The sequence below is a fragment of the Eleutherodactylus coqui genome, chromosome 1, assembly GCF_035609145.1.
Source record: "Eleutherodactylus coqui strain aEleCoq1 chromosome 1, aEleCoq1.hap1, whole genome shotgun sequence".
NCBI lineage: Eukaryota > Metazoa > Chordata > Amphibia > Anura > Eleutherodactylidae > Eleutherodactylus > Eleutherodactylus coqui.
This window is the reverse complement of record NC_089837.1, coordinates 522,431,771-522,503,859: the sequence shown is the minus strand read 5'-3', so window position 1 is coordinate 522,503,859 and position 72,089 is coordinate 522,431,771. Positions and strand designations below refer to the sequence as shown.

At 48.5% G+C, this 72,089-nt stretch overlaps 1 protein-coding gene across 2 annotated transcripts; it reads left to right on the top strand.

Moving 5' to 3' along the window:
• The first annotated feature begins 15,559 nt into the window (after positions 1 to 15,559).
• EMSY (EMSY transcriptional repressor, BRCA2 interacting) lies at positions 15,560 to 67,252 on the top strand. 2 transcript variants are annotated; one of them, XM_066588282.1, is made up of 19 exons: positions 15,560 to 15,841; positions 23,470 to 23,569; positions 23,766 to 23,840; positions 27,313 to 27,488; positions 27,976 to 28,128; positions 29,558 to 29,817; positions 31,655 to 31,916; positions 34,534 to 34,785; positions 36,674 to 36,823; positions 37,069 to 37,239; positions 41,669 to 41,805; positions 42,048 to 42,221; positions 43,989 to 44,196; positions 46,058 to 46,222; positions 50,215 to 50,367; positions 57,269 to 57,492; positions 58,029 to 58,562; positions 59,703 to 60,236; positions 62,552 to 67,252. In XM_066588282.1, exons 1-19 carry the CDS (start codon positions 15,772 to 15,774, stop codon positions 62,741 to 62,743), a joined length of 3,990 nt encoding a protein of 1,329 aa, XP_066444379.1. In that variant the 5' UTR covers positions 15,560 to 15,771; the 3' UTR covers positions 62,744 to 67,252. The 2 variants fall into 2 exon arrangements, with proteins under 2 accessions (XP_066444379.1, XP_066444380.1); XM_066588283.1 differs by lacking the exon at positions 50,215 to 50,367.
• The last annotated feature ends 4,837 nt before the right edge of the window (positions 67,253 to 72,089 follow it).

The following is a 72,089-nucleotide window of genomic DNA, read 5'->3' as shown; positions in this document are numbered from 1 at the left end:
CTATGTACAAGAATATAACTACTATAATACTGCCCCCTATGTACAAGAATATAACCACTATAATACTGCCTCCTCTATACAAGAATATAAATACTATAATACTGTCCCCTATGTACAAGAATATAACTACTATAATACTGCCCCCTATGTACAAGAATATAACTACTATAATACTGTCCCCTATGTACAAGAATATAACTACTATAATACTGTCCCCTTTGTACAAGAATATAACTATTATAATACTGCCCCCTATGGACAAGAATATAACTACTATAATACTGCCTCCTATGTACAAGAATATTACTACTATAATACTGCCCCCTATGTACAAGAATATAATTACTATAATACTGCCTCCTATGTACAAGAATATAACTACTATAATGCTGCCTCCTATGTACAAGAATATAACTACTATAATACTGCCCCCTATGTACAAGAATATAACTACTATAATACTGCCCCCTATGTACAAGAATATAATTACTATAATACTGCCTCCTATGTACAAGAATATAACTACTATAATGCTGCCTCCTATGTACAAGAATATAACTACTATAATACTGCCCCCTATGTACAAGAATATAACTACTATAATACTGCCTCCTATGTACAAGAATATAACTACTATAATACTGCCCGCTATGTACAAGAATATAACTACTATAATACTGCCCCCTATGTACAAGAATATAATTACTATAATACTGCCCGCTATGTACAAGAATATAACTACTATAATACTGCCCCCTATGTACAAGAATATAACTACTATAATACTGCCCCCTATGTACAAGAATATAACCACTATAATACTGCCTCCTCTATACAAGAATATAACTACTATAATACTGCCCCTATGTACAAGAATATAACTACTATAATACTGCCCCCTATGTACAAGAATATAACTACTATAATACTGCCTCCTATGTACAAGAATATAACTACTATAATACTGCCCCCATGTACAAGAATATAACTACTATAATACTGCCCCCTATGTACAAGAATATAACTACTATAATACTGCCCCCTATGTACAAGAATATAACTACTATGATACTGCCCCCTATGTACAAGAATATAACTACTATAATACTGCCCCCTATGTACAAGAATATAACTACTATAATACTGCTCCCTGTGTACAAGAATATAACTACTATAATACTGCCTCCTATGTACAAGAATATAACTACTATAATGCTGCCCCCTATGCACAAGAATATAACTACTATAATGCTGCCCCCTATGTACAAGAATATAACTACTATAATACTGCCCTCTATGTACAAGAATATAACTACTATAATACTGCCCCCTATGTACAAGAATATAACTACTATAATACTGCTCCTATGTACAAGAATATAACTACTATAATACTGCCCCCTATGTACAAGAATATAACTACTATAATACTGCCCCAATGTACAAGAATATAACTACTATAATACTGCCCCTATGTACAAGAATATAACTACTATAATACTGCCACCTCTATATAAAAGTAGCAGTCCGATATTAGATGTCCTTGCACACATAAGAGCAGTGTATGCCCCCTATATATTTATGTAGTGGTGCAGCTGGATGGTATTTATAGACTGTGAGTGCCACGTTTTATCTTACATACAGGGTACAGTATACAGCAGGCCGCTGGTGTGAGGCCGGTGTAGAGTGTGAGTTGCGTCTATCGCCGCTCGCTGTGGTTTATAATTTCCATCCAGATGGCGCTGGAATAACATTGCGCAGTGTAATGATCTTTCCAGGGTCTCACCTTTTCACCACACTGATCCCACTTTTTCTCAATCTACAAAATCGTAAATCACATGATGCTGAGAACGGCTCGCTATGTGCCAGTGGCTTAGGGCTGCAGCCGTGAGAGCTTCACTATAATAAACACTCACACAATCCATCTGGGATGCGGCCAAACATCTCTTCCATGGTAAATGGCGCAGTGTGCAGGCCGCTCTCCTCTACGAACACTGGAGCTCCTTTACTAATACTGTGGAAGAAGAAGTACAATGAAGTGAATGATAAAGCTGTTGCATTTTGAGACTGTCTAGTCTAAGTTTAGACTACCTATTAGTTGGCTTAGTTTGCGCCAATATTTTGGCGCACTTTTTGGTTAAATTTAGGCCACTCCCTTATTTGGGACATTCTGGAAAAACAGTTTGAAGGTGTCTGCAAACTTATGATAAAAGTGGTGCAAGAATCTTAAGCAAAAAAAAGCATTGCCTTGAAATAAGAATCCCAGTTGACAATGACAATACCCGGCTGCGTGTCTCAGCCCATGTGAATGTAGCCTAAGGCCGGCTTCACACGGGCGCTAAAATTGCGCAAAATATGTGCATCTTGAGACGCACAAATATGAACCCCATTCTTTTGAATGGGGTTTTATATACATGAGCGATGCTCAGCTGCATGGCACCGCGCTGTGTGCCATGCGGGAATCGAATCGCAGCATGTTTTATCTGGCTGCATGCCCTCGCATCGCAGCACTCATTGTTTTCAATGCCCGCCGGCCATAGCGAGAGCAATGGGAGAAACTCCGCGATCTTCCTCCATGACATCCTCTTTTGGAAATGAAGCTGGACCGAGCTGAAAGGGAATATTAGTGGGAGAGCCAGCGAAGACATACTGGTAGTAGGTTCCCCTCCTTGTAAAATGGGCATATAGCAACATTGTCTAAGGGTGTGTTCACACGTAGTGGTTTGCGGCAGATTTTCTGCACCAATCCCCACACATTTGTACGGACGTGGTCACGGATTTTGCTGTGAATTTTACCCGTTCGATTGAATTTAAATTGAACAGGTTGAATCTGCTGCGGATCGCCCCAAAATCTGCAACAAAATCCACATGTTACGGAGAATCCCACCCACAAAATGCAGAGAATAGAACTTATTGATTTCGGTTCATCCCCACTTTTTTCTTTTGCACCCGCGGTTTTCGCTGTCGCAAAGAAATAGGACCTGCTCTGTTTGGTGCATATTGATCTATTTAGTGCCTATTTGCGCAGCAAAGACCCCTATAGAGGTCTATGGGAGGTTCACAAACACACACATCTACAAGTGCAGGTATACGCGAAACGCTGCGCATACCCGAGATCACCAGCGCCTCGTTAAGGCTCATTTAGACACAACGAGAATCGCTCAAAAATCGTTCAAAGCCGTCTTTTGAGCGATTCTCGTTCTGTCTAGATGCAGGGACTTAGTGTAGTTTTTGTGCACGAGTTGCTGATCACTGAATTCTAACTTGCTAGAATTGAGCAATCAGCTGTTATCAGCCAGCTGCACTGATAAGATTCACTCTGCCTGTGTCCTGCTGTGAATTCACAGCAGGGACACTGGCAGTCAGAGTGGAGAAGAATACAGCTGTTTGTTTATGCAAAATAGCTGTATTGTTCTATTAGTGGCTGCAGTGGTGTCCCACTCTGCCTGCATATTCTATAGTAGCTAGTTAGCTACTATAAAGTATGCAAAAATGATCGCTCAAAACTGTGACTCAAACTATCGTTTGAGTGAGCTTTGAGTGTTTATCTTTAAGTGTAAATGTGATTTTAGTCTGATTAGTCATTTAAATATCAGGTTGGGGTGATTCAATGCATCACATGGTCGCGTAAAGGTGCATTTACACTGAAAGATGATCACTCAAAATTCGCTCAAACGACCGTTTGAGTGACAGTTTTGAGCGATCATCTTTGCCTAACTGTTAAGTAGCTAAAGTTAAAGTTAAATGCAGGCAGAGAGAGACACCACTGATAATTCCGAGAACAGCAGCTGTTTTGTGTATACAAACAGCTGCTTTGTTCTCAGAGCTTTCAGCTGGTGTCTCACTGAGAACTACCAGCGGGATACCAGCTGAAAGAATACTATCAGCGCCGCCAACTGAGAAAATCAGTGTGCCGCGCTGATAACAGTCATCGGTGATTTCTAGCTGGCTAGAAATCAGCGATGAACAGTGCACGAACAGCGCACGATGGCCGCGCGTTTAGACACAACGATTATCGCTCAGAAGATGGCTTTTGAGCGATAATCGTTGCATCTAAATGGGCCATTATTTGTCTGACTCTTTAATGTGCAGAAATGCCTGCGCAAATACGGTTGTCTGAATAAGCCCTTAAAGCCACAAGACCCCCAATGGTGCAAGTAAACCAATAGTGTTTTATGGAGATCTGACTTTGAAGTCCCGCACTTTATCTGTTGACATTGTTTGACGGCTGATGTATCACCTATCTATTGGATAGATGATAACAATGGTCGGTGTAGGCCTCACTGCTGAGACCCCCACTGATCCTGAGAGAGGGGTGGGGGGTCCCACATCCTCCTCTTCTCATCACCGCAGTGACGTGCAGACTGAATGCATGACCGCTGCTCCATTCATTTCAATGGCGCTGATGGAAATAGCCAACTGCAATCGTTCAGCTATCTCCGGCAGTGCTGTTGAAAATGGATGCAGTTGCTCCGTGCATGTGCGACCGTGGCTCTATTAAATCTCCTCGGTGCAGGAGGTGCAGTGAGCCTGCAGTGCGGAGAAGATGGGAGTCAGAATGGTGGAGGTCTCAGCGGTATGACCTCAGCCAATCAGATAGGTTACAAAAGTTAATTGTGGCAGAACCCCTTTAAGATGCCCATACACCTTCCATACCATAGTTGCTGGCCGAACAACTATTTGACTATTTTTCCTGGCTTCCCCATACACATCAACACTTGGGTCGGCTGAGGTTGTGTTTTCACGTGGGGACAGGGTTGGAAACCTTAACCAAGCACCTTTGGTGGCGTCTTATCTCCAGGGGGGAGCAAAAGCATCAGCATTGATATTCAACATTCCCGAAGCTTCTTCCCTGGCATCATCTGTTGGGAAAGATGGGAGGTCTCAAAACACGTATGATAGTCAGCCGGTTCTCCAAAAATCAGCAGGTTCTGACAACTTTAGTTTAATATGTATGGGGGCCTTTACTGCTGCCATCATGATGCCACTTAAGACGTAACTCAAGTTTTTCTTGTTGACAGCAATTCTCCGAGACCACGACTACCAACATTTGGTGGCCACTTCTGTGCCGAATACTATCACTTGTGTCCATGCATCCCCCACACTTTTATAAAAGACCCCTCCAATCCCCGAGCCGGCATATGGAAAACCACACTGCGGCGCGTTGTTGGCTGAACACCCGTGAATGTCAGAAACAGCTGGATGTCTCGGTACCTGCAGACAAGCGGAAAAGTGTTACTCTGGATTTACGACATTCCATTTTGGTGACATTCTCCGAATGTTACAATTTTTATTGCCCAGGAAGCAGATTCTTATTGGATCTCACCTTGAGAGATGGTAAATGATTAGCAGACAGATTTCCGTCTGGGAGATCCAGATTTTTCTTTTTTTTTTTCGGTTTTATTGAGAAAACATGATACGGGAGGAAAAAAAAAAGATTGAAAATGTTGTATTTTGACAGCGAATGCCAAATGTTTCAGGCACTTCTTTACAGTTTATGAAGGGTCTGCAGATGATCTCTTCACCCAGGAGGGGGGTCAGCGCTGTTTTGGTAAATCCTGGGAAGTTTCTATTACAATATCCTGAGATGAGGGTGATATCACGGTACAGCTGTCAGTACAGCAGGGGATTCTGGGTAACATCGTTTACATGACCCGTCCTTCAGGAGTTCTGGATCTGCAACATCTGAACTTAGAGTTCGCATACAATGTTAGCAGTCGTCAATGCCTGGTGAGTGGGAATCACACATATTGGGCGAACCGAAACCCCCTTTCCACCAGAGAAGATGCCCATCTCATTCAGGTAGAGAACTTCAGTTTTTAAGAACTTTTGATATATCAAAAAAAGTCTGGCAGTGATGTTCCTCCTTGTGGAAAGCACCGTTAGGGTGTAGGGAGACATACAGGCCATGCAATGCTCCTTGGGAAAAAGCTATGCAAATGAGAGATGGAATAATTCTTCAGTGCCACCTATTGGAAGGCAGCTACTCTAAGAGTCAATATCCAACCTTTTAAAAGGCCTTAAAACATGATTAGAAATGTAAGCCAAACCAGAACACCCATGTGCAAGCTCCTGTTTTGGGTTCCTGTCCCTCATCCATGCACAATAGGGTTCTGGTGGGCCAAGTGAAAGGGCATCAATGTGAGTACAGGGTAAGGAGTATTATAGCTACCTTCTGATGCATGGCATTGCGGAGGCATCATTCCATCACTTATTTGCATAGCTACACTGACATGCCAAAAGTCATGGGACAGGAACTAATATTGTGTAGGACCCCTCTAGCATGGTGAAGTGCAGCAACTTGACATGGCATCAATTCTACAATTGGATGGAAGAAGTCTGGAGGGATATTGAGCCGTCTTCGTACCCACCCACGGCTCCACAGTAGGTTCAGGATCTCTCCACCACATCCTATAAAACACTTAACTGAGCTTATGTTGGGTGAACATGCAGACCACACCATTCATAGGAACTCTCCGGAATGTTCCTCAAACCAACTGTGGACAACTTGGGCCTGGTGGCATGGTGCATTATACTGCTGGAATATTCCAACATTGTGGGGGTATATGAAGAGCTGCAAACGGTCAATGACGTGTTTAGGCGGACCAATAGACCAAACTGCTGCCATGAGAAAACACCCCCCACCAGTATGGAATCACCACCAGCCTGCACAGAGCCTTGTTGACAACTGGGGTCCATGGCTTCATGGGGTCTGCGCCACACATAAAACCCTACCCCCTGCCCCAAACAATTGGTACCGTGACGCATCGGACCCCTCCACATGCTTGCCTCTAGGGTGAAGTTATCAACCTCACAGGCCCAGATTAGGTAGTGTGTCTGGTGTTTACAGAGGAGCTCTGGTGGTCTTCTACTTCCATATCCCATGGACGCTCAAGGCCGGCTGCACACAACCGTGTCGGATTCCGGATGCGGGATCCCACAGTGAAATCCGACCCTGTGTCCGTGGCTGGTGACCCCACATACCTGTCAGTTGTCTTCTTTCTTCTGTACCGCGGATGGTCCGGATGGCCCTCCGTCGGACGCGGGCAGTATAGAATTTACCGCGCCGTCGCCTAGCGATGACTTCAATGGAAGCCACCTGTTCAGACACGATTTTTCCTCGGCAAGTGGAAACTCAAAGTTGATTTATGCTCGTGTGCAAGAAAAAGCGCTTTTCCATAGCATGCTACGGAAGGTATTTGCTGTGGAACCCGGAGGCGGACGCCCACTCTGGATTCCACAAAGCAAATACGGTTGTGTGCAGCCAGCCTAAGGCCCCCTGTCCACGGGTGTCGCAGTATCCCGTGGCGGATCTCCGCCGTGGGAGCCGCCGCCCGGGAGCAGGAGCCGGCAGATGGGTCTCCGCCGGTCAGCCTATCTGTTGGAATTTGCCGGCCGTGAGCGGAGAATAGCAATGATTCTCCACTCGTGAAGAGGGGGGGAGCGCTTTCCATAGCAATGCTATGGAGAGCTTTCACTGCATTCTCCGCAGCCGGATTATCGCCGCGGGGAACGCAATGAAAACCCGCCCGCGGACAGGCAGCCTAAGAAATCTGCACTGACCTGCGGGATCTGCATGTGGCGCCTCCTGTAGTCAATGTGATTTCTGCCAGAATCACTTGTGCGTTTGCATAGACAATTCTAGCTGAATGCCTCCGGTTGCGATAATTAACCATCCATGGGTGGTAATGCTTTCTATCACATATCCCGCTACACATGTGATACTATGGATGAAGGACTGTTAAATGTCCGCACAACTTCTGAAATGGAACATCCCATCCCTCTGGCACCCACTATCATGCCACGTTTGAACTCTGATAATTCATGTCGCCTTCCCATGAGCATGCTGGACGGTGTTTAACCTTATTCACAAAATAGCGCCTCACAACTTATACAGGTGTGGGCATTCTCAAGAATCACATGAGGCAATGCCTCTTTAATAATAATTTACATACTGCTATCCCATGACTTTTGGCACATGCCAAAATGGTTCAAGAACCAACCCACAAATTGAAACTTTTCAAAAAGAAACTGGGAGGGGAAAGAAGTAGAGAGTTTTCCACAAGCATAAGATGGGTACGGCTTTTCACCTAGATCGTTACCACAAATTTCTGCCTGATTGTGAATCTAATAACCTGAACTAACACTATAATGATTGCCCAGTTCAGGATAGCCTGTGTAAGAACGTTGGTTGAACACTAGAGGGCAGAAGCTGACCATCTATAGCAGTCGTCTTTCCTGGGTAATACTAGTGTCTCCCAATACTCGGATTACCCCAGGATTTACAGGAGAACTGAACTGTGTAACAATCAGACAGTTACAAGAACCAATATATGTATATATATCTCAACACAAATAGGCAGCACAAATGTAAGACTTGGAACTCATCAATAGATGACAGGAATGAGGTATAATGCTTCATCCATAGTACAGATCTGCTCATCTTATGGGCCCCTAATGCTCCAGGGCCCGGGTGCAACTGCACCATCTGCACCTACAATAGCCACCATGTATCTAAACCTAACTCTAGCTTCCTTCCCTAATCTGAGGGTTGTGAGTTTAATCCCCACGTGGTTCAGGTAGCCGGCTCGAAGTTGGTCCAGCCTTCCATCCTTCCGAGGTCGGTAAAATGAGCACCCAGTTTACTGGGGGGGTAATAAATAAATTATTTGAAAGCGCTGCGAAATAAGTTGGCGCTATACAAATAACATGGAAGTTGCGGCGCTGCTCCCGGGATACATGGAAGGTGCGGCGCTGCTCCCGGGATACATGGAAGGTGCGGCGCTGCTCCCGGGATACAGGGAAGGTGCGGCGCTGCTCCCGGGATACATGGAAGGTGCAGCGCTGCTCCCGGGATACAGGGAAGGTGCGGCGCTGCTCCCGGGATACAGGGAAGGTGCGGCGCTGCTCCCGGGATACAGGGAAGGTGCGGCGCAGCTCCCGGGATACATGGAAGGTGCGGCGCTGCTCTCGGGATACAGGGAAGGTGCGGCGCTGCTCCCGGGATACAGGAAAGGTGCGGCGCTGCTCCCGGGATACAGGGAAGGTGCGGCGCTGCTCCCGGGATACAGGGAATGTGCGGCGCTGCTCCCGGGATACATGGAAGGTGTGGCGCTGCTCCCAGGATACAGGGAAGGTGCAGTGCTGCTCCCGGGATACAGGGAAGGTGCAGTGCTGCTCCCAGGATACAGGGAAGGTGCAGCGCTGCTCCCGGGATACATGGAAGGTGCGGTGCTGCTCCCGGGATGCATAAAAGGTGCGGCGCTGCTCGGGGGATACATGGAAGGTGTGGCGCTGCTCCCGGGATACATGGAAGTTGCGGCGCTGCTCCCGGGATACATGGAAGTTGCGGCGCTGCTCCCGGGATACATGGAAGTTGCGGCGCTGCTCCCGGGATACATGGAAGGTGCAGCGCTGCTCCCGGGATACATGGAAGGTGCAGCGCTGCTCCTGGGATACATGGAAGGTGCAGCGCTGCTCCTGGGATACATGGAAGGTGCAGCGCTGCTCCTGGGATACATGGAAGGTGCAGCGCAGCTCCCGGGATACATGGAAGGTGTGGCGCTGCTCGGGGGATACATAAAATGTGCGGCGCTGCTCGGGGGATACATGGAAGGTGCAGTGCTGCTCCCGGGATACATGGAAGGTGCAGCGCTGCTCCCGGGATACATGGAAGTTGCGGCGCTGCTCCCGGGATACATGGAAGATGCGGCGCTGCTCCCGGGATACATGGAAGATGCGGCGCTGCTCCCGGATACATGGAAGTGGGTGCTGAAGCAGCACAGCCCTTTTATTCACCTGCTTGGCATGGGTGCCAGGGCCACCAGCAGTCTGATGTTGTAAGCTCTGTGCTTCTATATTATATAGGTAGCAGTACAGTAGGACAGCATATACTTCTATAGGCGTTGTGTTATGGCGCGACAGACTCACAGGTTGTATGTAGCCACAATTGGCACCTGTGCATGACCCGTCATAACAATACAATATCCTTGAGTCACAGAAACAAGTAAAGCGTGCCGCCCTCCCGGGTGATGAGGTCACATCCACTCATGTAATAACACAATGCTGCAGTGATGTGTGAGCTGTCTGACCTTCCCTGGAGGGGTTAACGAGCCACATGTCATCTGCACCTGCCGGCGATTATCTTACCGTACAGGATGTCAAAGAGAGATGACAAAATGAAGCGCTGTCAGCGGCGCGCTCCGCGGCCAACAATGTGCACAGCGCTTCCTGCAGCGCAACACCTGCAGGACAACCCAGATGATATCAGCTGATGTACAGAAACACAACATGTGTGCAATATCCAGTATATAACATGTATGGCGGGCGGCTGAGGGGACCCTCCTGTACTACTGCAAGCAGGAAGACATAGACGGACGGACATATATATATATATATATATATATATATATATATATATATATATATATATATATATATATACACTCATTGTCAGTAAGCTTCCTCCCCTAGAAGTTGTCAGATGGATAAAACTTTCTCTGTGTGATTGTAACGTTGATATAAGTGATTATGTGGTGTCCCAAAGGGCCACTCAGGACACGAGGCCCGCACTGAGGAGCTGGAAGGGTAGAATTGTCACTTGTCATGGTGGCTCCTTCCAGACTCCTCCCTGGGGGGGGGCGCACGTAGCCTTGGCCCAAGAACAAGGATGGCCTATAAACGTGCGGTGAACTGTAGATATGTCACGGGTGACCCCACCGTTCCTTACTCACCGGAATGACCCTCGGCGGAGAAATGAAGGAAGTCCACACACACAGTAACCTTTTAGTACCTCAGTCCCTGGGAACGGTTATGGCTGGCAAAACTTTACTGGTAGCTTTGACAGTATACAGCGGAAAACACATGGATGCAGGAAGGACAGGAGACTTGAGGTCAAGGAGGAAACTCAGGATGATATCGGTCCTGCAGTGCAAGTTATCGGTCAGGTACGGCTCCTGGAAGGGGAACACTCCGGAGGAGGATGGGGGTAGGGTCACTCCACAGACACTCACTTGATAAGAACTTGAATCTCTGCACGGCGGACTCTATCTCACTCGCTCTCAGAAATGGTTCCTGGAACTGAGGACCCCAGGATACTGCTATTTTTCCTCCATGACTCTTCACCACATGAGAGTTGAAAGTACCCCCATGTGGCCGGCACTCCACCCCACTCTCTATCGTTGAAGATGATGAAGACTCTCTGACTCCGACCACACCTCGCTCTCAAACACTCATATTTATAGTGTCTTGCATACCACGTACCCTGTTGTACCGCCTCTAGCTTGGATACAAGATGTGATACAGGTGGGCATGGAGACTCTAGTACCCTGTTGTACCGCCTTTAGCTTGGATACAAGATGTGATATGGGCAGGCATGGAGGCTCTAGTACCCTGTTGTACCGCCTCTAGCTTGGATACAAGATGTTATACGGGCATACATGGAGGCTCTAGTACCCTGTTGTACCGCCTCTAGCTTGGATACAAGATGTGATACAGGCAGGCATGGAGGCTCTAGTACCCTGTTGTACCACCTCTAGCTTGGATGCAAGATGTAATATGGGCGGTAATAGAGGCTCTAGTATCCTATTGTACTGCCTCTAGCTTGGATACAATGTGTGATACGGTCATACATGGAGGCTCTAGTACCCTGTTGTACCGCCTGTAGCTTGGATACAAGATGTTATACAGTCATACATGGAGCCTCTAGTACCCTGTTGTACGGCCTCTAGTTTGCATACAAGATGTGATACAGGCGGGAATGGAGGCTCTAGTATCCTATTGTACTGCCTCTAGCTTGGATACAATGTGTGATACAGTCATACACAGAGGCTCTAGTACCCTGTTGTACCTCCTCTAGCTTGGATACAAGATGTTATAGGGTCACACATGGAGGCTCTAGTACCCTGCTGTACCGCCTCTAGTTTGCATACAAGATGTGATACGGGCGGGCACGGAGGCTCTAGTACCCTGTTGTACCACCTCTAGCTTGGATACAAGATGTAATAGGGGCGGGAATGGAGGCTTTAGTACCCTGTTGTACTGCCTCTAGCTTGGATACAAGGTGTTATACGGGCATACATGGAGGCTCTAGTACCCTGTTGTACCGCCTGTAGCTTGGATACAAGATGTTGTAGGGTCATACATGGAGGCTCTAGTACCCTGTTGTACCGCCTGTAGCTTGGATGCAAGATGTGATACGGGCGAGCATGGAGACTCTAGTACCCTGTTGTACCGCCTCTAGCTTGGATACAAGATGTGATACGGGTGGACATGGAGGCTCTAGTACCCTGTTGTACCACCTCTAGCTTGGATACAAGATGTGATACGGGCGGACATGGAGGCTCTAGTACCCTGTTGTACCTCCTCTAGTTTGCATACAAGATGTGATATGGGCGGCATGGAGGCTCTAGTACCCTGTTGTACCACCTCTAGCTTGGATACAAGATGTGATACGGGCGGACATGGAGGCTCTAGTACCCTGTTGTACCTCCTCTAGTTTGCATACAAGATGTGATATGGGCGGCATGGAGGCTCTAGTACCCTGTTGTACCCTAACAACAGAACAGTTGGAGCTGCTGGTGCTTTAGGGATGATCAGAAGCTGTCTTAAAATGGTGGTCTGTAGGGGGTGTCCAGAGCCCAGTTGCCTTGTGTGCCCTCACGCATCCACTGGACCCAACACCTCCTAACAGTCTGGTCAGATGCTCCTCTCTGCTGGTGGTCTGTAGGGGGCGTCCTGAGCCCGGTCACCTTGTGTGCCCTCACACATCCACTGGTCCCCTAACAGTCTGGTCAGATACTCCTCTCTGCTTGTGGTCTGTAGGAGGCGTCCTGAGCCCGGTCACCTTGTGTGCCCTCACACATCCACTGGTCCCCTAACAGTCTGGTCAGATACTCCTCTCTGCTTGTGGTCTGTAGGAGGCGTCCTGAGCCCGGTCACCTTGTGTGCCCTCACACATCCACTGGTCCCCTAACAGTCTGGTCAGATGCTCCTCTCTACTGGTGGTCTGTTGGGGGCGTCCTGAGCCCGGTCGCCTTGTGTGCCCTCACACATCCACCGGTCCCAACACCTCCTAATAGTCTGGTCAGACGCTCCTCTCTACTGGTGGTCTGTAGGGGGCGTCCTGAGCCTGGTCACCTTGTGTGCCCCCATCCACTGGTTCCAACACCTTCTAACAGTCTGGTCAGACGCTCCTCTGTACTGGTGGTCTGTGGGGGGCATCCTGAGCCCGGTCACCTTGTGTGCCCTCACACATCCACTGGTCCCAACACCTCCTAACAGTCTGGTCAGACGCTCCTCTCTACTGGTGGTCTGTAGGGGGCATCCTGAGCCTGGTCACCTTGTGTGCCCTCACACATCCACCGGTCCCAACACCTCGTTTCTTTAAGTATTTTAACATAGACTTCTCTAGAGAGAAAAAAGTGCCTGACAAAAAATGCCCCCGGAAACACTTGTGACGCCGGCACACACGAGCGGATGGTCACAGTGTAGTATGCGCATGGCTTTGGCCTGCGTACTACGCTGTAGCAACCTGTCATAGGCTACTGTGTTGTTGCTCACACGAATTGTGCAAAATACGAGCGCAAGATCTCAGCATGTTTTATCTTGGCGCGAATTCCACGCGCATACTGGCCACGACAGTGTATGGCAATTAGCGGCACACAGCAAGTACGCAGTGGGCCAGCCTGGGTGGCTGTGCTGCAGCCGGAGCCATGTCAGAGGCGCGTGCGGCTCATTGCTTTATTTCCCACCATTTGGCTTGGATTCACACGTGCGCAAATATGACGCAGCAGAAAATCAAAATGTATTTTGTGTGTATTTGTGCCGCTAATGCGCAGGTCATCTGTGTATGTCGCTCGCATTTACGCAAGTTCATTGATTACAATGGGCTCCTGCACTGCGCAAATGTGCACAGGATATGACATGTCGCGTATCTTTTCACACAATCGCACATTGGATGAAAATATGTGCTCATGTGAACAAACCCATTGAAATCAATAGATTATTCACTGCGTATCAGGCGGGCAAACTTTGCGCATGTGATACGCAGCGCAAATACGGCCGTGTGAGTGCGCCCTTAAACATGCCGCCTCTTCATTTTTTTAGTCCTGGAAAACCCACTCAAATGGTTTCCAACGCGGTAAGTTTGATATAGAACGTAATTTTAGGTTTCCGGGGCAACAATAGCGCAAGGGACGGGGGAGAACCGCGACATACCCAACGACCGTCAGCACTCGGGTGTAGAAAATATTTTGAAATCCAGAAATTGCGCCCTGCTTGCGAGGTGCCCCACGCTGCTGCCTGTGCTGCGTATCGCTTGTCACGGCTTCGCCAGCGCTGCTGTTTGAGATGGAACAGACATTCTGGGGCTCATTTATCAAAACTGTTGCCCATAGCAACCGATCAGCGCAGCTTTCACTTTACCACAGCGCAGCAAGAAATGAGAGCTGCGCTCTGATGGGTTGCTAGGCAACAAGGGTTGTTGTGATTAACGAGGGGTTTTACTTTTTCCTTAGGCCGCCGTATTTACGTATATTAAAGAAAACCGCAAGGCCCTTTTTTTAAGTGTAAATACACAGACAGGGCTTATTTAGACTACCGTATTTGCGCAGGTATTTCCGCACGTTAAGTCGTACATATAACGTGACCCTGCGATGCATTGGATTTCAGTTGCTTCATTCAGACATGTTTTTTTTTTCTTGTCAGCGCAAAATATAAGAAAAAATAGGCCCCGTTCGATATTCTCGGCCGTATATTTTATACGCCGTGTGAAGAGATGGGTCTTGCCCTATCTTTCGCCGTGTTATGCAGCGAGCTCCCATAGACTTCTATGGCAGCTAGAAAAAGGGAGGGGGAGGTAGATGCCTGGCGTACAAAGCTGCGAAAAGAAGACTGTTTGCCCTAATTAGGCATTTTAATGCCATTCTGAGGGTTTCTGCCGATCGCTGCCATCGCTTCACCGTGTTTTTTTATATTCGCGCTGTAGCGCTCGGTGTGAATGGCTTTAAATACACCAATTACGATCGGGAGTCAAGCTTGTTAGAAATTCAATACACGGTGCGAACGAGCGAACACATATATACGCAGACGATCGTGTGAAGGAGCCCTGAATAAGTAGGTTTCCTGCATATTTACGTGAGCCTGTTGATTGCGCAATGCGTAATTAGGGCGAAAATAGGTTGTACTGATGAATTTTTCACGCGACCGAAAGTTACGTGAAATATACGCAGCTGTGAATGGACCCATTAAAAAGAAGGGGTTCAATTCATTGCGTATTTAGTTGTAATTTATGTTTACTCTTATTTTCAAGAATTGTCAGACATCTCTAATTTACGTCTATACGTCTTGTCCTTTCAGTCCTCCTAAGTTGCAATAACATCACTAACCACTAGGGGTCGCCATAGTAGTTTTGTGAATTGTCACTTTTCAGCTTCCGTCCATGGCTTATCGCACGCAATCTCCTCCTTTGTTTTTGATACGCTCGCCTCATCCCCCAAACTATCCAATCAGCTATCAGAACTACAACTCCCGGCTTTCCCTGCGCATGCGCAATGCTACCGGCGCGCCATCTTGACAGCGGGAGCTGTTATCAAATCCACCGGATCTGTGCTGGCTGAACTCTCATCGAATTGCAGGAGGAAAATTTCCAGTGACAGGACTAGCTGGGGCCCTTCCGTACGTCGCAGGGGCCCCCTCAGCGTGAGAGGGCCTGCAGGGAGTGATGCCTTCCAGTGTTCTCACCGTCAGGGCTGTGTGACTGCAGCGGACAGGATGCCAGTGGTGTGGCCGACCCTCCTGGACTTCAGCCGAGATGAATGTAAAAGGATTCTGCGGAAACTCGGTACGTTTTCTTTACGTTGCTCTGTTTTTCCACTTTATTCCTACTGCGCATGTGCGGCTTGCTTTTGTGTGTGAATAGGCGGGCACGCCCCCTTCTGACGTCAGTATTCATGTAAACATTTCACGGGCAGTACGAGCGTTTCACCTCAAGAGGGCGCTGGTCTGCAGTGCAGAGTTATACAGCAACTGATTGTATCAATCGTGTTAGTGTGCAGTCTGGTGCTCTCTGATATCAGCCGTCTATCGCTGATGTATTATTGTCTATGCTGTGCAGTCTAGTGCTCTCTGGTATCAGCCATGTATCGCTGTTCTATTACAGGCCAAGCAGTCTCATGTTCTCTGGTATCAGCCGTGTATCGGTAATGTATTGTGGTCTATGCTGTGTCGTCTAGTACTCTCTGGTATCAGCCATGTATCAGTGATGTATTTTTAAGGCTGCGCCATGCAGTCTAGTGCTCTTTGGTATCAGCCTATATCGGTGATGTATTACAGGCTGTGCTGTGCAGTCTTGTGTTTTCTGCTATCAGCCATGTATCGTTGATGTATTACGGGCTGCGCTATGCAGTTTAGTGCTCTCTGGTATCAGCCGTTTTTCGCTGATGTATTATGGTCTGTGTAGTCTATTGCTCTCTGGTATCAGCCGTGTGCCGCTGATGTATTATGGTCTGTGCAGTCTATTGCTCTCTGGTATCAGCCGTGTGCGGCTGATGTATTATGGTCTGTGCAGTCTAGTGCTCTCTGGTATCAGCCGCGTACCGCTGATGTATTATGGTCTGTGCAGTCTAGTGCTCTCTGGTATCAGCCGCGTACCGCTGATGTATTAGGGTCTGTGCAGTCTGGTGCTCTCTGGTATCAGCCGCGTACCGCTGATGTGTTAGGGTCTGTGCAGTCTGGTGCTCTCCGGTATCAGCCGCGTGCCGCTGATGTGTTACGGTCTGTGCAGTCTGGTGCTCTCCGGTATCAGCCGCGTGCCGCTGATGTGTTACGGTCTGTGCAGTCTGGTGCTCTCCGGTATCAGCCGCGTGCCGCTGATGTGTTACGGTCTGTGCAGTCTGGTGCTCTCCGGTATCAGCCGCGTGCCGCTGATGTGTTACGGTCTGTGCAGTCTGGTGCTCTCCGGTATCAGCCGCGTGCCGCTGATGTGTTGCGGTCTGTGCAGTCTGGTGCTCTCCGGTATCAGCCGCGTGCCGCTGATGTGTTGCGGTCTGTGCAGTCTGGTGCTCTCCGGTATCAGCCGCGTGCCGCTGATGTGTTACGGTCTGTGCAGTCTGGTGCTCTCCGGTATCAGCCGCGTGCCGCTGATGTGTTACGGTCTGTGCAGTCTGGTGCTCTCCGGTATCAGCCGCGTGCCGCTGATGTGTTACGGTCTGTGCAGTCTGGTGCTCTCCGGTATCAGCCGCGTGCCGCTGATGTGTTACGGTCTGTGCAGTCTGGTGCTCTCCGGTATCAGCCGCGTGCCGCTGATGTGTTACGGTCTGTGCAGTCTGGTGCTCTCCGGTATCAGCCGCGTGCCGCTGATGTGTTGCGGTCTGTGCAGTCTGGTGCTCTCCGGTATCAGCCGCGTGCCGCTGATGTGTTGCGGTCTGTGCAGTCTGGTGCTCTCCGGTATCAGCCGCGTGCCGCTGATGTGTTGCGGTCTGTGCAGTCTGGTGCTCTCCGGTATCAGCCGCGTGCCGCTGATGTGTTACGGTCTGTGCAGTCTGGTGCTCTCCGGTATCAGCCGCGTGCCGCTGATGTGTTACGGTCTGTGCAGTCTGGTGCTCTCCGGTATCAGCCGCGTGCCGCTGATGTGTTACGGTCTGTGCAGTCTGGTGCTCTCCGGTATCAGCCGCGTGCCGCTGATGTGTTACGGTCTGTGCAGTCTGGTGCTCTCCGGTATCAGCCGCGTGCCGCTGATGTGTTACGGTCTGTGCAGTCTGGTGCTCTCCGGTATCAGCCGCGTGCCGCTGATGTGTTACGGTCTGTGCAGTCTGGTGCTCTCCGGTATCAGCCGCGTGCCGCTGATGTGTTACGGTCTGTGCAGTCTGGTGCTCTCCGGTATCAGCCGCGTGCCGCTGATGTGTTACGGTCTGTGCAGTCTGGTGCTCTCCGGTATCAGCCGCGTGCCGCTGATGTGTTACGGTCTGTGCAGTCTGGTGCTCTCCGGTATCAGCCGCGTGCCGCTGATGTGTTACGGTCTGTGCAGTCTGGTGCTCTCCGGTATCAGCCGCGTGCCGCTGATGTGTTGCGGTCTGTGCAGTCTGGTGCTCTCCGGTATCAGCCGCGTGCCGCTGATGTGTTACGGTCTGTGCAGTCTGGTGCTCTCCGGTATCAGCCGCGTGCCGCTGATGTGTTACGGTCTGTGCAGTCTGGTGCTCTCCGGTATCAGCCGCGTGCCGCTGATGTGTTACGGTCTGTGCAGTCTGGTGCTCTCCGGTATCAGCCGCGTGCCGCTGATGTGTTACGGTCTGTGCAGTCTGGTGCTCTCCGGTATCAGCCGCGTGCCGCTGATGTGTTACGGTCTGTGCAGTCTGGTGCTCTCCGGTATCAGCCGCGTGCCGCTGATGTGTTACGGTCTGTGCAGTCTGGTGCTCTCCGGTATCAGCCGCGTGCCGCTGATGTGTTGCGGTCTGTGCAGTCTGGTGCTCTCCGGTATCAGCCGCGTGCCGCTGATGTGTTGCGGTCTGTGCAGTCTGGTGCTCTCCGGTATCAGCCGCGTGCCGCTGATGTGTTACGGTCTGTGCAGTCTGGTGCTCTCCGGTATCAGCCGCGTGCCGCTGATGTGTTACGGTCTGTGCAGTCTGGTGCTCTCCGGTATCAGCCGCGTGCCGCTGATGTGTTACGGTCTGTGCAGTCTGGTGCTCTCTGGTATCAGCCGCGTGCCGCTGATGTGTTACGGTCTGTGCAGTCTGGTGCTCTCTGGTATCAGCCGCGTGCCGCTGATGTGTTACGGTCTGTGCAGTCTGGTGCTCTCTGGTATCAGCCGCGTGCCGCTGATGTGTTACGGTCTGGTGCTCTCTGGTATCAGCCGCGTGCCGCTGATGTGTTACGGTCTGTGCAGTCTGGTGCTCTCTGGTATCAGCCGCGTGCCGCTGATGTGTTACGGTCTGTGCAGTCTGGTGCTCTCTGGTATCAGCTGCGTGCCGCTGATGTGTTACGGTCTGTGCAGTCTGGTGCTCTCTGGTATCAGCCGCGTGCCGCTGATGTGTTACGGTCTGTGCAGTCTGGTGCTCTCTGGTATCAGCCGCGTGCCGCTGATGTGTTACGGTCTGTGCAGTCTGGTGCTCTCTGGTATCAGCCGCGTGCCGCTGATGTGTTACGGTCTGTGCAGTCTGGTGCTCTCCGGTATCAGCCGCATGCCGCTGATGTGTTACGGTCTGTGCAGTCTGGTGCTCTCCGGTATCAGCCGCGTGCCGCTGATGTGTTACGGTCTGTGCAGTCTGCTGCTCTCTGGTATCAGCCGCGTGCCGCTGATGTGTTACGGTCTGTGCTGTGCAGTCTGGTGCTCTCCGGTATCAGCCGCGTGCCGCTGATGTGTTACGGTCTGTGCAGTCTGCTGCTCTCTGGTATCAGCCGCGTGCCGCTGATGTGTTACGGTCTGTGCTGTGCAGTCTGGTGCTCTCCGGTATCAGCCATATAATACAAGTCCTTCAACCTGACGCTGTATAACCTGGAAACCTAAGCGGGTAGTCCCGAACTCGGCAGTCATCAGTGGCTACTGAAGGTCATACAGAAGTCTGACATGTTCTTCATCAGGGGGCGCCAGAAACCAGACTAATGTTCTGTGTGTCCGTAAGGCCATCTTATAGTTTGGAGTATTTGATAAGACCTATAAAGGGTTTTGTGCTACTGACTGACTGTAGTGCCTGGTGGCAGGGGGCGCTAGTGAGTGGTGGCAGGAGGGGGTGGGCGCTGCAGAGTCTGGTGGGGATCTGCAGCCGTTGTAAAAATGGTGATGCAAGGAACACAGCAGCCACCAGATCCATCTGCCAGAGGCTTTCTGTCACCATTCGCCGCTCTCCACATCACTGAAATAGGCTACAAGCAGTTGTGGTGCTGATCCTGAGTTACATCCTGTATTATACTCCAGAGCTGCACTCACTATTCTGCTGGTGGAGTCACTGTGTACATACATTACTTATCCTGTACTGATCCTGAGTTCCATCCTGTATTATACTGCAGAGCTGCACTCACTATTCTGCTGGTGGAGTCACTGTGTACATACATTACTTATCCTGTACTGATCCTGAGTTCCATCCTGTATTATACTCCAGAGCTGCACTCACTATTCTGCTAGTGGAGTCACTGTGTACATACATTACTTATCCTGTACTGCTCCTGAGTTACATCCTGTATTATACTGCAGAGCTGCACTCACTATTCTGCTGGTGGAGTCACTGTGTACATACGTTACTTATCCTGTACTGCTCCTGAGTTACATCCTGTATTATACTCCAGAGCTGTACTCACTATTCTGCTGGTGGAGTCACTGTGTACATACATTACTTATCCTGTACTGACCCTGAGTTACATCCTGTATTATACTCCAGAGCTGCACTCACTATTCTGCTGGTGGAGTCACTGTGTACATACATTACTTATCCTGTACTGATCCTTTTTTACATCCTGTATTATACTCCAGAGCTGCACTCACTATTCTGCTAGTGGAGTCACTGTGTACATACATTACTTATCCTGTACTGCTCCTGAGTTACATCCTGTATTATACTCCAGAGCTGCACTCACTATTCTGCTGGTGGAGTCACTGTGTACATACATTACTTATCCTGTACTGCTCCTGAGTTCCATCCTGTATTATACTCCAGAGCTGCACTCACTATTCTGCTAGTGGAGTCACTGTGTACATACATTACTTATCCTGTACTGCTCCTGAGTTACATCCTGTATTATACTGCAGAGCTGCACTCACTATTCTGCTGGTGGAGTCACTGTGTACATACATTACTTATCCTGTACTGACCCTGAGTTACATCCTGTATTATACTCCAGAGCTGCACTCACTATTCTGCTGGTGGAGTCACTGTGTACATACATTACTTATCCTGTACTGATCCTTTTTTACATCCTGTATTATACTCCAGAGCTGCACTCACTATTCTGCTAGTGGAGTCACTGTGTACATACATTACTTATCCTGTACTGCTCCTGAGTTCCATCCTGTATTATACTCCAGAGCTGCACTCACTATTCTGCTAGTGGAGTCACTGTGTACATACATTACTTATCCTGTACTGCTCCTGAGTTACATCCTGTATTATACTGCAGAGCTGCACTCACTTTTCTGCTGGTGGAGTCACTGTGTACATACATTATTTATCCTGTACTGCTCCTGAGTTACATCCTGTATTATACTCCAGAGCTGTACTCACTATTCTGCTGGTGGAGTCACTGTGTACATACATTACTTATCCTGTACTGACCCTGAGTTACATCCTGTATTATACTCCAGAGCTGCACTCACTATTCTGCTGGTGGAGTCACTGTGTACATACATTACTTATCCTGTACTGATCCTGAGTTCCATCCTGTATTATACTCCAGAGCTGCACTCACTATTCTGCTAGTGGAGTCACTGTGTACATACATTACTTATCCTGTACTGCTCCTGAGTTACATCCTGTATTATACTGCAGAGCTGCACTCACTATTCTGCTGGTGGAGTCACTGTGTACATACGTTACTTATCCTGTACTGCTCCTGAGTTACATCCTGTATTATACTCCAGAGCTGTACTCACTATTCTGCTGGTGGAGTCACTGTGTACATACATTACTTATCCTGTACTGACCCTGAGTTACATCCTGTATTATACTCCAGAGCTGCACTCACTATTCTGCTGGTGGAGTCACTGTGTACATACATTACTTATCCTGTACTGATCCTTTTTTACATCCTGTATTATACTCCAGAGCTGCACTCACTATTCTGCTAGTGGAGTCACTGTGTACATACATTACTTATCCTGTACTGCTCCTGAGTTACATCCTGTATTATACTCCAGAGCTGCACTCACTATTCTGCTGGTGGAGTCACTGTGTACATACATTACTTATCCTGTACTGCTCCTGAGTTCCATCCTGTATTATACTCCAGAGCTGCACTCACTATTCTGCTAGTGGAGTCACTGTGTACATACATTACTTATCCTGTACTGCTCCTGAGTTACATCCTGTATTATACTGCAGAGCTGCACTCACTATTCTGCTGGTGGAGTCACTGTGTACATACATTACTTATCCTGTACTGACCCTGAGTTACATCCTGTATTATACTCCAGAGCTGCACTCACTATTCTGCTGGTGGAGTCACTGTGTACATACATTACTTATCCTGTACTGATCCTTTTTTACATCCTGTATTATACTCCAGAGCTGCACTCACTATTCTGCTAGTGGAGTCACTGTGTACATACATTACTTATCCTGTACTGCTCCTGAGTTACATCCTGTATTATACTCCAGAGCTGCACTCACTATTCTGCTGGTGGAGTCACTGTGTACATACATTACTTATCCTGTACTGCTCCTGAGTTCCATCCTGTATTATACTCCAGAGCTGCACTCACTATTCTGCTAGTGGAGTCACTGTGTACATACATTACTTATCCTGTACTGCTCCTGAGTTACATCCTGTATTATACTGCAGAGCTGCACTCACTATTCTGCTGGTGGAGTCACTGTGTACATACATTATTTATCCTGTACTGCTCCTGAGTTACATCCTGTATTATACTCCAGAGCTGTACTCACTATTCTGCTGGTGGAGTCACTGTGTACATACATTACTTATCCTGTACTGACCCTGAGTTACATCCTGTATTATACTCCAGAGCTGCACTCACTATTCTGCTGGTGGAGTCACTGTGTACATACATTACTTATCCTGTACTGATCCTTTTTTACATCCTGTATTATACCCCAGAGCTGCACTCACTTTTCTGCTGGTGGAGTCACCGTGTACATACATTTCTTATCCTGTACTGCTCCTGAGTTACATCCTGTATTATACTCCAGAGCTGCACTCACTATTCTGCTGGTGGAGTCACTGTGTACATACATTACTTATCCTGTACTGATCCTGAGTTACATCCTGTATTATACTCCAGAGCTGCACTCACTATTCTGCTGGTGGAGTCACCGTGTACATACATTTCTTATCCTGTACTGCTCCTGAGTTACATCGTGTATTATACTCCAGAGCTGCACTCACTATTCTGCTGGTGGAGTCACTGTGTACATACATTACTTATCCTGTACTGATCCTGAGTTACATCCTGTATTATACTCCAGAGCTGCACTCACTATTCTGCTAGTGGAGTCACTGTGTACATACATTACTTATCCTGTACTGATCCTGAGTTACATCCTGTATTATACTGCAGAGCTGCACTCACTATTCTGCTGGTGGAGTCACTGTGTGCATACATTACTTATCCTGTACTGATCCTGAGTTACAGCCTGTGTCATACTCCAGAGCTGCACTCACTCTTCTGCATTATGTAACGTTTAGGCCTCCCAGCATTCCTTGCTTGCTCTGTCTCCCATGATCCTTTGCTGCCTCTATAGTGGTTTCTGTATTGTACATATCAGTCAGCTAATGTCGGCTTTATCTTCTCTCCATGTGCTGCAGAGCTGGAAGCGTATGCGGGGGTCATCAGCGCCCTCCGTGCACAGGGCGACCTCAGTAAGGAGAAGAAGGAGCTCCTCGGAGAACTCTCTAAGGTCTTGAGGTGAGTGCTCTCTGGGCTCCGTAGATGTGGTATAACCCCGCCCCCTGCGCCTCCTGGGGTGTGGGACGCCGCACGGTTTGTATTGTCGCTCCCACTAACCTGTCGCAGTGCCCGTCTCGCCGTTCGCCATCACATGCCGCTCGCCGCAGACTCTGCTCCGGCTTATGAAATGCTGTCTTTGTTTTCTTGCCTGCAGCATTTCCACGGAGCGCCATCGTGCGGAGGTCCGCAGAGCGGTGAATGATGAGCGCCTCACCACCATCGCTCACAAGTGAGTATTACGGGGACTTCTGGTACTCTGCAAGAACTCCTGCCACCTGCTTAACCCCTTAATGCCACGGGAGGTAAGCTCCGCCCCGACAGGATGTAAACGTGTGTCCTATGGATGGCACGGGGCGAGCAGTGAGCCTGCAGCAGCGGGGATCAGTGAGAGCGCCAGTCCCTGCTGTTAACCCCTTGCCTGCCGTGGTCAATGTAGTGTCCAGAAGTACTGCAATGCATTATCATAGGTTCAAGTCCTCTACAGGGGCATTAAAAAAATTCGGGGGGATTTTTTATTTTTTTTGCTCACTTGCCTATCTTCATATCTATATACAAAGAGGAAAAAACAAAAGCACATTTTCGGTATCGTCGTATCCATGGCGACCCGCACTGTGACTTGGGCACACTATTTATTTGTACATAATTAAAAAATGTGCATAAAAAAAACTGCTTTTTTTTTTTTTCATTTTGCCTCCCAAAATAACGCAATAAAAGTGATCAAAAAAGCCGTATTTACCCCAATGTGGAACCTATAGAAATGACTTCACATGAAGGCCTTCAGCGCTCCGGCGACGGAGGAACAAGAGTCAGGAGACTTTAATGCAATGATTAAAAAAATAATTACCAAAAAAAGGAGTTCTATTCTGTAAAAGGTGGAAAAACCTAAAAAAATATCATTTTAGTATTGTTGTAATCGTCCAACTCCAGGGAAAAATTTCTTTAAAAAAAAACAAAACTTTTTCTGCTCTTCAGGCTGGACTAGAGGGACATTGTCTTCATTCGGCCTTACATACTATATGATTAACACTGTAAAAAAAAAAAAAAGGTAGCATTTGTGTTTCCCTCTCGGCCCTCCAAAAAAACGTATAAAAGTTTACAATGCCTTATTTGTACCGAACAATGACACTAATTAAAAACTGCAGCTCACCGCGCAAGAAACGAGCCCTCATATGTCCGTGGCAACGGAAGCATAAAAACGTTATAGCTTTTAAAAAGGTGAAAATCCCTAATAAATGGTCACGTGCTTGTGGTCAGAGTGGGCTGTCACTGAGGGGTTAAAGGGGTTTTCCTGTTGTAAGTCATCGATGACCTAGGATTAGAATTTGCCATTAATAGTAGGTCAGGCTGTTCGCCAAGTCAGTATGCTCATGCACTGAGGTAATTTCTTCAGGAAGCAGACAGCTCCGTTCCTCTTTAGTGGCCAGGCTTGGTATTACAGACAAAGTTTCTATTGAAGTGAATTGGTGCAATACAAAGGCTGGCCACTGCACTGGGGATGGAGCTGTACGATTCCTGCAAAAATCGGCACACTGCACGAGCACACCACCCAAAGATCAGCTGATCAGTGGGGGTTCCAGGCAGCGGACCCCCATTGATCTACTATTAATGGCATAATCTAACGACAGTCCATCGATAGTTTACAACTGGACAGCCCCTTTAAGGATGTGTCAACCTTTTTGAGCACTTTTATACTGTTTCCCAAATAGTAAGACCTACCCTGATTTTCATTGGAGGGGGGGCTTGAAATATAAGCCCTCTCCTGAAAATAAGCCCTAGCTACATGTAAAAACAAAAAAAGACTCCCCTACCACCAGTCCTTGTGCTGGCCTCCGTTGCCGCTGCAGGCAGCCGCATCCTTCAAGCCAACAGACTAGTTCTTCTTGGAGGTGGGGCTTGAATACCCCGCCTCCAGGAAGATAGTGCTCTGATTGGTTAATCCAGTGCCAACTTTCATTGGCTGACATGGCGTTCGATTACACAATCACAGCCGTTCAATGGTGTCATCAATTAAACGATTAACCAATCGGAGCACTAGCTTCCTGGAGGCGGGGTATTCGAGCCCCACTTCCAGAAAGAACTGGTCTGTCAACTTGAAGGAGGACGCGGCAGCCTGCAGCAGCGACGGACGCCAGCGCGAGGACCGGAATGCAGGCAGTAGGTGAGTTTTATTAGACACCCTCTGAAAATAAGACATTGCCTCTTTCGAGGCAAAAATTACGATAAGACAGTGTCTTATTTTGGGGCAAACACGGTAGTTTATCTGTAAGAAGTTAAAGTGTAACTGAGCTTTACAGAAACTTCTGACTTGTTGCAGAGAGATAAAACCAGCAAACGCCGCGAGTAAGGAAAGCCGAGAGTCTCAGCTCTGAGTACAGAATTAAAACAACGGGCGGCGCAGGCGGCGGGCCGTACGGCTGTGGGCGGCGCAGGCGGCGGGCCGTACGGCTGTGGGCGGCGCAGGCGGCGGGCCGTACGGCTGTGGGCGGCGCAGGCGGCGGGCCGTACGGCTGTGGGCGGCGCAGGCGGCGGGCCGTACGGCTGTGGGCGGCGCAGGCGGCGGGCCGTACGGCTGTGGGCGGCGCAGGCGGCGGGCCGTACGGCTGTGGGCGGCGCAGGCGGCGGGCCGTACGGCTGTGGGCGGCGCAGGCGGCGGCTGTAGGATAATCTTCATATGGTCATCAGATTGAATACATCATGTAGCGCACACATCTAATAATGCTGACGGGTTCCAGGCAGTAAATCCCTCCCCATACATTACAGCAGAAACAGCCGCATCCATACTGTATACTGAAGCCATTCATTGGGTTAAATGTTACAGGAACATGTCAAAACCTCATAACGGTGGGGTCCGGGTGCAGAGACTCCCACTGACCACTAGGTGGAGCCAGCTGAAGCTTTCGTCTGAGCATTTGGTAGCTGCGGTGGTCTCAGTAGAACATCTATGGACCCATCTTCAGCCAGCAAGCAGTGGCCGCACTTGGGCAAGAGCTTTAGCTGCTTCCCCCCCAGTCATCAGTGGGGTCTCGCCACCCGGACCCCAGTGGTCAATACTTGTAACATATCAGCAGTGTTTGGACAGCACAGGTACAGGATGTGTCAACCCCTGAACCTTCAGTCCACGATCCCTTCTACACCCGAGGATCTATTCGGAGCCTCTACTGCAGATCCGGCACAAAATCCCAGACGGAGCAGTGCAGCATTCTGCGCTAGTTTGTCCGAGAAAATGTCATCCGGCGTGCTGGGAGCCGGAGGGATCGCATTCTAGTCAGTAGGTTTTGTCTGGTGCCGCCCGGGGCCGGAATGTGTCACACTTGGCGGCTCCGGTGTTTTCGTTGTTCAGCTCTGTGGAAGAAAGCGAACAATGGAAATCCTAGCGCAAGTTTCGAAAGTTGTTATAGTTTTATATATAGAGTTAGTGTACATAAAAAGTTGTCACTGTCTACATACATTACTTCATCTAATCTGTATTATACTTCAGAGCTGCATTCATAATTCTGCATGTTTTTTTGCTCCTCGGTGGGCGCACCCTGTACATCTTAGCGAAGTGCTTTTACATCAGATTTCTGCACAGTACAAATTCATAGCAGTTTCTCTCCCAATGCTGGAGCTGCAGGGAATACGGAAACCTGCAGAATTGTGAATGCAGCTCTTGAGTATTCATAGGTTTTTAATGATTGTAATCTTCTATTCTTGTTTTTAAGCATGTCCGGCCCAAACAGTTCTTCGGAGTGGTCCATTGAAGGTCGGAGGTTGATCCCACTCATGCCTCGCCTGGTCCCACAGACGGCTTTCACAGCTGCCGCCAATGCCATAGCTAACTCGGCAGGGCAACACAACTCCTCACTGCCTGACCCGGCGGAGACTGGGAATAAGGAAGGTGAGTGCGGAGGTGGGAGGAGGCTCACTTGTACTCAGAGCAGAAGGGGGTCTGCAGGTTTGCCTTTCCTGCCCGAGGTTTCTTGACATTCCACCAACCCTGAGCAGGCGAACCCATCCTTTGTAGTCCAGTCCCTACTTGTGTTAGAAAGGGCAGCATTACCCTCCAGCTGCTTCACTCTCTTGTGCTGCAGTCGGGGATAAGCGGCGCCCTTCTCAGGATAACGTGCCATAGAGAAGTATCATGGTGTCAGTCCAGGCTGCCATCCTCCCACTCATTGGCAAACTTTATAGTAATTCTCTTTGCTCATTGGACTACTGCAGTGGTCACCTCCCGTGTGTATAATAGGTATTTTATTATTTCAGCCACAGGACCCTTCTATACCCATGTGAACATTGGGAGTGCATACAATCCTCATGGAGGTGCACCCCCAATTTGGTCATAAGACAGTAATTACTGACACTATCCTTATATTGTCATCCTCTAGTGGTCGTGTGCTACTCGTACACCAGTACAACGTCCACACCCACATCTACACCAGTTCCCAGTGGGAGTGTTGCCACCGTGAAGTCACCCCGACCTGCTAGTCCTGCCTCTAATGTGGTTGTCTTGCCCAGCGGCAGCACAGTCTACGTCAAGAGTGAGTAACATCCGACCGTTTTATTACTAAACTGGGTTATTAAAGCTCTGGAGTCACTGTGTACATACATTACTTATCCTGTACTGCTCCTCAGTTACATCCTGTATTATACCCCAGAGCTGCACTCACTATTCTGCTGGTGGAGTCACTGTGTACATACATTACTTATCCTGTACTGCTCCTCAGTTACATCCTGTATTATACTCCAGAACTGCACTCACTATTCTGCTGGTGGAGTCACTGTGTACATACATTACTTATCCTGTACTGCTCCTGAGTTCCATCCTGTATTATACCCCAGAGCTGCACTCACTATTCTGCTGGTGGAGTCACAGTGTACATACATTACTTATCCTGTACTGATCCTGAGTTACATCCTGTATTATACCCCAGAGCTGCACTCACTATTCTGCTTATGGAGTCACAGTGTACATATATTACTTATCCTGTACTGATCCTGAGTTACATCCTGTATTATACCCCAGAGCTGCACTCACGTTTCTGCTGGTGGAGTCACTGTGTACATACATTACTTATCCTGCACTGCTCCTGAGTTACATCCTGTATTATACTCCAGAGCTGCACTCACTATTCTGCTGGTGGAGTCACTGTGTACATACATTACTTATCCTGTACTGCTCCTGAGTTACATCCTGTATTATACTCCAGAGCTGCACTCCCTATTCTGCTGGTGGAGTCACTGTGTACATACATTACTTATCCTGTACTGCTCCTGAGTTACATCCTGTATTATACTCCAGAGCTGCACTCACTATTCTGCTGATGGAGTCACTGTGTACACATATTACTTATCCTGTACTGATCCTGAGTTACATCCTGTATTATACCCCAGAGCTGCACTCACTATTCTGCTAGTGGAGTCACTATGTACATACATTACTTATCCTGTACTGCTCCTGAGTTACATCCTGTATTATACTCCAGAGCTGCACTCACTTTTCTGCTGGTGGAGTCACTGTGTACACACATTACTTATCCTGTACTGCTCCTGAGTTACATCCTGTATTATACCCCAGAGCTGCACTCACTATTCTGCTGGTGGAGTCACTGTGTACATACATTACTTATCCTGTACAGATCCTGAGTTACATCCTGTATTATACTGCAGAGCTGCACTCACTATTCTGCTGCTGGAGTCACTGTGTACATACATTACTTATCCTGTACTGCTCCTGAGTTACATCCTGTATTATACCCCAGAGCTGCACTCACTATTCTGCTGGTGGAGTCACTGTGTACATACATTACTTATCCTGTACTGACCCTGAGTTACATCCTGTATTATACTCCAGAGCTGCACTCACTATTCTGCTGCTGGTTTCTTTGTGTATCTCATGTCTGTACTCGGCTTTGCACAGATGGAACCTTTTATTTATGACTTGAACCGTTTTCCTGCATTTCTGCTCAGGTGTGAACTGTTCAGACGATGATGAAAAGCCGCGCAAGCGCCGACGAACCAACTCCTCCAGCTCCTCTCCCGTGGTCCTAAAGGAAGTTCCTAAACCCGTAACGCCAGTCTCGAAAACTATCACTGTGCCAGTCGCCGGTAGCCCGAAAATGAGCAACATCATGCAGAGCATCGCTAACTCCTTACCTCCCCACATGTCACCGGTGAAGATCACGTTTACCAAACCCACCACCCAGACCACGAACACCTCCACCCAGAAGGTCAGTGTCGCCAGGCACTCCGCGCTCGTCATTGACATGCAACCAATATGGCTGCCATTACAGCTCACACATAGCTTTCCCAGACTCTGAGAAATGTAATTATGCATCGGTGCAAGAGAAGATGCTTTTACTCAATGAGACTCTGAAAACTCGGACTTGGTCACTGGTGTCCAAAACTGTATGCGGTCTTACCAGTGCTTTATAAGGGGTCACATAATCCTTCCTCCTCTTGAAGCCACGCTGTTCTAATACAATCTTGTTGGCTTTCCATGCAGCAGACTGGCATTGAGTGCTACAATAGCACCCAGATGAAGTGAATTGGAGTCTGCTGCGCTGCCATTCTTGGCCACTGTGCTGAAGACAGTGCTGAGCCTGCCGGTTGGCTTGCTACTGTTCCGATCTGTGGCAGTCGCAGGCAGCGGACCACCCCAAACTGCTATTGATGACCTACCTGAAGATAGATCATCAGTAGTAGTGCGCCAGAAAACCACTTTCAATAGTTGTCCAGAACTTCTGCTATTGATGGCATATCGTCAGGATTGGTCATCAATGGTTGTGGGGGGTCCGCCATTTGGGATCCCCTCCAATCAGCTGTTCACCTGGCCCGTTGCCAGTGCGGACAGAGCTGGAAGCAGACAGCGCCGTCAGAATTGCAGCAGATCGGGCTGTTCTTGCACTTAATTCAATGTGAGCTGCGCCAATCTGAGTGACTGTAGTACGTACAGCGCTATCCGCTTCCAGCTGTGTCTGCACTGATGGTGGCGCAGCGAGCGGCTGGTGGGCATCCTGAGCCACAGACCCGTGCTACTCAACTATGGATGATCTGTCTTGAGGATACGTCTATCACTCCTGTGATAACGCAGCAATGGCGTTCATGTGTGCTGTGTACCGCCAATCGCCGTGCATTATCTTGGCGTGTATGCGTGTGTATCTTGTGTGATTCGGAAGGATATCACAGGATTTAAATCCTAGGTGACCAGCGGGTTGTTAATCCGGGTATACAGACAGGTAGGAACTATTAGGGGTTGGCCCAGGGATTAGTCTGATTGCCATTAGGGAGTCGGGAAGGAATTCCCCCCCCCCCCCCTCCCCAGCCCCCCAAGAGGGCTAATTGGCTCCTGCCTCTTGGTTTTTTTTTTTTTTTTGCCTTCCTCTGGATCAACAAGGAGGCTGAAACAGGCTAAACTAGATGGACATTGTCTTCATTCGGCGTAACACACTATGTTACTATGTGTCAGCGGTAACATGGGAGCGTGTGGGATATTGGTACAGCGTATTACGTGCGCAAAACCTTGGACACCATACGCTTTGAGCATATGGTGTCCCTGGCCTAATGGTAAGAGAACCCCTTCATCACAGTGGAAACAAAAGTTCTGAAGTTTCTAATCTACTTTGTGCTGACCATTTTCAGTACCTCTGCTTGCTGTCAGCAAATGAGGACATTCTTGTTTAAATGCAGAGGCTGACAAACCTGTGCGGATGTCCTACTTCTCACAGCTGGAGGTGTGTTACACTTGTATCCAGTCTAGGCAGTCTTAGACTCCATATTGATACAGTTTACCTGCACTGCTAGTTTGTTACAATGTATCAGAACAGAAGAGAGACCTGGGCTCTCCATGTTTGTCTCACAGAGACTTGTCTAGACTGGATGCAATAGTAACAAAGCATCAGCTGTGAGCAGCTTTAGGCCCGTAAGGATCTCTGGATATAAGCGAATATCTTCCCATTCAATGTTGGCAAGCAGGGATCTTGAAAACGCTGAAACGCAAAGTTTGTATAAAGTTGCCATGCTGATGGTTTCCTTTTCTGACTTCTCCCTGCTTTCTCTCCCTGGCAGGTCATCATAGTTACGACTTCTCCAAGCTCCACGTTTGTCCCGAACATTTTATCCAAGTCTCACAACTACGCAGCCGTCACCAAACTGGTCCCCACCTCCATCATCACCTCCACCACACAGAAGCCCCCGGCGGTGGCCGCCTCGATCCAGTCCTCCTCCATTACTACCAGTGGCACCTTAACTCCGGTGTCCACAGGGAGCATTGCTGTCACCACGGTGGTGTCTTCATCGCCATCCCTTGTGATGTCCACCATGCCGCAAAGTAAGAGGCGTTTCTGGGGTTTCTTTCAAATTGCATGTCCTGCATTAAGCGGTCTTCTCTGTGCCGGTACGATTCCCTATATGAGGGGCGCTGGGAGGTTTAAGCTTTTGTGGCAAAAAATTGGCATTGAACAATGAAGTTTGCCAGTTACTCTACAGAGTCCCCTCGGATATCCATGTATTTCTGGCTGTGGAGCTCAACTTCTCCAACCCATCCTAGAAGTCCTTTGGTTGGGCAGCAGACCAGGCGGCAGCCACTGGAGTTGCATCAGAAATGGAGACTAATTCAGTTCGCTTGAGGTGTTTCTATAAGTTAGAAAACAGATGATGTCCGAGGGGGCCGGATTGGGTGAATAGTGAGGATGATCCGCACCTCGAAGCCCAGGTCAGCCAGTTAGCTGTGGGTGATGACCGCCGTGCGGGACGAGGTGTTATCATGCGAGAATATGACATCTTGGGTCACCTTTCAGACTTTAACGCCTCCTTCAGCTTATCCAGAAGTGTTGTCACACACAGCCGTGATAGTCGGCCCCTTTGGTCATCCACAAACAGATCCCATCTATATCCCAGAAGACGGACGCTGGCACCTTGGAGGACTACGTCTGCACTCTTAACTGCTTTGGATGCAGGAATTGCTGCGTTTCCATTCTTTTGACTCGGGATGATACATAAATATCCACATTTCATCATCGTCACCAGTCCAGACAGGAAAGGGTTGGCATCCTGCTGAAAACATGCCAGTTTCCCCAGGCGGCTTGCACTTGGGCACGCTCTTGATCTGCTGACAAGCCATTCAGGAACCACCTGGCTGACTCCTTCCTGATGTCCAGATGATTGTGAATTACGGACCCGACTGCTTCCCTGGGAATCTGCAGAAACTCGCCGGTCTTCCAGAATCCGTTCATGGATGGGGTCTATGGTCTCCCGGGCACGGCCCCCCTGCTGGCGGTCTCCCGGGCACGGCCCCCCCCTGCTGGCGGTCTCCCGGGCACGGCCCCCCCCTGCTGGCGGTCTCCCGGGCACGGCCGCCCCCTGCTGGCGGTCTCCCGGGCACGGCCGCCCCCTGCTGGCGGTCTCCCGGGCACGGCCCCCCCCCCTGCTGGCGGTCTCCCGGGCACGGCCCCCCCCCCCCCCTGCTGGTGGTCTCCCGGGCACGGCCCCCCCCCCCCCCCTGCTGGCGGTCTCCCGGGCACGGCCCCCCCCCCCCCCCCCTGCTGGCGGTCTCCCGGGCACGGCCCCCCCCCCCCCCCTGCTGGCGGTCTCCCGGGCACGGCCCCCCCCCCCCCCCCCTGCTGGCGGTCTCCCGGGCACGGGCCCCCCCCTGCTGGCGGTCTCCCGGGCACGGGCCCCCCCCTGCTGGCGGTCTCCCGGGCACGGGCCCCCCCCCTGCTGGCGGTCTCCCGGGCACGGGCCCCCCTGGCGGTCTCCCGGGCACGGGCCCCCCTGGCGGTCTCCCGGGCACGGCCCTCATCCTCATTGAAGTGGCCAGTTTTAGGTTTGGTAACCCACTAATTTTTCTCTATGGAGCGTGAAGGTCTGTGGTCACCTGATGTCTGCAGCATCCGTGTCACCGGGAAGGTCTCCGGCCGACATCCCTTTCAGAAACAGGAGCTTCATCACAGCTTCCCTTTTTGGTGAAATCTGCCGCAGACTCCGCGATGTTGTCTTCAGACCTGTATAACATAAGAATGGCGCATGAGATCAGGCCAAAATTTGCTTACAAAGTATTACAAGGATTGAGCGTTCACCTGATCGATCATCTGTTTTCACATCAATAAAAGTTCTAAAAACTTCTAGGACCTCAGCGGCCCTGCTGGAGGGAGCCGAGCGCCTGAGCTCTGCGATCTCTTAACGGTCCCATTGAAGTGAATGGAGTGGAGATGTGAAGCATGTCTTCCACTGCCCACATTTTGGGACCCGTCTGAAGTGCTTCACAAGTTCTCCCCTAACCTGCGGATGGTGATCACTAACTTTTAAAGGGGAATGCCCATTTAAAATAAAAAGGCATGCTCACCACTTGGAGGTGCTCCGGATCCAGCACAGGAGCCCTTGTCCCCGCTGAAGAAGCTGCAGCGGTCCTTGTGCCCATGCCCGCTCTGCCAATCGCTGCCTTCAGTGATCTGCTGCTGCTCATGACCGAATCACATCTGATGAGGAAACGGGCCAGCGATGGTTTTTATGCCTTCATTAAATGGACGAGCGAAAAGCGAACTGTTCTCATCCACCGTAGGCTCGCGCTTACACTGACGATTATCACTAAGCAGCGCCATTTTTATGTCGAAGGAAAGTTTTTGTAATTTATTCCTGTTTGTAAAATAGAATGGAAAATAAGTCAATTCGCAAACCGTGTGCTTTTGTGGTCGTGAACCTGCGCTGCACATGTCGTCTTAGTCAGCGAAGCTTGGGCTCCATAACTGTTAGTAACCGTTTGTTGGCCCCTGATTTCCCAGCCGCACGCACTACTATATATATTTTTTGTTGCCTAGTGTATTTCAGTCACTTTCACTCATTTGAATATATATCGTTCCGTCTAGAAGCGGCCTAAGCTGTATTTACATGGGACTTACGACTCTTGTGTAATTTCACACTATCTCCCGCTTCTTATCTTCCCGGATTAGGTGTCTCCACGACGACCGTGAAAGCCGTTTCCAACAGACTTCCCTCTCCCAAGAGCCTGATAGCGTCTCCCGGCCAAATCCTCGCACATTTCCCCAAGCAATACCAGCAGTCACCAAAGCACCAGATCCATCAGATATCGCAGCAGGCCTCCTCCCTGGCACAGCCGTCCGCCTTATGCCATCCTGCGGCCTCCCAACAGCAGCAGATGCCCCCAGGAATAAAGCCCACCATCCAGATCAAGCAGGAGTCTGGTGAGTACGAGGGGTCCTTTATACTAAACCATTCTTTGGCGCTCGTTCCCGCCATCACTCCTCCTCGTGCAGAATGTGTTCAGCAGCAGCGATCTCCCCGCCTCCCTTGTTTTTATACCTATACAAAAGACCCGATCGGACAAGGGTTTCCTTGTTCGTCGGCTGATTGCCTGCACTTTCAGATGGGCTGTTGATCAGGAAAACAAATGCCTGGCCTGATCATTGGCCCGTGAAAAAGAGCATTAACCCCTTCCCGCCTCAAGATGTTTTTGCGTCAAAGCTGCTGCTTTTTTTTTTTTGTGTCATTTTGTCACCCAAAAAATGCAGTAAATGTGATCAGATAAGCCATACCAGCCCCAAAATGGTAGCAATGAAAACTAGAGCTCGTCACGCAAAAACGAGCCCTCACAGAGCTCTGTCCGTGAAAAATGAAAGTTTTGGGACTTTGAATGCAGCAGTGTAATAAAAATATTTTCTAAGAAATGGTTTTCTTGGCCGTGTTATTGGGGGGAGACAGGAAACCTTGGGCATAGCTGCTGCCCCTAGGAGGCGGACATGAAGCAAAATAAGTGTTAGCTCCTCCTACAGCTATAGCCCCCTGCAGGCACTGGGCTGAATCCGTTCATAGGTGGCAGACCGCCGGCTCCGCTGGGCTTCTGACCTTCTAAAATTAAAAAAAATATAGCTGGGAAACGGGGATGAGAACTTCTCTGATTGCCCCCAAATGGGGAGTGTGAACAGTGCTTTGTCTTACAAAGGCCGTGAATCGCTGCTGTGGGTGTGATCCATCGTTAGTACAATCATTTGTTCCCCGTAGGCCGGCTGCACATTTCGCTGTTCACATGGGGAGATGTACAGCTGATCAGCCAGAGTATTTAGGTTTGCTTTAAATCGGCAATCAGTTGGCAAATGAGCGTTTGCCCGTACCCCGGCTGATTGTTGGCCACTTTACATAGCTTGATTGTCAAGCGAACGAACATTCAGAGAGACATTCGTGCTCCGTAATCGGGCCATCTAGAAGGATCAGCAATCAGCCAACGAATGAGTCACCGTTCTGCGCCCTCGCTGACTCCATCCCCATTTTTGTCTCCTGGACAAACTCTTCTGAAGACCGGCTGCCTCTGCTCTGTGTCAAGTGGGCGGTCCCGTCCGCTCGCTGTTCATCAGGCCGGTATCACCCATTGATAGTTAGTGGTGGGGAGAGGTACAGTCAGACTATGGGGGTGAGCGATCACGCTAATAATCGTTCGTTCCCATAACAGGGATTCTCACTCCGTGTAAGAGAAAAGCAAACAAGTGCTGATCGAGCTTGTTGATCGGCGCTGTGCTTTTTCACTTCGGGTCAAGAAGCAGCCCATGTACAAGGACCTTTTAGTGTTTAAAGGGCTTCTCCAGGATAGGTCATCCATAGTTGATTGGCTGGGATCCACCACTTGGTATCCTTGCTGTTCAGCCCATGGGCGCCTGCTGGTAATGCCGTAATACACGGGGGGTTGGAGTGGTAGCTGCTGCTCAGTTACCTGTGTAGTGGCCATCAGTTGTATCTGCCAGCACAGTTCCCATTGATTTTAATGAGACCCTAGCCTGCAGTTACAAGCGTAGTTTACTACACGGGGTCGGAGCAGCAGCTTCCCCTCCAAGCTCTTGTGGCACTACCAGAGAACAAGCGGCACATCCCAGCCGATCAGCTATTGATGACCTATCCTGAGGATTGGTTATCAGTAGTATCCTGCCTCAAAACTCCTTTAAGTCACGCTGTATGTTGGGGAGTGGGAGCAGCAGGGGGCACATCTGATTGGCTGACGTCACACCCGTAAGACCCCACCCACTCAGTAAGTGTTGCTGATTTATTTATTTATTTTTTTTTAACCTTTTCCTTGTACTTCAGGTGTCAAAATAATCACGCAACAAGTCCAGCCGAGTAAGATCCTCCCCAAACCGGTGTCCGCAGCCTTGCCAAACAGCAGCAACACCCCAATCATGGTGGTCAGCAGCAATGGGGCGATAATGACCACCAAGCTGGTCACAACTCCCAGCGGTAAGTGTCAAACTGACAACCGGTTCATTGCCCTCTTCTCTTTACTCATATATTGGAGATCGGCTACTGAAATCTGCCACCGATTGCACAAGGTGACTCTACTGGTCATGTGCCGCTCTCCAGCCAATCACATGATGGTTAGCTTTATTGCTCAAGCAACTAATAGCGGTTGGAAATTGGTGAACGATCCTCTTCTGAGCATCAGAGGGAACGCTCGCTCATTCTCTGTTATCTTCTCTCTGCAGGGACACAGGCGACCTACACACGTCCAGCTGTCAGCTCTGCGCTCGGGGCTCGTATGGCGGCTACACCTGGTGCCACATATGTGAAGACCACCAGTGGAAGTATTATCACTGTGGTGCCAAAGTCACTGGCCACGCTAGGAGGCAAGATCATCAGTAGCAACATCGTATCTGGTGAGTGTGTCCGGCGGGTTATTATATGTGGTGGGTATACCTAAGCTTCCAGCGCAGATCTGCAATGAAATCCCAGACAAAAAGCACATTGTGCTGCGCTGGTTCACCTGGGAAATTCCCACTAGTCCGACGGACCCTGGAATGGACCTGGGTCTGGCACACATGCTGGGCCTGGCGGTTCTCGTATTTTCTTTGTTCAGCTCTGGAGTCAAACAACGGAAATGACACTGCGAGCGGATGTGAATGGAACCTAAGCTTAACCCCTTCACACCCTATGATGTACATTTACGTACTGGGTGTGCAGAGTTTGTATGGTTAGGGAGCTGATCCCTCTCCATATACGATGGGTGCCGGCTGTCCACAGCTGACACCCACCTGCAACAGCCGCGATCAGCACTCGCCTTAATTGTGGCTGTGTTTAATCCTTTAAATGCTTCTGGCAATTCTGATGGCGGCTCCTAAATGCCCCATTAGATGTTCAGGAGTCCCAAACTGCCCCCTTCGGGATGAGATCGGCTGGTGCCAATTGATTGGCATGGCAGTATGGGGCCTTCTGAAGAGCCCTGGGACTGCCTTGATTGCCCAACGAGGTGTGCTTGTGGCGTGGCTAGAAAGACTGCCTGTCAGAATGCAGTATAATGAAATACCATGGTATTACATTATACTGTATGAGCGATTTAAATTATCACAGGCTTAGGTCTCTATGGGCTTAATTTAAAAAAAAAAAAAAAAAAAAAACAAACTAAACCATAAGTTTAAAAAAAAGTAGAATAAGGAAAACAATTTTTAGAAAAAATAAAGGTAATAAAAGTTCAAAAAACCCTTTTTCCTGTATTTTTATAATAATAGACAAGCATAAAAAGAAACAGATTTTTCGTATTGTCAGGCAAGAGTCTGATCTATCAAAGTAACCCATCATTTATCCCGCACAGTGAAGAAATATACACAACGTCAGAATTGCCTTTTTCCCTTCGACATCATGACGGCATACATCTGGAGGTTGCTCACCTGCATGCTGTCATGATGCCTTCAAGAAAGGGAATTATCGGTAAGAAAAATTCCCGTTTTTTTTTTTGGTCGGTTCTAAGAATAAATTTAATAAAAAGGAAGCAAAAAGTCGTGTTAAAGGGGTTGTCCCGCGCCGAAACGGGGTTTTTTTTTCAACCCCCCCCCCCGGCGCGAGACAACCCCGATGCAGGGGTTAAAAAAGAAAACCGGATAGTGCTTACCTGAATCCCCGCGCTCCGGTGACTTCTATACTTACCGGTGAAGATGGCCGCCGGGATCTTCTCTCTCGGTGGACCGCAGGGCTTCTGTGCGGTCCATTGCCGATTCCAGCCTCCTGATTGGCTGGAATCGGCACGTGACGGGGCGGAGCTACAAGGAGCCGCTCTCCGGCACGAGCGGCCCCATTCAGAAAAGAAGAAGACCCGGACTGCGCAAGCGCGTCTAATCTGGCGATTAGACGCTGAAAATTAGACGGCTCCATGGAGACGAGGACGCTAGCAACGGAGCAGGTAAGTGAATAACTTCTTATAACTTCTGTATGGCTCATAATTAATGCACAATGTATATTACAAAGTGCATTAATATGGCCATACAGAAGTGTATAGACCCACTTGCTGCCGCGGGACAACCCCTTTAACTGCAAAATAATAGTGATTAGAAACTACAGGACGTCCTCAAGAACGAATCGTGCACCAACTTTACTGACCGTTTGGGCGGTAAAAAATAATTTCTTTTATTTTGCAAAGATCTTTTATATTCGAAAAGTATAACAGCGAAAACAAATCTCATCTTCCTGACCCACAGAATAAAGACTCCCTCCCCCACCCCAAAGATGGTGGTGTCTATCTGCGCTCACGGTGCAGGATAAATGTGTCCTTCTGATAGATCAGAATGGATGCGACAATACCAAATATGTTTGGTTTTTTTTTTTGTTTATTTTTTTTTTTTTTATTATGAATACAGGAAAGTTGTGTTTTTTTGTTTTTTTTACTGTTAGTATCCTTTTCTATATATATATTTTTTTTTATATTAAAAAACTTTATTTTCCACTATTGTCTTTAGTCCCCATAGGTGACTGACTGGAACTTGCGATTTGTTTGATCACTTATACTGTATGCTGCGTTACTTCAGTATTGCAGTATATGGTATCTCTGCCAGCATTCCATTGCGATGGGCCATATGCCTGTCCTAATAGGCAGCAGTAGGGGCCTTCAGAAGACGTCCGCTGGCACCGCTCTGTATGTAGCTGGATTGGTTTCCTATCCTGCTCCCTACATACCCCGACACTAGAGGATGTACACGTACGACCAAAAGTATCAAGGGGTTGAAGAGACGCTCCTAGCTTTGGCCATCATGGCCTAAATTAGACTGCCCCTTTTGTACGCTGTGACCACTGAGCCGGCTGTGCCATAGAAGTGAATGGCAGTTACAGAAATAGCATGAGAGTTAGGCAAGTGGTGCAGGACAGCCCGCTTGGCCAGTTCCGTACTGCCGACCTCCCGGCCACCGCATACATCTTGAGATTGGCGCAGGTGTCGCTTCCAGGACCCGCATCTATCAGCCTTTTATGGCCTGATATGGGAACACCCCTCTAAGCTCTACGTCTCCCCTTTTTCTCATGTCGCTGTTGCACATCAGTATGGCTTCTGCTCTGCCGTTCAGGAGTGCAGGAGAGCTGGGTGCCCCTGTAAGACTCAGCCACTGATGACCCCCGCCCGGCTTTCCCAGGAAGACATGGAGGTTGGACTGAGTAGACTTTGACGATCGGACTGAAGCCGCCGCTGGAACGTATACTTCCTGGGGGGGGGGGGGGGGGGGGGGTCTGGCTTTCGGACGGCCTTTGGATGGGAGTTTCTGATCTCTGCTTTATGTCTTGTAGATGATGAAATCTTTTCTTGGTCTTTCTGTCTGGTTGCTTCCAGCAGCCGCCGGGGATCGGCTGTCTTATAGGGTGTCGGGGGACCGGCTGGCTCCAGGCGGTTTTGTAGGACACATTATAGGGTGTCGGTGATGGCCCTGCACCAGGTCACATCCTTCCAGGGTGTAATGCAATACACGGCTGAGGGAGGGGCACAGGACATCGGGGAGGGGGCACTAACGAGACCTCAGACCGGCCGTTCACCTCTGAGAATGCCAGCTGAGGTGTAAAGAGCCTTACATCCGCCATTGTGTGGGATTTGCTGCGGGCCTGCTGTGTATTCTGCCCTGTTCCGCCTCACACATGCGGTTTTTTTTACCGTGATTACTGCGGTGTTGTGAACGGTAATCGCGGCATAACGCTCCTGTTAATTCCAATGGGGCCTCGAAGACGGGCTCAAATGTGCCGTGATTTTTTTCGAGCGCTGTCTGCTTTATTTTGTCGCGTTTTCACGCTTTTTAATGCACCTCATCACAACGATGGGGTGCATTTTAAACCCATTGTTGGATGCAGTAACCTGTGTCCGAAAACGGCAGTCAAAATCACGGAGTTGTGGTCGGCGCGGCGTTGGGCCGCGGCTGTGATTGGCGCGGCGTTGGGCCGCGGCTGTGGTCACGGACTGAACCTCGGGCTCCTTCTACTCAGAGCGCTAAATAATTTGCAATTACATTCAGAATTGCGTTCGCAAATTGTTTAGTCATTCAGATTCACTGCGCCATAGAAATGCGAACGACTAAACAACCGCTGTTCACACACAATGACGTGCGAGCGATTATTTTATATTTCTCGTTCGTCGTTGAGCTGTCGGTCGTGTTTACACGGACAGATTATCGTACAAATTCTTATGATCCAATGATTTGTTTGTACGATAATCACTCCGTGTAAAAGGACCCTCAGCTGCAACGATAGTCGAACGGCGCTACGTACATGGGAGGAGGGGGCAGGCTGCGCCAGGTGGCAGAGAGGAGGAGGAATGGCGGTGACGCTGCATGTAAGAGAAGGGGGGTAACCCCGGCTGGTGGCACCATCGTGTAAAGGGTAGGGGTGGGAACCATTGTTTAGGGTGCTGCGGTGTGTGGAAGGAGGATGGCGGGACGCTGACTGGCGCCATGAGGGAGAGGAGGCCCTTTGACTAATAGCCCTGTAGGTCATCCGGAAGGCTGTCGCATGTTAAGGTGCTTTTACATGGACTGATGATAATTTGGATGCAACCTATTTCTCTCTGTCAGCCAGTTGTAGGCTGGGGAGGGTCTGGCTGTAGTCCTCTTCACTTGGATAAGTTAGCAGCCGCCCGGCACCCCGTACCCACTACTGTACATTGCAGATCCCCGATGCCAAGGACAGACCTTTCTCATAGGTATCACTGCTCTCCTCTTATAATGCTGCGGACTGTAATAAGAGGGCACTGATGTCCGGCTTCTACATCGGGGGTCTCCACATACATTATGAACTGTGGACGTTTATGGGTTCAGCATCCAGTAACTTCTCTCCCGTCCCTTCTAGGTACAACCACCAAGATCACCACCATCCCCATGACTTCCAAGCCGAATGTCATTGTGGTGCAGAAGACAACCGGCAAAGGAACCACCATACAGGGGCTACCGGGGAAAAACGTTGTGACCACGCTGCTGAATGCAGGGGTGAGTGCTGGGGGTCCGGGGACTCGCGTCCAGGCGAGGGTTTGTTGTTGTCGCCACTATAATGGCAGCTGGGGTCCTAACAAAGGTCCCCCAGGTCGTCTCTTGTAAATGCCTGTTGGGGTAATACTGAAAAATCTAACAAACGTCTCATTCTGAAGGACAAAAATGGCTTGGTTATTAAGGAGTTAAATATCGTAAATACAACCAATCTCGCTACTGTGTGCTGCTTTATGTCATTCTAGGGTGATAAAGCACTTCAAGCCATGCCAGTGGGCACAAAGCCGGCAATCATAACCGCCACTCGCCCCATTACCAAGATGATTGTCACACAGCCCAAGGGTATAGGTTCAGCAGTGCAGCCAGCAACGAAGATCATCCCAACCAAAATAGTGTACGGACAGCAGGGGAAAACGCAGGTATGCAGCTGACCGCCGTGTTGTGTGCTGAGGTGTTCGGATATTCCATTTTAGTAAAATATTTAATAATTTGGAGACAGATCCTTAGTTACATCCTGTATTATACTCCAGAGCTGCACTCACTATTCTGCTGGTGGAGTCACTGTGTACATACATTACTTATCCTGTATTGATCCTTAGTTCCATCCTGTATTATACTCCAGAGCTGCACTCACTATTCTGCTGGTGGAGTCACTGTGTACATACATTACTTATCCTGTACTGCTCCTGAGTTACATCCTGTATTATACTCCAGAGCTGCGCTCACTATTCTGCTGGTGGAGTCACTGTGTACATACATTACTTATCCTGTACTGCTCCTGAGTTACATCCTGTATTATACCCCAGAGCTGCACTCACTATACTGCTGGTGGAGTCACTGTGTACATACATTACTTATCCTGTACTGATCCTGAGTTACATCCTGTATTATACTCCAGAGCTGCACTCACTATTCTGCTGGTGGAGTCACTGTGTACATACATTACTTATCCTGTACTGATCCTGAGTTACATCCTGTATTATACTCCAGAGCTGCACTCACTATTCTGCTGGTGGAGTCACTGTGTACATACATTACTTATCCTGTACTGCTCCTGAGTTACATCCTGTATTATACTCCAGAGCTGCTCTCACTATTCTGCTGGTGGAGTCACTGTGTACATACATTACTTATCCTGTACTGCTCCTGAGTTACATCCTGGATTATACTCCAGAGCTGCACTCACTATTCTGCTGGTGGAGTCACTGTGTACATACATTACTTATCATGTACTGATCCTGAGTTACATCCTGTATTATACTCCAGAGCTGCACTCACTATTCTGCTGGTGGAGTCACTGTGTACATACATTACTTATCATGTACTGATCCTGAGTTACATCCTGTATTATACTCCAGAGCTGCACTCACTATTCTGCTGCTGGAGTCACTGTGTACATACATTACTTATCCTGTACTGATCCTGAGTTACATCCTGTATTATACTCCAGAGCTGCCCTCACTATTCTGCTGGTGGAGTCACTGTGTACATACATTACTTATCCTGTACTGATCCTGAGTTACATCCTGTATTTTACTCCAGAGCTGCACTCACTATTCTGCTGGTGGAGTCACGGTGTACATACATTACTTATCCTGTACTGCTCCTGAGTTACATCCTGTATTATACTGCAGAGCTGCACTCACTATTCTGCTGGTGGAGTCACTGTGTACATACATTTATCCTGTACTGATCCTGAGTTACATCCTGTATTACACTCCAGAGCTGCACTCACTATTCTGCTGGTGGAATCACTGTGTACATACATTACTTATCCTGTACTGCCCCTGAGTTACATCCTGTATTATACTCCAGAGCTGCACTCACTATTCTGCTGGTGGAGTCACTGTGTACATACATTACTTATCCTGTACGGATCCTGAGTTACATCCTGTATTATACTCCAGAGCTGCACTCACTATTCTGCTGGTGGAGTCACTGTGTACATACATTACTGATCCTGAGTTACATCCTGTATTACACTGCAGAGCTGCACTCATTATTCTGCTGGTGGAGTCACTGTCTACATACATTACTTATCTTGCACTTAGCACAGCGCCGCTCCTGTATATACAGCTGCGCCTGGTACTGCGCCATTCACTTGCCGCACCTGACACGGCTACATGGACGATAGCGGTGTAGTGCCGGCGGCTGCTGATGGGGCTCATTGTATTCTCTTCCCTTAGGTCCTTATAAAACCGAAGCCGGTGACGTTTCAGGCGACGGTCATGAGTGAACAGACGCGACAACTGGTTACTGAAACGCTACAGCAAGCCTCGCGGGTGGTGGAGACCACAAGTGCCACCATCCAAGAAGTGAAGGAGGACACTGAGAGCAGCTCATCGTCTACAGAGTCCTCCCAGAGCTCCCAGGGTGCCGATGTCTACATGTCAAGTTAAGTCACGAAACAAACCTCTCGTTTAAGACGTTCCCCGCCTGATTCAACCTTAGTATGACCGTGAGATGAGCGCCCCCGCTCCTTCTCTGGCCTCGGTTCATTAGTACTTCCACTGAGACAAGCTGGTTGCCATGGACTCGTAGCATGACAACGTCACTGAACAGAATGGTTGTCAGGCACTGTATCCCTAGCAACCAGACTGTCGGACACGGCTCAGATGTTGGGCTCAAGCGTGGATTGGCGCTGGACTGACGTTGGGACAGAGGCATGAAATGGTATGGATTTCGATGCGACTTTCTGTGCAGTCCGCCTCAAAACCGGCAGTGCAAAAGATGCTGTGGATTCGCTCCAAAGTCCACCATGTGTGAACGCAGCCTTATAAGAGATCGACCTTAATTCTACTGCTCTTTGACAAGAAAAGGCCCAGTGAACCTCGTAATGATTCTCATGTGGTGTTGATCCAGAAAAAGTAGCCTTTAAACCCGTCCTTTTAAATAGGTTGTCTCATCGCCATAACTTCCTTGTAATATTGAAGCAATCGGCTTATCAGCTAGGATGCTTTACTTACAGCGGCCACTACAGGAGAAATGTAGTATTACATGCCAGCTATTCAAATGATTGGGCAACCATGTAATATTTGGATGGTGCTGGGGGGTCTGCTGCAGTCTAGAGGTCTAAAGGTGACAAGGTATTACCGTAAAGCGGTTCCCACGAATGGATACGCATTTACGTCCTATGGATGGTGCCGGCTCAGAAGTTGAGCCCCTGCCACCTTCTGCAGGAACCAGCTGTGACTGCAACAGCGGGGATCAGTGAGCACACCATTCCCCGGAGTTAACCCCTTGCATGCCACAATCAACATTGCGACATGTAACGGGTTCGCAGAGGAAGGGCACTCCCTCAGTGACGTCATCAGCCCTCCGCCACATAATCACAGAGGACCAATGGTCTGCCATGGCATCTTGGTCTGCCGTGTCCTGTGATCACTATGACAAGCGATTATACATTGTAGTATCGCTGTACTGAAATATATTATCTGTGTGATCATTGGTTCAAACTAACTTTCTTTTGCCCACATTTAGTATTGTAGCTTCTGTAAGGACCCGCACAATAAGCTGAACACCTATTTATTCCACAAAGCAAAAGCAAAGAAAAAACTGAGGCAAAACTGCTTTTTTTTTTTTTTACGTTCATTTCCCCTTTAAAAAAACAAAAAACAATAAAAGTGAGTGTGTGCACCATAAAATAGTACCAATTAAAACTGCAGCTCGTCACACAATAAACGATCCCTCACAAACTCCGTCCATGGAAAACTCAAAAAGTTATGGGAATTTGAATATAGCGGTGGGAAAAAAATATATAGATATTTTTTTTTTTTCCAGAAGAAAGTTAAAAAGCCTTAAAAAAAACTATATTTATAATTTTGGTATTATTGTAATCGTACCGACCTGCAAATACAAAACCGTTTGCGGTTATTTATGCCGCATGATTGCGGGTTTGTTCACATTGGCGTTAGAGGCTCCCTTCATTGACTTCTGCTATAAATAGAGCCGCGCGCCCGCGTACGGCCGCGTCAACGGAAAAATAAAGTTATGATTGTTTAAAAATGGAGATGAAAATCCCCTAAAATCGTTGCATCCTTAGTTACACAGCTTATTCTGTAACTAAGGGGTTAAAGCCATTTGGAGAATGACCCGGCGCTCTATAGTGTGACTCCTCTTACCGTGAAGCCCCCTTTTATGTTGATGGCGCCGTTTTTCTCAGACGCACTGAAGGCCTCCCTGCTGCATAAGATTAGTAGTCGGATCTCTCGCCGCGGCGCTTTGGCGGTTACTAAACCTTTGTTGGCTCCTTCAGATTCCCAGCCGGTGGTCCACGTCATCGCATCCCGGGCTCAAGACTGGTCGGAGCATGAAATAGCCATGGACACGACCCCCACAATCATCTACCAAGACATCGGAGGGGAGTCCCAGTCTGCCACGTCCACCATCAAGGCCCTGATGGAGCTGCAGCAAACAAGTGGTGAGTACAGAGAGGCGGTACAAGCTTGTAATAACCTATAATCGTCCACTGGGCCTCAGGCGTTGCTTTGTGTAGTTCAACTGTTAGCAACTTTGTAACTATCTTATCTCGCATTGCTCTTCAGTTCCATTATAATTTATACTCCAGTCACATCCAGAGCTGCGGTACGAGCTCTGCTGTTTGGAATCGGTCAGCCCTGCGCTGTTAGACACTTCCCTAACTCCAATATCCCTTTTTTTGCTGCCCGCTGCTGATCCATTTTCTGAGCAGAACTTGCTGTAGTACCGGAACCGTAGAAAACACCCAAATGTAGCAGCAGGTAACCCCAGACCTGGACTTGCAAGGCGAACAATGATGGGACCTTAGGTAAGATTGGGGTGGGATCTGTGTTTCCCAAGGCACTCTGCTCCCCCTCAGGAATGTCCAAGACCTCCGCTACTCGAGACGGTATCAAAGACAACGTTGGGTGTGCATGCAGCCCCCCACAGTGTTTTTGACCAGAGCATCAATGCCCATCCAGGTTAGTCACTGGCCTGCGTACCCAGGGATCCCCTGCCCTGTGCTGCTGCAAAACTACAGTTCCCAGCATGCCGCAGGTCGGGGAACACTTTGGTAAGACTGCCTCATGCAGGGCAAGGAGTGCCAGACAAAAAATGGGAAAACCTGACAAATCCATTGGAGGCCATGGTGGTCTGTACTGGACCCCACCCCACCTGAGTCATGCTGGGAAAATGAGACTGGAATTACAGGGTTTTCTCATTAAAGATACTGATCCCCTATCTGCATGATGGAGGATAGATGTGTTGTTGCTGGGGGGCCAACCGCTGGGAACAATGGTGATCTCAAGACTGGTGCACCCGAATGCCCCATGTGAATGGAGCAACAGTCACATTTGTACGCTGCCATTGCATTTGGGATGTACCAGTCTCAGGATCACCAGGGATCCCAGCGCTTCGACCCTTTATGCTGTGAATGGGCTAAAAAGGTTTTTAATGGTAAAACCCCTTAAGACCCTTTTAAACGCGACGATTATCACTCAAAATTCCTCCAAAAATGAGTGATGATCGTGTAAACGCGGGCACTGGGCAGTTTTCGTTTGAACTATGGATTTCAGTTCGCTTAAAATCCACCATTCAGCCACTGAAAGACTCAGCAAATACCTTCCATTTAAATGTATTTCGCTCCTCTTTTAATAGACTGCAGGATATTTTCCCCGTGCCGTTTACACCAGCTGTTAGGACAACAATGCAATCTGCTGGCAGCTGCTAGAACAATGGTATGTGTCAGCAGCTGTTTGCACAGCTGGGCGTGTGTTCAAACATGCTGAGCTCTGCAAACAACTCCTAGAGGTCCTTTTACATGCAAATGAAGATGGTACAGTGTTAATGGCCATTACAGCCATTAACACTTGATGCGAATACATTGCTAAAGGACCCTTTAGACGCAACGTTAATCGCTCAAAGCCATCTTTTGAGCAATTTCTCTTTCTGTACAAATGCAGGGACATCGTGCAGTTTTCGTGCACGGGTTGCTCATCGCTGAATTCTAGCGTGCCAGGATTGAGCGATCAGCTGTTATCAGTGGAGCAGGCTGTTATCAGCCAGCTGTGCTGATAAGATTCTCTGTGGCCGTGTCCTGGTGTAAATTCACAGCGGGGACACTGGCGGTGAGAGCAGAGAAGAATACAGCTTTTTGTTTATGGAAAGCAGCTGTATTGTTCTATTAGGGGCCGCGGCAGTGTCTCGCTCCGCCTGCATATTCTATAGTAGCTACTATAAAGTATGCAAAGATGATCGCTCAAAACGGTCACTCCAAGGGCCGTCTGAGCGATCATCCATCAGTGTAAATGGGGCTTAAATCTTTCAGTCATTTGAAAGATTACCTTTGCGTGTAAAAGGATCTCCAGAGCCTTCCATGGTATATGCATGTTAGATGTGTGCGGGATTCATACGGAACTAGCTTGCACTTTTGCAGCTGACGCCTACCCGCAGTGGCCTGCAAAAATTATATCCTCTTGTAATCCTGAAGTATTGCAGTATATTGTATAAGTGAGCGCCCCATGTGGTGCCAATAGAAACTACAGCGCACCCCACAAAAAATATTTTTTCTTTTTTTTTTTTTTCTTGTAAGAAAACATTTTGTTTAAAAGCAGAACAAAGAAACAAGAGACACTTGGCTGCACCACAATCTGACCGACCCCCAGAAGACTGATATCTGCCATTTATTGCTGCACCATTTACAAGAAAAAGGGCCCAGTTGTATATTTTTTTTTTCCATTTTTGCCCCAGTTAGAATTTTTTAGCCATAGATGATGCGGAACATTAAATGGTAACCTTTTAAAAATACATCCTGTGCCACAAAAAAAAAGAGCCCTCGTGTAGACGTATCACAGAAAGAGTTTTTAAAGTTAGTGATTTTTTTTCTTTTTTTAAAAGCTTGAAGGAAAAGACGACAAAACTGAAAGTTCCGTGTCTGCGGGGTTTGTCCGGGACTTCGGAAATTTGTTTTCTATGGATGACCTATCCTCAGGAACCGTCATCAATAGACAACCGCAGCTTGTGATCCTGACCAATCAGCTGCTCATCAGGCCCGCTGTCAGTGTGGGCAATACTGAAAGCAGATGGCGCTGTCAACATTGCAGCGGACTGGGTTGGTATTCTGCTGAATTCAATGGAAGCTGTACCTGTAGTACCAAACCGGACCACCGCGTTATAACCAGCAGGATCTACTTCCTGTGCTGTCCATACTGACAGCGGCACCCACAATCGGCTCATCAGTAGGGGTTCTGAGCAGCGGACCCCCGACCATCATCTCTTGATCACCTACCTGATTCGTCATCCATAGAAAAAAATGGCCAAAGTCCCAGACAACTCCTTTAAACGATTCCCAATATGCTCCATACATGTACAGCGCACGTCGGGTGTCTGTGTATGGAAGCCGAGCCCACTACATACATGGTGAATGCGAATAAGGGAGATGGAACAATAAACCTGCAGCGCCACCTATTGGATGGCAGCATTCCTGCAAATCTGTCCAACTTTTTAAACAGGTCTTAATGATTGGGTATTGAACACCAAGCCAGAATCCATGCAGATGGTAAATGTGACAGCTAACAGGTGCCGGCTGCGGTGTTGCCGCTGATCACATGTTAACACTTAAATGCCCCGATCGGTGGTTGCAGCTCCCAGACCGGTTTCCCACCCCATAATGCCACTGGGCGGTTGTGATCGCAGCCTGGAGCCTTCTGAAAGCCTGTCAGAAATGTGATATAATGCAGTCCAATGAGCGCACGTTCAGGTCCCCTATGACGGAAATTTTTTTTTACTGCATCGTAAATATAAAAGCCGACGCCCACTAATCTGCGCTGTTGTGTTTATTTTTTAGCATTCCTCCCCACTTAGAAGTTTTTATAACTTTTCCAGTACATTATATGGTACCGCAAAGCACGAGCCCTCATGAAGCCGCGTCACCGGTTTTTGTGAAAGTAGGTTGGAAAAAAATACAATTTGATAGCGAAAAAGGGCAGGAAGGGGTTAAGGAAGAAGTCCTCACTTCACACCCGACCAAGGAGCATGCAGCTCTGGATGTGACTGGAGTATAATACTTGCTACTTAGGTGATTCTTTGCTCGCAGACTTGAGGCTCCTCCACTTCTGTATGGGAATTATGACCCCTCCGAAAATGTGGGGGCTCAAGTTTCATCACCCAATCCATCCCATGAGCTGCAGGCGTAGCATCCGTAGATCCGCACGTCACTCATACGTTATCATGGCCTCATGATTGACAATCGGGCAGTGGTTCTCAGTCGTCTCTATATGAAGAGGTTAGGCAGCAGATACAAGCCTGCGGCCCCCTAGATGATAGGGCCCACCATATCCTGCCCCCCCACCTATAGTAGCTCCACACATGACCTGATTTCGGCTGCTGCTCCCCGCCGGTGGTGAGCGGGGTCCGACATTGGCTTCTATTTATAATTGCCCTTTTATTCTTCAGTGAAGGAGAAAGCGGATTGTAGACCCCGCCAGCCGACTATTGACCTCAGTCAGATGGCTGTTCCCATCCAGATGGCCCCAGATAAACATCATGCTGAAAGTTCTTCCATCGCTCTGGTGGAGTCAGAATTGGTGGCAGAATACATATCTACAGGTAGGGGGCGCAATATAAGTCGATTATGTTAAGATCCTTATTAGGACGACCAATCCCGTGACCACTGCTGTGATTGTCAGGAAGGAACGCTGAGAACGTAGAAGCAGGACTAGGAAGTCATTGGACCGTTGTGTCTCTATAGCTGCTGAGAAAGCTACAACCCTCAATGTGACCCGACCATAATACAAGGTTATACTCCGAAGACTACAATCCCCACCATAGACCGACCGCTAGACGTGACCAGAATACAATTTATTATGCTCTATCCGTAGAGCACTACAACCCCCAGCATGACCGACCGCTTGACATAACTGTAATAGACACCTATTATCAAAATACTAATGACCATCTGTCAGTGAGTGAGTTACATGCTCCACCCCTGATCACATGACTGTGACTTTTTAAAGGTCCTTCACCGCTGTGCAGATTATGGGCGAACTACATCCTCTACAAACCCCCACGGCCTCAGTTGCTATGGAATACTAACAACCACCTGTTTGTAAATGAGTGACTGTGAGTTACATGTGAAGATGCCAACGTCATGTGATCAGTCGCTGGGGCTCTGAACCCCGCCCCAGGTCCTTCACTTTATTAAAAACCTGCAGAGCCGGACAGCAGCCGTGTGCTTACAGGACCTGTGGTGATGTCACCGTCATGTGATCAGTCACCTGTGTGCGAGGAGTCCTGGGTCACATGACCAGGGGGTGATTCGTGTGTGCAGGTTGTGATCCCTGTTGTATGGGATGAAAAGTGTGTGTGTGTGTGTGTGTGTGTGTGTGTGTGTGTGTGTGTGTGTGTGTGTGTGTGTGTGTGTGTGTGACATGCATGTAGCAGAGCTGTGTGGCGCAGAAACACTGGTACTATAATTTCCAAATAATTACTACTACTCTCTATATAGAGCACTACAACCCCCAGCATGACCAACCACTAGACATGACCATAAAACAATCCAGTAATACTCTATAAAGTTGATGAGAAAAGGGTTCGGCATTCATAAAAATTGTAGCTTTGAGAAGCATTAAAAAGGGTGTCGGATGGCGCCACAATGCTGACGGCAGCTCTTAATCAGAGCAACATGAAAGTTATATCTTTTGTTTTAGGTTTTTCCTCTTTTGCATAATAAATTTTATATATATATATACACACACACGAGGGGCTGCTGATAAGTCTTTGGCTTTACCCAGAAAGAAACAAGATAGGAAGATTAAACTTTCCATTTCTTCCACATCCTCTCCACTGATGCCAACACACTTCATACATCAGTATTCCAAGTTCTGTAAGCCTTGCAAAACGAAGGATTTCGGTTGTGCCTCTAACCAGTCATCCGTAGCAGCCATGGGATCAGAAATGGTGGGAAATGTGGTCCCCTTGAGGTGTTTCTTCAGGTTTGGAAACAGATGCTAGTCGGAGGGAGCTAGGTCTGGTGAATAAGGTGGGTGGTCAACCAGCTGGAGGCCTAGCTCCACCAGTTTTGCCGTGGTCGCTTGTGCAGTGTGAGCGGAGGCGTTATCCTGCAGGAACAAGATTCCTTTGGACAGCTTGCCGCGCCTTTTGGCCTTCAGAGCTGCCTTCAATTGGTCCAAAAGTTCAATGTAATACCTTGCATTGATGGTGGAACCATTGTGAAGGTCGTCCACTAGCAGCATGCCCTCCTTATCCCAGAACACAGACGCCATCACCTTAGTGGCTGAGGACCGCTGGGCCTCCACTCTGACTGCTCCTTGGTTTCAGGGTCATACACATAAATCCAGGTCTCATCCATAGTGACCGGTCGGTCCAGGAAGTTCTTATCAGTCCCGAAACGCTGACAAATGGACCGGGACGTTTTCACTCAATGCTTTTCTGATCTGTTGTCACACATTTGGGGACCCACTGTGCAGATGGCTTCTTCATGGATAATGACACAAACACGTTCACCAGAAACCCCCATGATGGCGGCTATTCCTGCAGATGACATTCGCTGATTCTCCAGTATGAGGTTGTGCGTAGCATCGATGATCTCCGGAACAACAACCTCTCTCGGTCGTCCAGGACGTTCATCATTGGTGCTGAAGTGGCCCATCAGTTCATAACTGTAGAATATGAAGGGCATTGATCCCCCAATGTCTGCCACAGATCACCATGAATATCCTTCGCGGACTTTATCCCTCCTCCGCTCTCATTGGCTGTGAATATCCGCCATTTTGTTTTCCCGCGTGCCGAGATCACGGTTGCCATAAGCTACAAACACAAAACATATTTTAGACACAGAAGCCTTTTATGTGATGTAACATTCGTTACCATAGAAACAAAAAAAGAACACAAAGCCAAAGAATTATCAGCAGCCCCTCGTATATAATTATTGTTGTTGTTTTGAATATTTATATATTTTTTCGCATCTCTGTATGAAGTCTTTTATCTTCCCACGGCCGGAGCTCTGTGAGGCCTGTATGGGTTTTTTGCGTGACGAGCTGTAGTTTTCATTGGTACCATTTTGGGGTACATGCAGCTTTTTTTTAAATCACTTTTAGGCCTTATGTCCACTTGCAAAAATACAATCCGCGCGGATTTGCTTTAAATGGCATTTTTTTTGCCTGCAGATATCCGCACACAGCGCCATCAATGTGATAGCAATGTTGCCGATCCGCGCGGAATCCGCGGCAGAATGGAGCATGCCACGTTTTTTTCCCGCGCGTGAAAAAGCAATTCTTTTAAAATGCCATCCGCAGGTGCAAAAATCAATTTAATGGATCCGCGGATGGCAATGATTCCCTATGGGCAAAATCCGCTGCAGAATCCGCAATTCCATTTAGCCAGCGGACATGAGGCCTTATTGTTTCTTTTGGAGGCAAAGTGAACAATAAAATAATTTTAGCTCCTTGTCTTTTTCAGCATTTGTGATGTAGAATAAAAAAAAGTGTTCAGTTTATTGTCCGCCTTAAAGGGGTTGTCCCGCGGCAGCAAGTGGGGGTATGCACTTCTGTATGGCCATATTAATGCACTTTGTAATGTACATTGTGCATTAATTATGAGCCATACAGAAGTTATCAAAAGTTATTCACTTACCTGTTCCGTTGCTGGCGTCCTCGTCTCCATGGAGCCGACTAATTTTCAGCGTCTAATGGCCAAATTAGACGCGCTTGCGCAGTCCGCGTCTTCTCCTTTTCTCAATGGGGCTCCGTGTAGCTCCGCCCCGTCACGTGCCGATTCCAGCCAATCAGGAGGCTGGAATCGGCAATGGACCGCACAGAAGCCCTGCGGTCCACCGAGGGAGAAGATCCCGGCGGCCATCTTCACCGGGTAAGTAAGAAGTCACCGGAGCGTGGGGATTCAGGTAAGCGCTGTGCGGAAAAAAAAAAAACCCGTTTCGGCACGGGACAACCCCTTTAAGGATGCGGCGACGGCAAATGTGGGTTATTTTTTTAAAAATTTTAAACAAAGTTTCCCTCTGTGAACCCTTTACATGTCGCAATGAACACTGATCGCTGCATGTAAGCAGGTAACGGTGGGGATCGATGTTCTTACCAATCCCTGCTGTTACAGCCAACTTCCACCGCGGATGGCGTGGGCGCAGCTTACGTTCATTTGCGTCCTGTGGCGGGAAGCGGGTTAAACGGCTCAACACAACGAGTATAACAATGGGTTTCTCCAAATTCACATGCGTGGCGGGGGCTCGGTGAAGCGTGGCGGGGGCCCGGTGGCGCCGCGGTGAAGCGTGGCGGGGGCCCGGTGGCGCCGCGGTGAAGCGTGGCGGGGGCCCGGTGGCGCCGCGGTGAAGCGTGGCGGGGGCCCGGTGGCGCCGCGCGGTGAAGCGTGGCGGGGGCCCGGTGGCGCTGCTCTGGAACTGCGGCGGGAGCTCGGTGGCGCCGCTCTGGAACTGCTCTGCTTCCTCGGGAAAGCTGCAGCGTGAGGAGGACAAGATGGATTCCATTAAGTATCAGGAAATCCTTGGAGACAACGTCATGCCTTCTGTGAGGAAGCTGAAGGGGAATCTGCCACCTACTTGGAGCCCTATGAGCTAATCTTATGGGCTGAAAGTCAGCGACCCGCTGTGTCCAGGGATGTAAGCGGTTTCCCTAAGGATTTCCTGATACTTGATGGAATCCATCTTGTCCTCCTCACGCTGCAGCTTCCCAGAGGAAGCAAAGCCGCTCCAGAGCATCATGAGCCACCGCCGTGCTCCACTGCAGCATCACCGAGCCGCCTCCATTCTCCACTGTAGGCAGGGGTTCTTGGGAGTTCATGCATGGATATCCTCAGTTTCTTATGCGCTTTACGGTGCAAACAGAAGCCTCAGTGCTGCGGCCACCAGATCTTGCCGCAGGTCCTTTGCAGTCACTGGAGGATTTTGAGTACATAGCTCCTCAGGAATCTGGTGGCAGCCGATGATGGCGCCCTCCTTCTGCCACATCCAGGTAGTGTAGCCAGTATTCCTTTATTATTGAACTGCTTGTTAACTACTTCCCGCTGTATCTCTAGGAACATTCAGCACCTTTACCTTATACAGAGAAGGAAAATGATGCAAAAATGTAGCAATGATCTCTTCTCAACTCTTTGCACCATAGCCATACGTGGCCGTATTTCTAACATGAAATTAAAAGTCACAGTCCGCACAGCCCCCATCGCTCCAAGTATTTGATGTGCTTTATCTGAAGCACACCTGGAGTAACTAATGAAATCTGTAATTAGTTGCACCAGGTGTCCTTGAGGCAAGATGTGATTTGCAAATGTGTGCTTTTATGAGGAATTCTATTCAGGGAGTAGTCCGTTAAAGTGGCATTTGGTGGTGAATTTGTAGAAAGCTTGTTATGTTGTGTAGAGCGATGAAAATTCTTCTTGTTTGATTATTAATTTGCTGAAAGTTTGCGGAATTGTGATTGCCGCTGGTACATAAAACATGACAACCCCCCATGTGACGACCTCTGGACATGACCATATTACAGTTCTGTTATGCTGTATACATTGAGCACTACAACCACCATGCCCCGTCCTCCTAGATGCACTCCTCATATATCCTATACAGTAATAACATACCATTTCCATAGTATATAGGCGCCATCATTAATGGGCATAGTTGTTAATTACTAATACCCACCATGATGCCTCCATGTTTCCATGCCATCCGCTTTTAGTTTGTGGCTCCGTCTCCTTTTGAGGGTTCGTGCCAGGAAAGGTATTGGGTTTTTTCTGCCGGTTACCCACCTCCATTAATAGATGAAGCGTGCCTGCCTACACGGGCCGATTATCAGCGGGTGTTTATGCCTAAACTGAATGACGAATTCTCGGCCATCTTTACATTTTACGATTATCGTTCACTTCCATGTGATCCAGCGGTTGACTGAATGATACTCGTTCAGTGTAAAGGGGCCCGAAGTATGTGGAAGCTTTGAGGTGCTGTAGGTTGGCATCACATGGAGGAAGCGCCCAATGATAAGCCGGTCACAGTGCCTCCTGCTGGTGGGATCCCTGGCGATCACCCGTGATCTGTGGAGAAATGAAAACTGCAGCAAGTGTTTATTTCATGGAGTCTAGTGTGGGTGTTCACAGTATACACAAATGTGCCACTATACAGCGAGGCCAGCTGTGCGCCAAATAGAAAAAGGTCCCAAACAGAGGATCCTCCTCAACACGCTCACGACTTCATCTTTTTTTTTAAAAAGAGTTGTCCAGGATTATAAAAACATTGTGACTTTCTTCCCAAAGTGGCGCCCCCCTTCTTCACATGTTGTCCATGGTATTGCATTTCGGCCCCATTCACTTGATGGAACAGAGGTGCAATACTAGACACAACCAGTGGATGGGTGTGGCGCTGTTTTTGGAACAAATCGGCCTTGTTTTTGTAATCCCAGACATCCCATTTCAATTGCCAGCGGGTATGTCAACCTGTAATCCAGAGCTGAACTCGCTGATCGGGAGTAATAGAAGTAATGTTTGTCTAGTCTTCGCAGGGAGCCGTGAGGATTTGCGCAGATTCCCCGCTATAAACCACTAGAGGTTGTTCTCCGTTCACTATTTTTGAGGCAAATCTCTGTATAATGACATTCTAATTCCTTCTCTGTAAGTGATATGATGGGTGGGCGATGGAGTAATCCTGAGGCTGCGGTGATGCGACCTCGCTCTGCGCTTGTTCCCGAAGGGGGCACTAAGGGCTCTCTCACAGGTGTATGCGGCCCCCGTATTAAGGGCAGATTTTTTGCGCACTTAATATTCCTTACACCTGCATGTTTGCGGCGTATGTTAAATCCCCATAGCTTATATTGCGCCAAAATAGGACATGCTGCGGCTTTTTTTTTCGTGTGCGTAATACGCCGCTGTGAGTTGCTTGATAGAGAACAGCGCCACATATTACACTTGTGAAAAGTATTCGCTTACTATGTGACCACGTACCCCGTGTGAGTGCGGCGGCGCTGATCGCTGGAGGGCCCAGCAGGGAGACCCTTTGTGATCGGCTTCTTGCCAAGGCATCCTAGTAAGTAGTAATTGTCAAGGAGGTGGAGTCACCTGTGACCGAGCGCACGCCCTAACCGCCGCGTGATGCAGACGCCCGCTGTTACAGTAGAGTTCCTCCATTGTAGTCACTGGTACCTTCATAACACCCATCTTTCCCCCACCAGGTATTGTCCACCATTGCTATTTACGTCATGTGACAACGAAGCTCCGCCCAGAGCGCAGGAAAGAAAATCATTATGGGAAATAAAAATGTAAAGCCTGCGATATGTGATTTATATTCTGCACTGTGAGCCCAATTATCCCCGGGTCGCGGTGTTAAGTAACGGGATGATGGGAGGTTTTCCATACGGGAATGTTGTCAGTCCTTGAATGTAAATAAGAATGTTCCCATTCATTGACAGCAAGCAGAGATGTTGAAAATGAGAAATCCGGAAGTTGTACCCAATTCTTTTTCCTTCTGCTGTCCTTGCAGGTAAAGCGAGACCCATGGCCACCACCACCACCGTGGGCTCCGGGGACGTCCCTCTCGCCTCTCTCCTGCAGGTCAGCCACCCGGCGCACCACCATCACCAGCTGCAGTCCTCGCGTACCCTGCTGCAGCACGTCTCGCAGTCCCAGAGCGCAGCGCAGACATCCGTGGTGGTGAAGTCGCTCCCCGCTTCCTCCAGCGGGGCCATCACGCACATCATGCATCAGGTATGTTCAGCGGCGCTCGGCCCGGCATGACGGTCATATATGTCTGTGATTGACCGGGCTGCCCAAAATGTCGTCTGCCTACAACTCGGTTGTTGACGCCCGCTGAAGACCATCTTGGGCCCCGTTCACAGCACAGAGGAGCTCCTGATATACAGCTTCATTAGCCTGATGGAGGCCACAAGGGTGGCCTTCTATTGTGTCGATGGATCGCATGGGCTGTATGGAGTGTTGGGGCTTTGGTTTACAGGGGGTCTCTATTGGCGTAAGGGGTCAGAGTGGGCACTACTAATATGTAGGGGCACAGAATATGCCTTGTGCTTCAGTACTCCATCGATGCGCCACTTAATGGACCCAGTGATGCAGCAGAAACGTCTGGGCGGACTATGGCAGCCGACATGGAGAGTAGTAATGGGGGGGTCAAGCTGAACCCAGGCCAATGAGCCTTCAGCTACACCCCTGGGTATATATACTGTATATTGAGGTATATAATTAGAATTTCGCCTTTTCCCATGATTCTTTTGCTTATGAACTTGCAGGCGTTGAGCAGCCACACTGCGTTCAAGAGGACAGAGGAGACCATGACGGAAGAGGGTGAAGTGGAGGAAATGGACACGTTGGACCCTCAGACTGGTCTCTTCTATAGATCCGCCCTGGCGCAAAGACAGCAGAAGCAGATCCACCTGCACCAGGAGGGGGCGCACCTCCAAGTGAAGACGGTCCAGTCCCTGCAGACCAAGCAGAAGCAGATCATCCAGCTTCAGCCGGAGCAGATCCAGCACAAGATCCAGCAGACGGCGCAGCTGTCAATCAGACAGCAGAAAATCACCCCCCTGCAGCAGGAGCACCTCCAGCAGCACACGCAGCGCCACATGCTGGTCAAGGAGAGGCACATCCCGTCTCTGATGTCTCAGCCGCAACAGACTGTGGTGCAGGTCCTGGCCGTCAAAACTACCCAGCAGCTGCCGAAATTACAGCAGGTTCCGGGTCAGCAAAAGATCTACATGCAGTCCCAGCTCTCCCAGACGCCAATGCACATCCCAGTGTCAGTGGAGAAGCATCTGACCAGCCAGGTAAGACTGCCGAGATGAATAGGGAGTGCAGCTCTGGAGCATACCACAGGATGTAACGCAGGATAACTAATGTATGTACACAGTGACTCCACCAGCAGAATAGTGAGTGCAGCTCTGGGGTATAATACAGGATGTAACTCAGGAGCAGTACAGGATAAGTAATGTATCTACACAGTGACTACACCCGCAGAATAGTGAGTGCAGCTCTGGAGTATAATACAGGATGTAACTCAGGATCAGTACAGGATAAGTAATGTATGTACACAGTGACTCCACCAGCAGAATAGTGAGTGCAGCTCTGGAGGATAATACAGGATGTAACTCAGGATCAGTACAGGATAAGTAATGTATGTACACAGTGACTCCACCAGCAGAATAGTGAGTGCAGCTCTGGAGTATAATACAGGATGTAACTGAGGATCAGTACAGGATAAGTAATGTATGTACACAGTGACTCCACCAGCAGAATGAGTGCAGCTCAGGAGTATAATACAGGATGTAACTCAGGATCAGTACAGGATAAGTAATGTATATACACAGTGACTCCACCAGCAGAATAGTGAGTGCAGCTCTGGGGTATAATACAGGATGTAACTCAGGATAAGTACAGGATAAGTAATGTATATACACAGTGACTCCACCAGCAGAATAATGAGTGCAGCTCTGGAGTATAATACAGGATGTAACTCAGGTTCAGTACAGGATAAGTAATGTATGTACACAGTGACTCCACCAGCAGAATAGTGAGTGCAGCTCTGGAGTATAATACAGGATGTAACTCAGGATCAGTACAGGATAAGTAATGTATGTACACAGTGACTCCACCAGCAGAATAATGAGTGCAGCTCTGGAGTATAATACAGGATGGAACTCAGGATCAGTACAGGATAAGTAATGTATGTACACAGTGACTCCACCAGCAGAATAGTGAGTGCAGCTCTGGAGTATAATACAGGATGGAACTCAGGAGCAGTACAGGATAAGTAATGTATGTACACAGTGACTCCACCAGCAGAATAGTGAGTGCAGCTCTGGAGTATAATACAGGATGTGATTCGGGGTGTGTGTAGGATCTGTGTAGTTTATTTGCTTGCAGTTGCACTCATTCCTTATGCTCTTTCTCTTCTCCCGATGCCGCAGCCAATTGTATCACAGGGTCCTGCAGTTACAAAGATCACATTTGAGGGACATCAGCCGCCCATTGTTTCAAAAGCAACAATAAGTGAATGCCTGCCTAAACTCACCCCTGCGATGGCCAGTATCCTGCCCAGCATGTCGCTGACGGACAAGGCCTCTGTTGCAGATATACTGAAGATGTCCATGATGGAAGCCGATATAGATACGAACATAGAACCCATGATTGTGGATCCCCCATGTAAAGTTAATCCTATTATTAAACCTATGCCAGTGTTAACTGAAGCGGCCATACCTCCTCAGGTGCAGAGGGTATCTACACCAAGTGTAGTAACTACAACTGTACCGCCACCTCCTAAATGCTTTCCAGCGCCCATCATTACAGCGACCTCTTCCACCACGCTACCAGTACCGTTGCCACCACCTCCACCGCTTACCAGGAAAGTAGATATCCCTGTTGCCAGTCAGATAATACAGATCCAGAATGTACAGCAGACTCCAAAAAGAACGGAAGAAATGCCGTCTGAAATTATTATACAGGTAAACAAACCTCTGTTGTGTTATAGGTGCACGTAGTTCTCCTATATAATGGCTTAATGTAAAAACTGCAAATGTTCAGCCATTACTGTAACGACTCAACCAAGATTTCTTCACTACATGAATACTAAAGACTAAATTGCCCCCTCTACAAAATTGAACTAGCATACTGCTCCATATGTACAAGAATATAACTACTATAATACTGCCCCCAATGTACAAGAATATAACTACTATAATACTGCCCCCTATGTACAAGAATATAACTACTATAATACTGCCTCCTATGTACAAGAATATAACTACTATAATACTGCCCCTATGTACAAGAATATAACTACTATAATACTGCCCCCTATGTACAAGAATATAACTACTATAATACTGCCCCCTATGTACAAGACTATAACTACTATAATACTGCCCCCTATGTACAAGACTATAATTACTATAATACTGCCCCCTATGTACAGGAATATAACTACTATAATACTGCCCTCCTATGTACAAGAATATAACTACTATAATACTGCCCTCCTATGTACAAGAATATAACTATTATAATACTGCCGTCTATGTAAAAGAATATATCTACTATAATACTGCCCCCAATGCAGAAGAATATAACTACTATAATACTGCCCCCTATGTACAAGAATATAACTACTATAATACTGCCTCCTATGTACAAGAATATAACTAGTATAATACTGCCCCCTATGTACAAGAATATAACTACTATAATACTGCCCACTATGTACAAGAATATAACTACTATAATACTGCCCCCTATGTACAAGAATATAACTACTATAATACTGCTCCCCTATGTACAAGAATATAGCTACTATAATACTGGCCCCTATGTACCAGAATATAACTACTATAATACTGCTCCCGTGTACAAGAATATAACTACTATAATACTGCTCCCTATGTACAAGAATATAACTACTATAATACTGCCCCCTATGTACAAGAATATAACTACTATAATACTGCTCCTATGTACAAGAATATAACTACTATAATACTGCTCCTATGTACAAGAATATAACTACTATAATACTGCCTCCTATGTACAAGAATATAACTACTATAATACTGCCTCCTATGTACAAGAATATAACTACTATAATACTGCCCCTATGTACAAGAATATAACTACTATAATACTACCTCCTATGTACAAGAATATAACTACTATAATACTGCCTCCTATGTACAAGAATATAACTACTATAATACTGCTCCTATGTACAAGAATATAGCTACTATAATACTGCCCTCTATGTACAAGAATATAACTACTATAATACTGCTCCTATGTACAAGAATATAACTACTATAATACTGCTCCTATGTACAAGAATATAACTACTATAATACTGCTCCTATGTACAAGAATATAACTACTATAATATTGCCCATATGTACAAGAATATAACTACTATAATACTGCTCCCTATGTACAAGAATATAACTACTATAATACTGCCCCCTATGTACAAGAATATATCTACTATAATACTGCCTCCTATGTACAAGAATATAACTACTATAATACTGCCCCCATGTACAAGAATATAACTACTATAATACTGCCCCCTATGTACAAGAATATAACTACTATAATACTGCCCCCTATGTACAAGAATATAACTACTATAATACTGCCCCCTATGTACAAGAATATAACTACTATAATACTGCCCCCTATGTACAAGAATATAACTACTATAATACTGCCCTTATGTACAAGAATATAACTACTATAATACTGCCCCCTATGTACAAGAATATAACCACTATAATACTGCCCCCTATGTACAAGAATATAACCACTATAATACTACCCCAACAGAGCAGTTCTTCCTAGGAGCGGGGCTTGAGTCCCCCGCCTCCAGGACGCTAATGTTCTGATTGGTTAATAGAGTGCCGCGCCTGCCAATGAGAGCTGGCGATGGATTATCCAATCAGAGAATTAGCTTCCTGGAGGCGGAGGTATTCATGCCCTGCTGTCAGGAAGAACTGTTCTGTCGGCACGGACTGAGACCAGCTCAAGGATCAGAGCCCCAGCGGAGGGTGAGTATGTTTTTTTTTCTTTAACATGTAGCCTAGGTACGGCTTATTTTCAGGGGAGGGCTTATAATTCAAGCCTCCCTCGAAATCCCGGGGTCGGTATTATTATTTGGGAAACCCGGTATTATAATAAACAGAACTTCTGCAGTGTTGTGATGCTGGGACTGCAGCTGCGGTATGTTTGGTGGTTGGTGTAGCTGCCACGTTGGCCCATCTGTGTCTTGTTCTCCCCGCAGACCATCCCTCAGTATCCCATCCCCTGCCACTCCAGCTCTAACGTGGTGGTGGAACCCAGTGGCCTCCTGGAGATGAACAACTTCACCAGCCAGCGGCTCGGAGACGAGGACACGGTGATCATACATGATGGCGACATCAGCACGGATGATAGGACACAATGTAAACCTTCCCTCAACCTTGAACATGCGTAGTGGCCACGGACGGCCACCAGCCACGCCACGGCGTGATGCCACCATGACAAGCGGACGGGACGGTTTTCTCTATGAGCACAGATATTTTTTTCTTTAAATCATGAGTGTGGGACCTCCGGCGGACGAATCATGGGGCGACTGCGGGGGCCGCACGTGGCAGAGGAATCAGAGTTTTTATATATATTTATATATACTATGAAGGGTATGAAAACAAGATGGCTGCTTCCGCTCCACGCAGGCGTTACACGAAGGAGGCTGGGAGTGAATAGCAAGGGGAGGCGATGGACAGAAGACGATGGTATCCGTGCACCCTGTGTAGGGGTCCGTTCACACGTAGGCCACAACATCCGCACTGCAGGGTCTCCTTCTGAGGTCCAGCGGCCATGTTGCTCTCTGCAGCAAATAAGCAGCTTTCTGTTTTTTTCCAGCGAGCCAATCGAAAGTTCTGCTTTTAAAAGGAAAGCGGTGCTGTGATTGGTTGTGACGCGGTCTCGGTTGCAGTTGTTTGTTCGCCGTCTCCTCGCCAGTATGAACAAACGCTGACGGAAATAGAAGTAGTAACGGAATCGGGGCTCATTCACATCAGCGCTTCGCTTGCCGATTTTTAGAGAATGAAACTGATAACGGAACAGAATTAAAGGGCCACGACCGGCGCCGCGGGGTCACCAGTGCTGGTAGATCTGCCAGGAAGCGGAACGATTCTTTCAGTTAGGCCACATTCGCACGGGCGGGAATCTCTTGTGTGCGCTGCGAGATGCACAAAACTCGTAAGATTCTGAATGGCTGACACGTACGATTATTTTTTTATGTATTTATTTTTTTATTTATATGTATATTTTTTTAACCTCCCCTCACAGCGCCGCTGCCAGGATTAAAGTCGTAGCATGTCCCTTCTTTTGGCGCACTCTCAACAAGCCTCGCCTGTTGTCGACGGGACCTTAGCCCTTTGCAATCCAATTTTGGATTCAGGGGTTCCTAGGGGGTTTTTCTCTTTCTGCCATTACACAATGCTGCCACCTGCTGGCTAGAGCTAGTACTGCGGTATGGGACATGCTGGAGAGGCCCTCGACAACAGAACGGCCATTAATATACAGTAAGAATACCCTGCCGGACGTCTTCTGACATCGGAAGCTGTACAGCCTTCAATCAGAATGTCGTCAGACAGTGGATTGGAAAGGGTTCAAAGACATTGCGGGCCGGGCGACGCGGTGACTCCTATTAAAAATCTATACGTGCGCCTGAGGGTGACATCTTCACAGTAGCCAAGCGAGGTGTTTTTGAATGAACGCACGTTGGCGAGCGCGATATTGGGCCAAGTTTGTGTTTTAAACTGATTCACTTTTTCTTCCGCCTTTCTCCCCTTCGGCGCACGCAGCTTTAAAAAAAACGGATCCGTTAAACGGACAACAAAACGACAAACCTTTCCCTTCAGTTCCATCAGCAACCGAATATAAAGTAATTAATACATCCATTATTTCCGTTCGCTTTCCTCCTCTCAGCAGGACGAACCGAGCGGAACCTCCAACGATCCCCCGGACATCAACGGGGGAGTAAAGCGGGAGCAGCTCTCCCGTTTATTGCACACTGATGGAACACATGCTGGTGCGACCGCGCCGTCATACCGATTTATAAAGGTGTATTAATAATGCGAGCCGCCGCGGCAATCCGTCTGTTACATACGTTACACAACTGATATGGAACGGTTTCAGGCCGCTATGAGAGCCGCCATATTTATTGACACGGAGAACGCCAGTGGACAAAGAAATTGTCTTCGATCGTGCGCAGCCGGCTCTGAAATCTTCCAGTCCGCATTTTGGCGCTGTTACATGTGACGCAGTGTGAGCGCATCCTCTGCTTGTTTCAATAAACTTTATTGACATCGTCCCCTTTAATACGAAGTGACACAAATTGTTTGAACGGGACGCGCTAATGAAAAATCTCCGTTGTCGTACAATGCGCCAAACTTGTATGTATTGTCGCAGACTGGTCATTCACTCCCAGCCTTCATTGCAGAATCGCCAATTCTCTGTTAATTACTCGAAAATCATGATATGCATCCGGACGCCGACCGTAAATGCGCAAATATTCTGATGGAAAGTGAACGTTTGGCAGGAGGCGGCCGACCGGCTATTTCTCCCGTGTGATAGTGAGACAATCGCCCGGCTCCGGTTTACCAGATGTTGGAGCCGCCATGTCTGTTACTTCAAGCAGCACATTGATGTTGAACTGTGTAATACTTCATTTCTCCCTTGGGGGCGCTGCAGGGGCTGCCACAACAGATCTCCCAGCTTCCCTGGATCCTGCTAGAGTGGTATGGGGAAAAGAGGTAGATTTGTCATTCAGGGCTTTATGAAAGCTGAGTGATCCGTTGGCCGTCTAGTTATGGGAGAAAATTGGAAAGGAAGGCAGGTTTGCCGTTCAGGACACTGGGGAAGCTTTAGTTTTTCTTATGCAAATCTGCCCTTCTTCCCAATTCTATAGCAAAGATTTACCTTCAGGGGGCGAGGAAAGTTGGGTCAGAGTCAGAGAGTCACGAGCTTGTTTTCTAAGTGCACTGAATCTACCTTGCTTTCCATTGTCATGCAATAACTAGGCAGAGCTGCTCTTCATTTATCACCCAGCTTTCCTCGGCTCCTGAAGAGCAGCTCCGCCTCGTTATTGCATGACAATGGAAAGCAAGGTAGATTTGTAAATCAGTGCACTAGCAAAGCTGGGTGCCAAAACAGGCTGGTAAGGTGCCATTCACACCTTTTTATAGAACCAAAATCCCAGAAAGGCGCCAGTATTATCAGGGCCGTCCGTAATTATATGCTGGGTCTCCACAGGGGCCTGCGCCACGGATATGGATGTGGCCTGCAGGCGCCGTCACGTGACGCAGATGTGCAGCGCATTTCACCCCTTCCATTTGAATGCAATTGTAGCGGTGAAATAGCCTGCAGATCTGCGGCCGCTCCCCCCCCCGCGCCGGAGGTGCTGCTGACCGTCCTCCCCTATATGCTGCAGATTTGCTGCCGGCTGCGACTTTTCCATTACGAGGGTTGGAATCCGCGGTTTAAGCTCGCAGCAATAATCATCATCCTGTGGGTTTAGTATCCGCGCCGAATCTTCCCGCTCTGCAGGGATGAGATTTTAAAAAATTCTTGTCTATATGGCTTGTCCTGAAAATGCCGCAGATTGTCCGCAGCACCTCCAGCCGGTGTGACGGCGCCTCCTGCGCGGTTCTCATCTGCATTCGGGTTTCTGTCCGCAGCACCTCCAGCCGGTGTGACGGCGCCTCCTGCGCGGTTCTCATCTGCATTCGGGTTTCTGTCCGCAGCACCTCCAGCCGGTGTGACGGCGCCTCCTGCGCGGTTCTCATCTGCATTCGGGTTTCTGTCCGCAGCACCTCCAGCCGGTGTGACGGCGCCTCCTGCGCGGTTCTCATCTGCATTCGGGTTTCTGTTTTTCACGGATATCAAACTGAAACAAATGGAAACTAAAGTTTCAGTTTTTCTGACACATCGGGCAGAATGTATTTACAGCAGCGAGCGCGAGAACAGGCGGGAAACGTGCGTTTTTTTTTTTTCTCCCATTCTCTTCCCCCCTCTCTCTCAGCAAGTGCGGTGAAAATCACGTTATTTTAATGGGGGTAAAAAAAAAAATTGCATTGTATTTACATAAATGGTTTTTCTGGGTCTTTTTCCCCTTTTCCTCCCGCTGGACACGCTGTGATTTCTCTGCCCCCGTGATCGAACAAAAGAACGGAAACTCTGAGTGCAGCTGGGAACAGAAGCGTATTCAATGGCCGCCATGCTGGGTGACTCACTGGCTGTCGCCCCACTTTCCTCCTGAGGGCGGCGCTGCATCTTTGTGGGGAAAAAAGGCCCATTTCCCAGGTAAAAGGCTACGAAAACTGAATGACAAGTTGCGGTGGCAGCCATATTGGATTCGCCAAGCTACAAAAATATCGTATTAGTCATTACAGCGACAGAAGATGATTGGGATTTGGTCCCAGAATACTCATTGGACGTCTGAAGTTTTTGCGTCTACAGTCGGCTTTACTCGCAGGATGTGCGAACCCAAATCTTATAATTACATGTCTGTACAACCCTCCACGAGAAGCACACGGACAATACTGTAAATACGCGGGCGGGCAGTCCGAGGGGACAGACGGGCATTTCAAGGACTTTTTAAAAGCGAAAACTCCCCCCAAGGAAGCGCGCCGATGTAAGGCAGATTTTAGCGTGCGTGTATATAGTATATATAAGGGCGGCTGTTTTGTACAGAAATGATAAATAACGGTTTCCTGAGCCTCGCTGAGCTTTGTACTGTATATAGTGTGTATACAGGTCGCTCTGCAGCCGGCGCGCCCGTTCTCCCTATATAAGGAGGGCTAGGTAAGCCCCGCCCGGCGCAGAAGACAACATGTTGGTAAGACTTTCTTGTAGAATCCATCGCGAGCCTGGAGAACCGCAGTGGATGCAGATTATCAACGGGATTGACAGATTATTAAAGATCCGTCACCAAAAACGATGATTTTCTGATGTTTGTCTTTTTTTGAGGGGGACGGTCAATGGGCTAGTATGGCAGCCTGAAGGTTCATACATAGACCTATAAGCATCAAACATCGCTCTGTACTACAATACTAAATTGCAGTATATAAAGGAGTACGAGTGATCAATTGATATAAAAAAAAAAAAAAGGATTGAAGGGGTTTTTTTTTTGTTTTTTTAACAGTTGTAAGATCAAGTTTGAACTATTACAATATCACAATATTTAAAATGCCAATGCTACATATATACACACGGCCTCCCTGTGAATAAAAAGTCATAAAAAAAATGTATTTTCCCCTAAGTAGTAGTAATAAAAAGTACTGCTCACGCAGCCCAATCAACATTTTTTTTTTTTTTGTTATGGGTCACAGAATACGGAAACCAATTTTAGTAAGAAAAAAATTGTATTTACTTTTAAAAACTAGAAAAACATTTACAAAACCAAACAATATAAATGTTGCAGGGGTCAATATGATTATGGGCATACCAAAAAGTTCATGTCATTTTCACTGCACCAAGAAATACTATAAACCCCAAACCGCCCAAAGCTGGCGCAATTGCATTTTTTTTTTTCATTTCTGCCACTTCTGAAATACAACTCTTCCCATAAAAAGCAAAACCTCCTACGGCTAGCAATGAAAAAATTATGGCTCCCGGTCTGTAATCGTGCTTACATGAAGCAGGGGCGGATTGGGGACTCAAAGTTGCCCTGCGTTGTAGATGGTCCAAAATCTGCAGCAAATTAGGGAAACGGGTAGCCACACTCACGTTAGCAGTAAGAGGAAGGGAGCCTATGCTGCGTGTAGTAGCTGAACATAGAAAGATTCCCATGCAGCACAGAACATGTTGAAACTGAACACTAAGTCCAATACAGCGCAGACTACAAAGGCTGGGGGCAGGAGAAACGACACAGGTAAGCATACTCTTACTTTATTGTACAAAAAAAAATGGGCCAATCCACCGCTGATGGGGTGTAGAGCTGCTATGTTGTAGATACCAGCCTGTAACAGTGACTACAGGGGGGTTAGAGCCACTACAATGTAGATACGGGCCTGTAACAGAGACTACAAGGGGTGTAGAGCTGCTACAATGTAGATACCAGCCTGTAACAGTGACTACAGGGGGTGTAGAGCCGCTACAATGTAGATACCGGCCTGTAACAGGGACTACAGGGGGTGTAGAGCTGCTATGTTGTAGATACCGGCCTGTAACAGAGACTACAGGGGGGTGTAGATACCGGCCTGTAACGGTGACTACAGGGGGTGTAGAGCTGCTATGTTGTAGATACCGGCCTGTAACAGAGACTACAGGGGGGTGTAGAGGCGCTACAATGTAGATACCGGCCTGTAACAGTGACTACAGGGGGGTGTAGAGGCGCTACAATGTAGATACCGGCCTGTAACGGTGACTACAGGGGGGTTAGAGCCGCTACAATGTAGATACCGGCCTGTAACAGGGACTACAGGGGGTGTAGAGCTGCTATGTTGTAGATACCGGCCTGTAACAGAGACTACAGGGGGGTGTAGATACCGGCCTGTAACGGTGACTACAGGGGGTGTAGAGCTGCTATGTTGTAGATACCGGCCTGTAACAGAGACTACAGGGGGGTGTAGAGGCGCTACAATGTAGATACCGGCCTGTAACAGTGACTACAGGGGGGTTAGAGCCGCTACAATGTAGATACCGGCCTGTAACAGTGACTACAGGGGGTGTAGAGCCGCTACAATGTAGATACCGGCCTGTAACAGTGACTACAGGGGGTGTAGAGGCGCTACAATGTAGAAACCGGCCTGTAACGGTGACTACAGGGGGTGTAGAGGCGCTACAATGTAGATACAGGCCTGTAACAGGGACTGCAGGGGGTGTAGATAGCGGCCTGTAAAAGTGACTATAGAGGGTGTAGATACCGGCCTGTAACAGGGACTACAGGGGGTGTAGATACCGGCCTGTAACAGGGACTACAGGGGGTGTAGATACCGGCCTGGAACAGGGACTACAGGGGGTGTAGATACCGGCCTGGAACAGGGACTACAGGGGGTGTAGATACCGGCCTGGAACAGGGACTACAGGGGGTGTAGATACCGGCCTGGAACAGGGACTACAGGGGGTGTAGAACCGCTATGCTGTAGATACCGGCCAGTAACAGTGACTACAGGGAGGGTAGAGCCGCTACAATGTAAATACCGGCCTGTAACAGGGACTACAGGGGGTGTAGATACCGGCCTGTAACAGGGACTGCATGGGGTGTAGATACCGGCCTGGAACAGGGACTACAGGGGTTGTAGAGCTGCTACAATGTAGATTATCGGCCTGGAACAGGGACTACAGGGGTTGTAGAGCTGCTACAATGTAGATATCGGCCTGTAACCGTGACTACAGAGGGTGTAGAGCTGCTACAATGTAGATACCAGCCTGTACCATTGACTACAGGGGGTGTAGAGCTGCTATCATGTAGATAGCGGCCTGTAACAGGGACTACAGGGGGTGTAGAACTGCTACGGTGTAGATACCAGCCAGTAACAGTAACTACAGGGAGGGTAGAGCTGCTACAATGTAAATAGCGGCCTGTAACAGTGACTACAGGGGGGTAGAGCCGCTACAATGTAGAGAGCGGCCTGTCACAGTGACTACAGGGGGGGTAGAGCCGCTACAATGTAGATACCGGCCTGTAACAGGGACTATAGGGGGTGTGGAGCCGCTACAATGCAGATACCGGCCTGTAACAGGGACTATAGGGGGTGTAGAGCCGTTACAATGTAGATACCGGCCTGTAACAGTGACTACAGGGGGGGGTAGAGCCGCTACAATGTAGATACCGGCCTGTAACAGAGACTACAGGGGGGTGTAGAGCCGCTACAATGTAGATACAGGCCTGTAACAGGGACTGCAGGGGGTGTAGATAGCGGCCTGTAAAAGTGACTACAGGGGGTGTAGAGCCGCTACAATGTAGATACCGGCCTGTAGCAGTGACTACAGGGGGGGGTAGAGCCGCTACAATGTAGATACCGGCCTGTAACAGAGACTACAGGGGGGTGTAGAGCCGCTACAATGTAGATACAGGCCTGTAACAGGGACTGCAGGGGGTGTAGATAGCGGCCTGTAAAAGTGACTACAGGGGGTGTACAGCCGCTACAATGTAGATACCGGCCTGTAACTGTGACTACAGGGGGTGTAGAACAGCTACAATGTAGATACCGGCCTGTAACAGTGACTATAGAGGGTGTAGAGCCGCTACAATGTAGATACCAGGCTGTAACAGTGACTACAGGGGGTGTAGAGGCGCTACAATGTAGATACCGGCCTGTAACGGTGACTACAGGGGGTGTAGAGCCGCTACAATGTAGATACCAGCCTGTAACTGTAACTACAGGGGGTGTAGAACAGCTACAATGTGGATACTGGCCTGTAACAGAAACTACAGGGGGTGTAGAGCCGCTACAATGTAGATACCGGCCTGTAACAGAGACTACAGGGGGGTGTAGAGCCGCTACAATGTAGATACAGGCCTGTAACGGGGACTGCAGGGGGTGTAGATAGCGGCCTGTAAAAGTGACTACAGGGGGTGTACAGCCGCTACAATGTAGATAGCGGCCTGTAACAGTGACTACATGGCGTGTAGAACACCTACAATGTAGATACCGGCCTGTAACAGTGACTACAGAGGGTGTAGAGCCGCTACGGTGTAGATACCGGCCTGTAACAGTGACTACGGGGGGGGGGGGGTGTAGATACCGGCCTGTAACAGTGACTACGGGGGGTGTAGATACCGGCCTGTAACAGTGACTACGGGGGGTTGTAGATACCGGCCTGTAACAGTGACTACAGGGGGATGTAGAGCCGCTACAATGTAGATACCGACCTGTAACGGTGACTACAGGGGGGGTGTAGAGCCGCTACAGTGTAGATACCGGCCTGTAACAGAGACTACAGGGGGTGTAGATACCGGCCTGTAACAGTGACTACAGGGGGTGTAGATACCGGCCTGTAACAGTGACTACAGGGGGTGTAGAGCCGCTACAATGTAGATACCGGCCTGTAACGGTGACTACAGGGGATGTAGAGCCGCTACAATATAGATACCTGCCTGTAACGGTGACTGCAGGGGGTGTAGAGCCGCTACAATATAGATACCGGCCTGTAAAAGTGACTACAGGGGGTGTAGATACCGGCCTGTAACTGTGACTACAGGGGGTGTAGAGCCGCTACAATGTAGATACCGGCCTGTAACAGTGACTACAGGGGGGTGTAGAGCCGCTGCAATGTAGATACCGGCCTGTAACAGTGACTACAGGGGGTGTAGAGCCGCTGCAATGTAGATACCGGCCTGTAACAGAGACTACAGGGGGGTGTAGAGCCGCTGCAATGTAGATACCGGCCTGTAACAGAAACTACAGGGGGGTGTAGAGCCGCTACAATGTAGATACCGGCCTATAACAGAGACTACAGGGGGTGTAGAGGCGCTACAATGTAGATACAGGCCTGTAACAGGGACTGCAGGGGGTGTAGATACCGGCCTGGAACAGGGACTACAGGGGGTTTAGAGCCGCCACAGTGTAGATACCGGCCTGCAACGGTGACTACAGGGGGGTGTAGGGCTGCCACAGTGTAGATACCGGCCTGCAACAGTGACTACAGGGGGGTGTAGAGCCGCTACAGTGTAGATACCGGCCTGTAACGGTGACTACAGGGAGTGTAGAGCTGCTAACGTGTAGATAGCGGCCTGTAACGGTGACTACAGAGGGGTGTAGAGTTGCTAAGGTGTAGATACTGGCCTGTAACTGTGACTACAGGGGGTGTAGAGCCGCCACAATGTA

Excerpts from the sequence above, each read along its gene's own strand:
- EMSY (XM_066588282.1), top strand. The coding sequence starts at position 15,772 with ATGCCAGTGGTGTGGCCGACCCTCCTGGACTTCAGCCGAGATGAATGT. Across the intron at positions 23,841-27,312 it reads CTCACCACCATCGCTCACAA|CATGTCCGGCCCAAACAGTT; the intron begins GTGAGTATTACG and ends CTTGTTTTTAAG. Across the intron at positions 29,818-31,654 it reads CGAACACCTCCACCCAGAAG|GTCATCATAGTTACGACTTC; the intron begins GTCAGTGTCGCC and ends TCTCCCTGGCAG.